Source organism: Protopterus annectens, chromosome 4.part0 (genome assembly GCF_019279795.1).
Source record: "Protopterus annectens isolate FY-2018-M chromosome 4.part0, PAN1.0, whole genome shotgun sequence".
Lineage (NCBI taxonomy): Eukaryota > Metazoa > Chordata > Ceratodontiformes > Protopteridae > Protopterus > Protopterus annectens.
The window spans coordinates 290,319,918-290,392,006 of record NC_056733.1 but is presented as its reverse complement, the minus strand read 5'-3'; positions in this window follow the sequence as shown (position 1 = coordinate 290,392,006).

The window sequence follows — 72,089 nt, the reverse complement described above, 5'->3', positions numbered from 1 at the left end:
TTCGGCAAGGCAGTCAGTTGTCTGTCTGTTAGGATTTCAAAGGATAAAGCAGGAGGCTGTTCAACAACTGTCTCACATAATCATTGCCATTTTCCTTGCTGTAGCCCAACAAGGAAAGTACAGGTGTGCTTTACCCAAATATTGCTTTGCAAAATTTGAACATTTCACTAGTATGATGGAAGACTATCACAAGATAAACCAGTCCTTGATTCTCGGTTATTAGATGTTACATACAAAGAAGACTTAGGGGCATACTGACTTTTGTTCAAATGGAAAAGCGGTGCATTATTCACTGCAACTAAGTTTTGTCTAAAGGATATATTTGTGCATCACAGTGGTAAAATTGCAAACATTAGATGCTGTCCTAGAGACAGAATATATTATAGTTCAAACAGTGTAGTATGTTTCTACTCAGACTTGTATTTTAATGTACATACACAGTTCAAGGACTCCTATGATCTGTATTATGTATTAGGAAATGCATATACATGTATTAAATAAAATCAAATGCATTATTTAATCCAATTCAGCCACACTAACCAGCTCAGCATGTTCGACAGAAGTGGAGCAGGAAGTAGCAGTAAGGGGCCAGCCAAAACCAAGAAAAAGAAGATAGCCTATGCAAGGCAGCAGAAAGGTGAAGAAAGTCAGATGCTCAAATAGCCACAAAAGGCTCTTTTTGTAACTAAAGATTTATCTCTGGGTGCAGACTAGTCTGGGAACAGTCAATAGCAGAGGATAAGTTATAGGATAAAAAAATACTTCCAAGTGCCTAAGACCAGCCATACTATAGTTAGGATAAGGTTGGGCTGCAGTCTTAAGCTACTGTGCAACTGAGAACAAAATCCATGAAGGTAGGCACAATTCTAAACAAAAGGGTGGAAAGGCAGCCTATACAGAGCTCCTTGTAGAGGAAAGCTTCCTGTTGGCATCCAGTCCTTTCTAGCTAATAAACAGCCCAGAAGCCAGTGTCTGCATTGCTGAGTTTTTTGTTTGTGTAATGTATGCATTTATCTAGTTTGTATTTATTTATTTATCTTTGTAGCACTAACAATCTCAATGTCTTTGCATGCATCACTACTACTTTTACATGATTTAGGTGATTGTGCACAGGTAACCTGTACTGAACTGAGAAATCAACTACAGGTAAGCAGAGAATTTGGGAGGAAGGAAAATTAAACTAAAACAAACGAACTAGAAATTTGTAAATATGCTCATTTAACTCATAATCCATTACTTAAGCATCAATTTTGTACCAGTGTCCAATACTAAAACTGCATTAATAGCATAAACTTTAAAAAATATTTTCTACTGCAAGTCAATGAGGAAAGGACAAGTGGATTAATTAATCACAGCCTAAAAAGACATAGACAGATGACTGTCTAGATACCAAAGATCTGCTCTCATCAGCACTTTCCCATTCCAATGAGGCAAATTACTAACAATGGATATGTGTATCAGAGTTTAAAGGAAAGGACAGTGGAATAGATGGGTAAGGGATTTCAGGTGTGGGCAAGTACTGTGGTTCAGGAACTGGTGGAGATGACCGAGTTGCGCAACATTTGGAAGGACTGGGAGATCAGAATGGGAAATGAAGGAATTCGGGAGTTTGGGGTATGAAACACAAATAGCGGTCGGGGCACCAAGGAACAAGGAAGCACAGCAGACACAAAGCCTGAGCAGAAGATGATTAAGACAAAGGTGGTTATGGTTGGAGATAAGACCTGTATGAGCCAGAAAAGTGAGTACAGGGGAGGGGTTGGATATAGGATGGAAGAAGAAAGAAGTAGGGACCTGAAGTGAGGAGCTAACAAGAGATGTAATGAGTTTTTGAGGGATCCCGTGGAAGGCAGGTTCAATATAAGAAGGATGGGTATGTGTGAATGAGGAAGATGATGATGTGAGGGTCAGAAGTAGGAAGAGGACATTAGTACAGTGATGATGGGAAGACTAATAGTAATAAGGTGCTGCCCAAGAAGCAGGCTGTGGCAGGAACATAGGAGAAGGTAGATGGGAAAGACAAAAAAGGAGAAAGTGAGGGTTAGGGAATGGAATGATAAACCAGGAAGAGAAGAAAAAGAACAAGCTGGACCAGAAGCTAGTTAAGAAGAGGAATTAAGGGATGTAGTAGGGCATGAGGCTAGGACAGCCAGCAATGACAGCAGGATTATAGCATTAATATTAGCATCAGATGTCCAGCCAAAATAATGATAATTCATGATTCTGTTATTAAGGAGATCAGAGCTTTGGGGGTGAGGAATATGTCAGGTCAGACCACAGTAAAGAAATGGCCAGAAATGACCATAGACAGGAGACAGGACAAAGTAAGGAGTAGGAAAATCGTGCAAATGAGTAGGAACAGGCTCCAAGTCATGATTCAGATAAAGGTTGATCTGATACCAGAGACAATGGAACAAGCATGCAACAGTTTCCAAGTCATGATTCAGATGAAGGTTAATGACTTAGCAGTAGAGACAGCGAAACAAGTATGCCAGAGGCCAAAGGGGTAACCCAAGAATGACAGCAGCTTGGCTGCATGGTGACTTTCTAGAAAAACAATTATTTGTATTTTCAATCTGTATACCACAAAAGATAACAATCAGGGTTTAGAATTCATGGCTACAGCAGTGGACAGGGGAGACTGGACATAGATATGTGGACAACTAGGTGGGGGAGACATGGGCTAGAAAGGCACTCTGCAATGAGGATAGGGTTCACTTCAGTGAAAGGGGGACGGATTCCTAAAAGAGATGTCCAGGAGGAATGTCAGTACTACTATGCTTTAAAGTGAGATACAGGTGGGAAGAAGGAACAAGGAAGCACATACAGGATGGCAAACAAAGGACAAGGGAGAAATAAAAGGAAAATGAAAACGGGAAGTCATACTGCATGACACCTGGAATGTAGAAAGAAGGAAGATGATAGGAAAGTAGCTAAAAAGGAAATGGAAAGTCATGCTGTACAATGCCAGGAGTATTTAGAAAAGATGGAGAAATTACATGGCATGAATTCTTAATGAATCCATTGGAAAGGAGGCTCAATTTGAAAAGGACAGGCAGGTGTGAATGAGGAAGAAGATGGTATAAGGGTGAGGAGGACATTAGTACAGTGGTGATGGGAAGACTAATGGTAATAAGGTACTGACCAAGAAGCAAGCTGTGGCAAAAACATATGAGCAGGAAGATTGGGAGGAAAAAAAGGAAGAAAGCGAGGGTTAGAGAATGGTAAGGGTAGGATAAGATGTGCACTGCTAGCATGACAATAAACTTGGACAACACAAAAGAAAAAATGAAATGGGGTACTTTTACCTTATTTACTTATTTTTAAGTTTATTGAACTGGGTTACATGTGCCCATTCACACAATGTAATTCAAACAGTACAATTCAACATCTAAAGTGCTAAACAGAAAACATAATTAGAAGAAGTTAGGATACAGAGCAATAATGGGTTTTTAAAACTTTTCCTTGACCTCTCTAAAGCCTTCAACATGGTTTCTCACCCCCAACTCCTCTACACACTGTCCATCTAGGCTTCTCCCAAAGTATAGTACAATGGTTCCAAAGTTGCCTCAAGGATCGGAAACAAGCTGTCAAATGATCCCATGAGCTGTCATCCTTTCTCAATAACCCTACAGGAGTCCCTCAAGGCTCCATCCTTGCCCCCCCACACACACTTTTCAATATATTCACAAATAACTTACACACTTCCTCAACCCCTGGAACCCTCATTCAATATGCCGACAATTCCACCATAATCTGTACCTCTTGCACACTATCTGAACTACTTTCCAACACTCAACTGTCCTTCACTGCCTTTGAATCCTGGCTAAAAATGCTCATCTCTTTCTTAATCCCAAGAAAATGAAACTAATACTCTTCTTCCCAAAAAATACATACCCTGTCACTGATCAATTTAAAATGTATGCATCTGATAACACTGTCATTGAAACAGTTCAGGAAACTAAACCACTGGGAGTAATCATTGACAATAAACTTTCCTTTGACCCCCACATCCAACAAAAGATAAAGAAAACTCATCAAAAACTGGGACTTTTATACAGCAGTAAACACTTCTTAAGCACTGCAACCAAAGTTACCCTGGCCAAAACTTTTCTGCTGCCCTCACTTCTTTATGGCGCCACTGTCCTAACCAATTTACAAATCTCTACCATAACCAAGACAGAACAATCCTATAACAAAGTTACAAAGTTCGCCACAAACTCTAAATATCACACACACCTATATAAACCACTACAAAAACTAAATTGGCTCGAACTCCCCAGCCAACTGGCTTTTATTCAACTATCTATCATGCACAACCTAATTTTCAAGCCCACTACCACTCCTGCCCCAACCTAGTCAAACCTTATACAGCAAATAGATCCCTATGATGAGAAGGAAAAAAATCTGCTAGCAATCTCTAAACCCTCAAAAATACCAGGTCAAAGTCTATACTCACATTCTGTATCCAAATTATGGAATTCTTTACCCCTAGCTACCAGGACAAGCCCAGGCTTAACTCCCTTCAAAGCCTCTTTAAAAGCTCATCTTAAAAATACATGGCTCTGCACCTATACAGCACCTGGTTAACTTCACCTCTTCCCCTTCTTCTAGACTACCCCCTCCCTCTTTTCCTTCTGTCTCATCAAACTCCTATTCAGTCTACAATGCCCTGTGTCTCCCTAAACTCCCACTATGTCTATACTGTCTCCTAAGGTCCTACTCAGTCTGCATCATCTTAAATCTCTATAAACCCCCACTTGGTTACATGTTTTTCCACTAACTGTGTACCAAATCACTAGACCCATGTCTTTTGTCAGACTGACTCTTACGACCTTACTAGATCTTTATAGTAATGACTTTTAATGCCATGGGTATGTTTCATATTACTACAATTGACTCTGTGTGTAGTATATTTCTATAATGTTTTGTATATTCTCTGACTCTTATGCCATGAATATATCTTACAACGTCTTAAATGTCATGATGTATGCTATATATTGTAAATGTTCTATATGTTATAATGTTTTTGTATACTTCTGTATGTGGAGCTTTTCTCCCTGAGTTTCCACTGAAAACAGGTTCTGCTGACCCAGTCAGACTATTACAGTAAACAAATATCAAATAAATAAATAAATGAATAAAAATTAAGAGTTGCCAGGAATATGACCACTTCTAGGGAAGAAGCAAGCTTGTAAATGCTTAAATAATTGCATTTTATGTAATATCTCCTAAGTACAAAATTTTGTAATTATAGGTTTTAAGGTAGTTATAGAAGAAAGACAATGTAATCATCTTAGTCCATTTATAAGAAGTTCAGACTCATTGCTGCTCTTAAACAGAAGGCATCAGCAGTGTGACATTATGAGTGATGTGGTATTACAAGGGAAAGAGCAATGGACATTGATAATCTCGGGTTTCACTGATAAAATATGACAACTATTATGCAATGTAATGCTCTGCAGTATTCAAGATGAATGTTTCTGATTGAAGGTGAGGATCATGCAAAGATAAATAATTCAAAACAAACAATCCATGTAGAAGCCAGAGCACCTTTATTCCTGGTACCTAGGCCTTTCGCCTTCAAGGGATAAATTGTGCAAAAACCAGCAGCCTTAAATACACTCCATTATTACACTTACCCATTAAACAATTAACTTTCAATTGAATTTAATTTTCAATTGAATACACTCCCTCTTAAAAAGTGCCCATCATGATTTACCTACCTAAAAGAAAACGCACACTAAATACTTTTAATACTTTTGCACAAAGAGCAAATACATTTTTAACACTTTTGCATTCTTTATATTTTATAATACTTAAACATTTAAAGAGAATTCTAAATTTAACCCTCCAGGATAAAGGGTTCCATAGTTTAAAATGTAGGTGGTTTCTAACTGATTTAATGATGAACGAAACTCCTCTCTATACCCGTTGGCCATGGTAAACGACTAAAAAATAAAGATGCACCATTGCCAGCATGTTTTCTCAAAAAGTGTTCTGCTATGGAACTTTTCCTCCTTTGGTTTCTAATGTCAGCTAAGTGTTCCAGCACCCTAATCTTCACCATTGTTTTAGTTTGCCCTGTATACCAACATACCTTTTCACATCCACATCCCGGAATATAAATCACTCCACACAATCTACAATTACATTTTTCATAAGAAATATATTTAACAACCATTAATAATAGAACCAGTGAGATTCTGTATTCTATTACATACACTACAGCCAGCACATCTAAAAGACACTTGATGGTTCATCTGTTGTACTGTTCGGACAGGTCTATTCAACAATTCCTTTAGATTACAATATTTATTAAAGGAAAAAGTAAATTTCTTAGGAAGAATAGTACTTAGAAAGGCATCAGAAATGACCATAGGCCATAGTTCCCTAACTATTCTCATTAAACAATCAGAGAAATGGCTATACTTAGTGACATAAAAAAGCCTTTCACTTTCTTCACTTACATCCATGTTGCTCCTGTCAGAAAAAAATGCCTTGAATGAACCTGCCTGATTGTTTTCCCTTTCTTCCACTTTTTTTTCTAGCTTTCCTCAAAACTTCCCTTGGGTATCCCCTATCCAGGAGTCTACTCTCCACTGCCGTCAGATATTGATCTCGTGACCCAATATTCAAGGTGTTCTGAAAAACACATTGAAACTCCCCAAAGGGTAAAGCATCCATGAGATGAGAGGGATGCATGCTAGATGCATGCAAAAAAATATTGACAGCTGTAGGCTTCCTGTAGGGTCTAAATTGCACCCTTTGAGTATCATCCACAAAAAAACACAGGTCCAAAAAATTAATGGTCTCAAGTTCAATTTGATAACTGAAATTTAAACCATAGGGATTTTTATTCAAATGCTCGAAGAATTCCATAAACTCATTTATGGTACCTCTTACAAATAAAAAAATAAGTAATCAATAAACCGCTTGTAGATAATCACCCTATTCTTGAAATATTCGGTCAAATAAATAAATTGTCTTTCAAATTCCCCCATAAATAGTATGGCATATGAAGGGGCATACACAGCACTCATTGCTGTACCCCACTTCTGCAAATAAATTTTGCCATCAAAGGAGAAAAAATTATGAGAAAGACAAAACTCCAATAACTCAAGAATATAAAATGTTTGCGGACCTTCTCCCAAAATCCTTCCAACATTCTCAAGACCCCCAACTAAACTGATGTTGGTATAAAGGGATGATACATCCATGGTGACCCAAAAATAGTCCCTTTGCCATTTTAACCCCTTAATACTTTGACAAAACTCCTGACCATTTTTAATACATGCTGGAACACTCTTAAGAAATTGTTTCAACACTGAATCCAAAAAAAACAACATTTTACATATAAGACCCAATGCAAGAAAAAATGGGTCTACCCGGAGGGTTCCTTCTATATTTGTAAATCTTTGGGATGGAAAAAACATTGATGTCCTAGGTCTTTCAATAAACAATTTCTTAATATCTAATGTCATGAAGAACCCTAGCCTTCCCCCTTTCTCTAATAGTTCTAACAATTCAGAATTAAATTGGGTAGTTGGATTATAAGACAAACATTTATAGTCTTCCAGTACAATTAGCAGATCCAAAACCATTTTCTATATTGTGCCTGACTCATTACTACCCAATTAACCCCTATATCAGCTTCTTTAAACACAAATGCATTTGCCTTTCCATGCAATGTCTTAAGTGCTATCCATTCTTCTTTGCATAAATTAAATGCAGTACATTTAAATTTCTTATAAATTTTTTCTACATTATAAAACAATATCTTTTCAAATAAACAAATTATTTGACATGTTTTTGGAGGAAAAATACATTTGAACTGCAAGGGAGTGAAGGAAGTTCAAAACGGCCATAGCCTGTTTTATATTTTCTAACATTAGAATCAATACCACAAGTTTCTTCATCATTAGAATTATTACAATAATCATAAATAGACATGTTCATCAATGAATCATCCAAATCCACCCCTAAATTACAAGACTCGCTATCCTTATTTGCAAAAAAAAATTTTAAATGCAATTTGCGACAAAATTTACTTGCTTCAATTAACAAACTTGCAAGTGTGGGAGTTCTAGTTGGCACAAACTTTGCTCCTTTTAGGAGAAAAAGAAGTTATGTACTTACCATAACGTTCCATGTTTGCAGTCCATCTCACCTATATTCTTGCTGGATGGGTTAGGAGCCGATATTTGGCTCCGACTTGGCCGATACTAAAGCTCAAAAGCTTTTACTGGCTCGAGGCTAGCCCCTATCACATGGTGCCTCACGGCAAATTCCCAGATCTAGTTTGCAAGAAAGCAATAAATACCTATCAGGTAAGAATAAGAAAGGAGCTGAATAAATACAGCAAAGGATTAGAAATATAATCCATTCCAGGTGGACAATAAAAAGAACAATGTCAGGCAGCACCAAAAAGGTCCACCAGATCCCCCAGAAAACAAGAAGGGGATTGGAGGGAGGGACGGAAGAATATAGGCGAGATGGACTCCAAACATGGAACGTTATGGTATGGTAAGTACATAACTTCTTTATGTTATGTAGTCCTATCTTGCTGTAATTCTTGCTGGATGGGACAGTGTCCCTAGCACCTTTATCCTGGGTTGCTCAAGCAAAGAGACTCTTCAGTGTGGTGGACCCAAAGGATGACCTGTCCCTGGAGGCCAAATCCAATTTGTAATGAGTGACAAATGTATGTCTTGCTCAAGTAGATGCACAGATGGTATCAATTGGGAGCCTAGATCTAAAGGCACATGAAGTAGCTATGGCCCTAGTATAGTGACCTTTAACTTTGACAGGTAGTTGTCTACCAGCTTGTTGATAAGTAAAGGATATGCAATCCGAAAGCCATTTCGAAAGAGTAATTTTAGAAACAGGCAAGCCTTTCCTTTTGTCAGAAAAGGAAATAAAAAGTTGATCAGATTTCCTGAATTATTTAGTCCTGTGTATATAAAACCTGAGTATTCTGTGGACATCTAGCTGGTGTAGTCTATACTCTGATTTATTAGAGTGGCTTGGAAAAAACACAGATAGCTCAACTGTGGTATTCAGATTGTGCTCTGAGCATACTTTAGGAAGAAAGGAAGGGTTTGTCCTGAGAGAGACTCTATCCTTGTGAAAGATAATGTAAGGAGATCGAATAGTTAGAGCTTGTAGTTCTGAAACTCTCCTAGCAGATGTTATAGCTACCAAGAATAAACTTTTCCATGATAACAATTTTAAGTCTGACAACGAGGATGGTTCAAAAGGTGCAGACATCAAAGATGAGAGGACTAAGTTTAAGTCCCAGGGTTCTAATGGTTGTTTTATTGGGGGCCTGAGAAGAATAACTCCTTTTAAGAAAGTTTTATACAAGGAGTGCTGCATGATTGGATTTCCCATGAAACCGAAATGAAAATTGGAAATGGTAGCTAACTGAACTCTAACTGCAGCGGCTGCCGCTCCTTCATGAAAAATTGTTATTAGGAAGGATAAAATGGATTCTAAAGGAGCCATATATGGATCTAAGCCCCAATTTGTAGCCCAAAGGGTGAAGCTTTTCCATTTGCTAGAATATAGTTTCTGAGTGGAAAGTTTATGGGATGAAATTAGGATGTGTTTGACCGCAGGGGAAAAGGGAATACACCTGGCTATTCATGGAACTGGAGCAGCCATGCTGTCAATTTGAGGGTGTGGATGGAGGGATGGAACTGTCCCAATTGATGAATCAGAAGATCTGGAAATGGGTCCAGAATCCATGGTTCCTCCAAGAGGTAGGACCACAGGAAGGGAAACAAAACTTGTCGAGGCCAGTAAGGAGTAACGAGGATCAAGGAACTCCTCAACTGTCTTGCTTTCTGTATTACTTTGGGGATGAGTGGAAAAGGAGGAAAGGCATAAAGAAATTCTGGGGGCCAACTGTGAACTAGAGCATCCCTGGGTGACATCCCCAGATGGGGAATGAGGGCAAAGTAGCTGCTGCATTTGGTGTTTAGGTGAGTGGCAAAAAGATAACTTTCACAACCACTGGATTCGGGGACCACTCGTGAGGTATCAGAATTGCTCAGCTGAGTTTCTCTGCAATTACATTGGATTTCCTCAGGATATGCATTGCTATCAGGAAGCGTTTAGTATCCATCACCCATTTCCAAACTCTTAAGGCCTCTCGGCAAAGTGGGTAAGACTGGATTCCCCCTTGCTTTTTTATGTACCACATAACAGACATGCTGTCTGACTGAATCGCAATCGTCCCGGTGGGAAGGGAGCTGTGAAGTGCTTGCAACACATACAGCACCACTCTCATCTCCAGAACATTGATGTGTAAGTGGTTCTCATGGTTCTGCCAAGTACCTTGAACTGTCATTCCCAGATAATGCCCACCCCCACCCTATCTGGGAAGCGTCCGTGGCCAACACTGCTTTCTCTTGGGGAGGAATAAGTGGACAACTTAGGACAAGTTGTTTTGTGTGTAACCACCATGTCAGATCCTTTTTGCATGCGTTTGTTATAAGTATCTGGTGAGACAATGGAAGGTCTTGCATCGACCATTGTGCAAATAGCAGCCAATGGAGAATCCTCATGTGTAGGCGAGCAAGAGGAACTAATAGGATGGAGGAAGCCATAGTCCCTAGGACTTGAAGGACTACTCTGGCCTAGACTCTTTGTTTGTTTAGTAAGAATCTGACCTGACTGCACAGAGATTCCACTCTTTCCTGTGTAAGCCTTACTGACATGGCGGTTGTGTCTATTTCTGAGCCTAAATATACAATGTGCTGCGAGGGAGATAAGACTGACTTTTGCAAGTTGACGGTGATGCCTAGTCTCGTCCCTGGTCCTTATTAGTTGATGCTTGGTGGTAGCAGTGAGGAGCCATTTGTCTAGGTACAGAAACACCTGGAATCCTTGACTTCTCAGATGAGCCGATACCAGTGCCATGCATTTGGTAAACACTCTGGGGGCTGTAGTGAGGCCAAAGGGCAATGTTCTGAACTGAAAATGACTGGCTCCCAGCCAGAACCGTAAATGTCTCCTGGAGCACCTGTCCATTTTGATGTGGTAGTATGCATCCTGGAGATCGATTGAGCATATCCAGTTGTCTTTCCCAATGAAGGGAAATATCAACTGCAGAGTGATCATTCAGAACTTTGATTTTCATACATGCATGTTGAGCCTGTTGAGATCTAGAATTGATCTCCAGTCCCCTGTCTTTTTTGGAACTAAAAAGAATCGAGAGTAAGTTCTGGATCCTACTTGCCCTGCAGGGACTTCCTGGATGATTCTTTTTTGCAGCAACGATATGACCTCTGATGTTGTACGGTCTAGTTGGATGGGTGGTACATTTGGTAGAGACCGGTTTGTTGGGGGTTCAGAAAATAAGGGAATCAAATAACCTCTGGATATTATTGTGTGTACCCAATGATCCTGAGTGATAGTTAGCCAGGCGCTTGGGTACAGCGATATACGACCCCCGACTGCTTCCAGAGATGGACAGTCGGGCAACCCTTCAGGGTCAATGGAAGGGACGATCAGCGAAAACTTCTCTGCCTCCCTGATGTTGTGGACCTCCACTGCCACAAGGGTGGCATCTTCCATTATATCCTCCCCCTCTGCCTCTGGGGGAGGTTTGACCTTGTGCTTGAGGGAAACCTTTTCAGGATTTGCAGAACCAAATCTTCCCTCCTGTATTACCCCTGGGATAGGGTCTGGATGGGAGAGAGAAACGGACTCCGATGGCAGAAAAGATTTTCCCTTCCTGCTCGCACCTAGTCAATGTCTCTTTCACTTGGGGTCCAAAAAGAGATGAACCATCAAAGGGAACACTAGTGAAGGAAGACATGAAGGATTCCGTAAAATTACAAAGAAGCATCCACGAATGTCTCCTGAGGGATATTCCTGCTGCAGCAGCCCTACTCACTCTATTTGCCACATATGAGATCAGCCTCATGGAGGAGTTAGCTATGGAAGTAAGGGTGGAGAGCTGCGTAGAAACCTTATCCATGTAACCTGGAGCTACTGAACCCTGGAGAGTGTCTCCTAACTCTTTCAGGAGATCCCTCTGAAGATGAGTTAAAATGAGTCAGGTAACTCAGCAATCTTAAAGTAAATGCCGCTGATGAAAAAGTACGCTTTCTGTACCTATCCATCATCCTGGACTCCTTGTTAGAAGAATGGATATTAGAAGATGTCTCAGATAATTCCTTCTTGGTGGCCGCTGCTACCACCATAGCATCAACTGGAACTCCCTTACTAAGGAAAGACTTGTCCTCGGGTGCTGTCATAAATTTGTTTGGCCTCCTCGGGACGGCTTCCACTGAATCTGGAGAGGTCCATGCTTTCCGCAATATGACCCCCAAAAGCTAGTCATAAGGTGGCGTCACCCAGGAAGTGAAAGGACAGGAGCCAAAAGCCTCAAGATACACTGATTCATCCTCAGTAGGGTTAGAAGTCTTCCAATCACCCTTCTGTCTAAGGATTTCTAGGATGTCAGAGAAATAGACATCCTCAGAGGGGGATCTAGGGGACCCTTCTGATTCCTCTAAATCAGTGTCTGACATGACAGACTCAGGTGAGTCAACATGCTTCCTCTTACACAGCCTCTTCTGAGGGAGCTCTCCAGCAGGATAATCTGGGGAGGTCTTGGAAGAGGGGGCATCTCCAATGGGAGCTACTTGGGCCTCTGGTTCCCTACGCTGTGGGGGTGGCAGGGGGGAAAAGGTTTCTGCCTGCTGCTGGTGGGACACATGTTCCAGAGGAATGGCTTTGGCAGAGGATAAAGCCTTCTCTACAGCTACAAAAGCATTCCCCCCCACTCCAAAGATGACCTCCACTTCGAGGGGGGCAGATGGTCGACTCCTAGCAAGAGGTAACGGCTCCAAAGCAGAAGTGGGAGCCGAGCTGAGTTGAGCCGAAGCTCCGAGAGGGAGAGTCGGTTCCGACGAGAACCCAGGGTGACTGTCCTCCTCGGAGTCGACACGACAGCGTCGGCTCCTAGGACCCTCGGCTCCAGAGTGAGCTATCAAGGATAGAGTAATTGGCTCTGAGGAAACAGGTAGAATCCCCAGAGCCAAAGGGTCGAAGAGAGAGGAACCTGATGTAATAGGCTCTGAGAGCAATGCAGTCAAAAGAGGAATAGTGGTCGGTAAGGGGGTCGGCTCCAAGACCTTTGGGTCTGGAGGGGCCAATTTTCTAGTCAGAGCTGGATCCGAAAGCAACCTCTTCACCACCCTCTTGATGCCCTCATCTAATAGGGTCCTGGAGGATCTGGAGGAGACAGAAGGAGACCTCCTTCTCTCCAAAATAGGAGATATCAATGTAAGAGATACAGTCTCGATGTCAGGCAAAATTTTCGGTACTGAAGATTGTCTTGGAACCGAGGAAATTGATGGCACCGAAGTAGATGAAGCTGAGTCAGAACCAGAACTTCTTGGTTCCGACGCCTTAGTCTTTTTTGTTGGCTCCGAAGCCGGGGCCAATGATTTTCTCTTTGGGGATTTTGGAGCTGCCTGACCAAGTCCCAGCTGTTCCTGGAAGGAACTGGTCATGAGACCCCTGTCAATGAGTTTTCTCTTTCTCTCATTCAAAACTCTTGTGCTGAAAGCGTGACAGAAGGTGCAGGCTTCCTGTAAACGGGCCTCACCAAGGCAATATACACAACTGGTGTGGCTGTCTGTAAGAGACATTTTCTGCGCACACCTATCACACTTTTTGAACCCCAAAGGGCAGTAATCCTTATGATCCTTATCTTTATCTTTTGACATTCTTATAAACGAAGACAACAACAGTAAAGTATTAACTACAAGAAAGGTGAGAAGAGAAGAAGATAACTTTTTTTTTTTTTAAAACAGTCTCACACACATACACACACACACACACACACACACACACACACACACACACACACACACACACACAGGGAGGAAAGGCCCTCTAACTTAAATGGACACTACGGCCCTCTAACCTAAACGGGCCGTACAGTCCTAAGGGGGGAATAAGGGGTTGAATAACTTTCAAAAACAGTCACACAAGAGGCAGAGACTATCTATATATAGCTGAAAGAAAAAGTAGGAAAAGACTAAATATAGTAAAGAATCGTTTTACTTAGCCAATGAGACAGTAAGACACAACCTCAAAGCTTTCACGACAAACGAGAGCTGGGGAATTGCCATGTGACACATGGAAGGAGTATCTGAGGAAGTCTTGTGGCTAAGATAAAAGCACTAATGATGGTTGCTCCTGTGATTTAATCGTATTAAAGTGGATTATTTGGTTTACGACTGTGGTAGCCGGACATTTAATTTTATTTTTGTTGAATTGCCGTGAGGCACCATGGGGCTAGCCTCGAGCCAGTAAAAGCTCTCGAGCTTTCATATCGGCCGAGTCAGAGCCGAATATCTGCTCCAAACTCATCCAGCAAGAATTATGGTGAGATAGGACCACAAAACATCATTCTTTTCAACAACACACAAATCAAATTCAGTCAGATTAATAATGTTCAAACTTTCATGCTCACATAAAAGTCCCAAACTGTCCAACGCTAACATTACTTGAACTGGAACAACAGCACTAAAAATATCTCCCCTTACACTTTCTTCTGTTACCATTTCCCCAACTACTTTGCTGCAATTGTTGCTGTCCTTCCGATTGGCTGTTGCATTCAGATGACCTAAACTCAGGGATGCTCTCAAAAGAAACAGTTTTCTTTGAACCAAAATCAACAGAAGAAACTGAAAAGTCTTGGTTGCTTTCTCTAGCACTCAATGGCCTATTTTTAGACTTCCCCAAATGAGGCTTGAGCTGCCACTGGTAGACAAGCCCAGTTTTGAAATCATTCATATCCCAGGCAAGTTTTTTCTTCTTTCTACCAATTATCTCACATTCCACTTTATCCAATCTCAATTTTATTTCAGTCATTTTAGTAGAAATAATTGAAGCTGTAAAATCCTTAACCAGAGCCTCTTCCATGGCTAAAATGACCTTTCGTACTTTATCCAGCAGTCTGCTGTTGCATTTCACCAGGATTTTCAGCAAGCCCAATTTACATTCAAGGGCTACCTGCTTCAGTTTATCACACGGGTCTTCCTCATCATCCACAACTTCACCTGCTGATAAGCGATCCACACAAAGACGTCTGGGCGTGATTTTCAATTCTAAATATCTCTCCAAATGTTTCACATCATAGAAAAGGCTCACCTAATTTGATAACAGTCTCTCTAATTGTTCAAAACCCCCCACAGAGCCATTCACAGTTTGCGAGCCCCACAGATCCGACTGTAAAAATTTGTCTTCTCTCTAACTCATCATACTTGTAAAGAAAGAACTGCTGCTGGCAGTATCCTTTTCACAAGTATATAGGCTTCAAAGACAGTACCATACAAACCAACAAAAAAGAAAGAAAAAATAATTAAAAACAAACACTCCACATAGAAGTCAGAGCACCTTTATTCCTGGTACCTCAGCCTTTCACCTTCAAGGGATAAATTGTGCAAAAACCAGCAGCTTTAAATACACTCCATTATTACACTTATCCATTAAGCAATTAACAATTATTCAATTGAATACATTCCCTCTTAAAAAGTGCCCATCATGATTCACCTACCTAAAAAACCCACACAGTAAATACTTTTAACACTTATGCACAAAAAAGCAAATGCATTTTTAACACTTTTGCATTCTTTATATTTTATAACTCTTAAAAATTTAAAGAGAATTCTAAATTTAACCTTCCAGGATAAAGGGTTCCACAGTTTAAAATGTAGGTGGTTTCTAATTGATTTAACGATGAACAAAACTTCCCCTATACCTGTTGGCCATGCTAAATCAGTAAAAAATAAAGATGCACTATTGCCAGCATGTTTTCTCAAAATGTGTTCTGCTATGGGACTTTCCTTCCTTTGGTTTCTAATGTCACCTAAGTGTTCCAGCACCCTAATCTTCACAATTCTTTTAGTTTGCCCTATATACCAACATACCTTTTCACATCCACATCCCAGAATGTAAATCACTCCACACAATCTACAATTAAATATTTTGTAAAAAAAATATTCTTACGACCATTAATATTAGAACCTGTGAGATTCTGTTCCAGTTTGCATACTCAAATAATAAATCTGCAGTAGTTGCAAGATGAAACATTTTCCAGTGGTATCTGCCAGGCTCAGAAATGTTCCATTTAACTTTGACCATACTAAGGAATTACTGTCTTCCAAAATTACAATTTTTTTCAAGATTAACTTTTAAGTCTACTACATGAAATATTTCTGTTACACTAACATTAAATGTATTCTTCATCACTTGAAATTAAGTTTCCAGAGGCCCAGATGATCATGCCACCTACATATTATTTTATGACCTCATTTATTATTTTTTCATATTTATCTAGATACATACATACACACATAGTTCAGGTGTATAACAATTTCCATTTTTAAACAATAAGTCATTGGGAAAAAATGACTGTTACACCATCATGTTTCTTCTACAGTCATCTCCACTATATCTGTAGACTTGCAAGGAACCACCACGAAGCACAATAAACAGTTGAGCAATTTATTGAGAGAGAGAACAAGCGCTTTCACGCACTAACCTAGTGCGCTTCCTACAGTCATCTCCACTGCAATGATTTTGGCTTTGACTCAGTTGCAATTCCTCTTTCAAAGGTAAATGCACTTGATTCACCTATTCAGATACTTACAGCATACACCATTTTACCAATAAGAAACATGTGATTTCAAAATACATATATGAATGAATGAATGTAAGTGTAATAATAAAAAAAGAGGGTTCCAAGATGGCCTTCAAGTAGAAGTGTCGATGAAGAGCTCTGCAAACAAATCATCATTTCTATAAGAAAGAAAGAAGGCAGTAAATTGAAAAAAAATTACTTTACATTTGAACAGTTTTCTGAACGAAATATCAAATAAACTACTGAAAGTGAAAATTTTCCTGTCAGATCATTTTTCTGAAATATTAACAGAACATAAGCAAACATGAGTGTTTTGAAACCTTTCAATGGAGCCTCCTCACCAAAAAAAGGCTTTATACAGGTATTATCTAAATTTCAGGAACTTAACATGAAAACAGATACTTTTTAAGTCAAATGGATATCCTAGAAGAAAATACAGAAAAACAAATTGAGCTGCCAAAAGCTATGATAGAGAGACAGACTTTCCAAATGAGGGATATAAAATGATCTTTCAGTCATGGGTGAAAGATAAAGGAAGAAAAAATCATTTAAGATTTCTAATAAAACAAAATTCATGGATGCTAAATAAAACATAATAAATTGAAAATAGGGAAAGAAGATCAAATGTAAGAATTATTTGAATACCAGAAAAAAAAGATGGCAGTAAAGGATTGGCATTTCTAAGAACATGGATACCAAAAATATTAAACAAGCAGGAGAGACTGTTATTTGAAACTGAGAAAGCTCACAGAGCAACAGGTAAGCCTATTCTAACTAACCCAACAGTTACACTCAGATCAACAGTAGTGAAATTTCTTTCCTTCCTGATTTAACAGTTAGTACTTAAAACTGTATGGACTAATGCTGCAATAAAAATGAGGCATAATATTATCAGATTTGATAATCTTTGTAACCAATACCCTTGAAAAAAGAAGAGAATTCTGGCCACCTAGTAAATTCCTAAAAATGAATAATAAATGAACAAATTTATTACATCCTGCAGACTAAAAATAGAACTTCCTACTTGAATAAGAATATTTAACAAATTGGAAGAAACCAGAAATTATATTAAAAATAATAACTTGGCATCTACATACAAAGAAATGGATTGCTCAATGACAACCATGCAGAGAACATCAAACAAAAATAACTTGAGTGAAGCAATTTCTAAAAAAAAAAAAAATAAGTGTAGTATTCACTTTATCAGACTCAGACTCCTCAACAAAGGGCAATAAAAAGACCTGACTTTATCCAATAAAAATTTGGTATCTTACTAACTTTTAGGAAAACCTATTATATTTAAGCAACAATAGAAGTTATTATCAAAAGAAAATCTGTAAAAATGGTAAAGAACGTTAATTTTATATTTAAGATGAGATACGCTTCAAGCACAATAATCTGGTTTGTATTCAGATTGTTCTTACCGAATTGCCAGTCATGTAATTTAAAGAATTAATGAAGTTTCCCACCTTGCAGATATAACTATCAGCGGAAATCAAATAAGCTAGGGAGCTCTGAAATGCTTGTCTATTAACAAATGGAAGGGGAACCTGTGTAGCATTTATATTATTTAATGCTTATGAAAAATGAAAAAAAGTGTTTAATAATGTGCGTTTAATGCCTCCATAAGACATCTGTTCAGTAACACTACTGAAACAAACTAAGAAACATATTTATTAGAACAAAATAATACAGCATAATGAAATAAGCAAAATTCATATAAAGTCTATCTTCAAAAAATAATTTAATTATAAGAACTGCAGGTATGTGATAGAAACAGATTTGGAAATCACAGCATAACAAAGGGTATAGCTTTAATACAGGAAACATGTATATGTGTATCAACAAGTAATAATACATGCTTTGAAAAAATAATATAACTGTATACCCACGTTTCAATTTTCTTAACTTCTTGTGCACATTGTAAATGATTCAGACTTTAAATATTGAATAAATTATTTTGAAAACATTAAAAAACTCCTTAGAGACACAAATATTTGATTTATTTAAAGAATTAATGAAGTTTCCCACCTTGCAGCTCAAGATAATAGCTGTATATTTGTAATATGTAAAGAAAAATGAAATTCCTCTCCCTGAAATGAAAAGGAAAAATCTGAAAAAGAGCAGGTTCTATGATGCTGGAAATGTATTAACAGATGTATGTTTCATATTAATGACATTAACTGTGATGTTGGAATAAATGCATCCATTGTTATTTTGAACTTGTAACTGCATTTATTATTCACAGGATAGCAAATATGATGCTTAATATAAATGTGTAGTATTACGTTATAGCCTGACTGAATCTTGAGCCTTTTCTCTGGCTACTTGTTTTATTACGTAGTGTTCAAATTTCAAACATAAAAAGAATATGAGCCTGTCCATTGTAATGCTTCAGTATTCTATCATCATAGCCGGTGTTACAGAAAACAGTGATCACTTCCCACTTTTAATGAGTGAACAGTATCAGTAAAAGCAAGTTGTTTATATCAGCAAAGACAAATCTGTTAACAATTACATTCTATAAGAGAATAATATTTTATTATATTCTATAAGCGAATTACACACTGTTAGTAAAGTGATTCAGAAGAAATTTAACAGTAACACCTAATAAATTCTTTGAAGGAGCCACAGTTAGGAGATATTTCAGACTATTATAAAAATACATATTAATACAGAGAGATGAACACCAAAGATACATGACTGGCAATTCGGTAAGAACACTCTGAATACAAACCAGATTATTGTGCTTGAAGCGTATCTCATCTTAAATATAAAATTAAGTATTTAACAATACTATCGTATTACAGGACTGTAATGTTTTTTTTATAGAGGCATTATGAGAGACTATAATATTGTGAGACAATAATAATTCATTAAAGACGATCTATGGTGACACAAACTAAATACTTCGTGTTACTCAATATAACTATCAGCGGAAATCAGATAAGCTAGGGAGCTCTGAAATGCTTGTCTATTAACAAATGGAAGGGGAACCTGTGTAGCATTTATATTATTTAATGCTTATGAACTGTTTAAAACAACATTAATGTCTACTACATTACTGGCACTACACAGTACTTGGATTAGATCATTTAACTTAAAACATTTTACATTGTGTTAAATGTGTACAACCCTGAAAACATACAATTTTCATTTGTACTGAGATTAATTATAATCTCTGACTGTTAAGATTGTTTTAGATAAGTGCTGTTCAAGTTTATATTCCTTTTTGCTGTTAAGACACTTACATCTTTGTTTTTGAGAAATTAGAAGTACCTTGATGGATACAGGGCATACTGAAATGAAATGCAGACTTCATTAATACTATGTAGGTATCACATACACTGAACAGAGTCACCTAGCAAAATGAAAGTATGTTTCTTGAACTTCAAGTAATTTGCTCTGTTACAACTAGATAGAAAATCTATTCATTTTGCCATGCCTGTATTCCAGTCTGAAAAGTAGCCATGAATGCTCGGAGCCTGCATTTTAAAGAATAGTTCTGCTATACGTAATGTGCGATATGTACAACATATAAAAAATGGGGTGATTATGAATACTAAGAACAAAAATGTCATATTTGTTATTGACAAAGTAATGATAATAAAAAAATGTGTTTTATTCACAGATATATAGAAACATTAACTGTTTTAATTCACTTAAAATTGAATTGTACTGAAACAGATAATAAAATGTCATATTAAAAAAACGAAAGAAAAGAGAAGAGAAGAGGGGAAGGAGAAGACTCACAATACTTCTCATGTCCTTCCCATATAACAACCATGATACATAATAAAAGAACACTCAAGCAAACACTACTAAAATTTAAAAATATCAGCTTGACAATTTGCAGTAGCTCTTGGACAATAATTTATGCAAGTATGTTCATATGTCAGACATGTCAGTCTGTGCCTTAGGGAATGTAGCTTGATTTCATACACCTAGTTAAACTACGAATTGCTAGACAGACTCCAGTGTAGATGTTTTGTTTTTATTTTTATTATTAATATGATATAGTATGTATTTACTTTTTTCTAAAAAGCATTTATGACTTCAAAAATCTCACCTGGGAAAACACGATACCTCAACCATAGAGTATGATATTAAACATGAGGCCAGATTCATAAAGGTTACCACAAAGTGTACACTATCTGAATTCAAGAACAACCCTAACACAATGCTTGTCCTGTCTATTCACTCAGAAAGGTTAAACTATGTGTACACAATCCAGCCTGTGATTTCTCTACTCTACCTAATTATTGTCACAACAGATACATATTACCATCTTAATGGAATTAAATTTGGTTTTACTAAATGTTTATTGTTCAAATACATAAGGGAGATCATTAACTATCTTAACACAAACAAGGCACTAGTTGCTTTCTTATAGGAAATTCATATAATTTAAACAGAAAAATATAAACAGAAATTCATTCAAAATAACACCCTGACTAAGTCAAACTATAAAAGTAAAAGAATAGGGAGTGATGATACTATGGAGAAAAAAAAACTCTGATTATGCTCAAGATTTCTATGTTTCTAAAATTATTACTGAAAATAATAAAAAATATGGACTTAGATTATTTTTTTATTGGATACCATGGATGTGAGTCAAATAAGCAAACAAAAAAAACTTGGATCTTATATTAAATGATATGAAAGATATCTTAATTATTGGTGGAACTTTAACTGTACACTTAACAAAACAAAACCAAGTGCTAAATATGGATTTATACAACAGCCAAAGCCTTGAAGAATTGATCAAATCAATGAAACCTGAAGGATGAACTTTACTTAAAATACAAAGTACAGTTGGGCAGAACCTATCTACCTGTAACTGTAAACCCACTTGCCAAACCCAGTGGGTTTCAACCTCTTTTGGCTGTTGGATTTGTTTTTTATTTGGTATTGTGATTGGCTACAAATTTATTCTTGCTAGGTGAGTCTGGCTTCATGTATTTTAATCTCCTTCTTTGTAGATGTGATAAAGCCTGAACACTCTGTCACACCCGAGGACCTTCCTTTCAGGATATGCTTAGCCAATCAATTTTGAAAGCTGGCCAGTAATGGGTTTTCTTGGCAGATAAGCCAAAATGCCATGGAGGTTGTGAGGAATTCAAACATCTACTGTTACAGGTAAGTAGGACTTGCATAACCGTACTATGTTCAGAAATTTTACTGCCTCAGTGGCATTTTGGGTAGATTTTCAAAACTTACCCTACCTGGGAAGTGGAAGAATAAGGATCCAGGCTCCCCTAGAAAATGGTCCTAGCAAAGCCTGATCTGGATGTTGAAAAGGAATACAGTTTGTAGTGCTTTGTGAAGATATGAACAAAGGACCAAGCTGCTGATTCTAGAATGGTTCTACAGTTCACCCCTTTCCAATATGCCATCAAAGAGGATAAGACCCTAGTCAAGTGAACGTTACCCTTGCCCAGAAGAGATTTATCATGATGGGAGTAACAGAAAACAATGTAGAGGACAACCATCTTGCAACAGTTTACTTGGAGACAAACTGAACTTTCTTAGTCCCCATATAGGAGACAAACAGCATTCAAAATTGCTAAATGACATTGTTCTGTCAAGGTAGGACCTGAGTTGCCTGTGTCCATTTAAGGTACATAGATATTTTTTCTCCTTTGTTTTTTGGATCAGGATAGAGCACTGGGAGATTGATAGCTTGATTCAAGAAAAACTCCAAAACAACTTTAGGCATGAATGATGGATTAGTGCATAACACAACCCTCTCCTTGTGAAAAATCAAAAAGGGTTGGCAATGCAAATGTCAGAGCAATGAGCAAAACAGTCCTTAAAGTAATGAACCCTAGATCAGCCTGAGAGGCAGGTTCAAAATGAGGTAAGGTCAATTTTTCAAGAACAAAGCTGAGATCCCATGGAGGAGGAATTTGCTTTTGTGGGGGTCTAACATGCAACACTCCTTTCATAAACTGTTTGACCACAAAAAGAGATGAAACAGGGGGTCCATGGGCAAACAAGCTGAGATGACTGCAAGATGCACTTTGATAGAAGCACATGTTGATAGAAGCACATGGCAAGCTATTTCTAAGTAGCTCACACAAACATTTGAAAACCAGAGGGGTCAAATCCCTTTCAGCACCTTTGTTAATGGCTAGATGACATCTAGAAAACCTCTTCCACTTGTAAACATAAGATTTTCTAGTTGCAAATTTTCGAGTTCCCTTAAATACCTGCTACACATTCTCATGGAACAAATACCTGAAAGGCATCAAAATAGAATCATCCAGGCTGTCAGTTGCAATTGCCCAAAACTGGGGTGTACTAAGCATCCTTGATGCTGTGTGAACAGATTCAGTCTGTGAGGAAGCTTGTGGCAACTGTCTTTGGCCAGTTCAATTAAAAGGGAGAAACAACTTTGCCTAGACCAAAAAGGGGTTATAATGATCTTTGGTAATTCTTTCTGAATTTTTAGAAGTATCTTTGGAATCATTGGCAAGGGTGAAAACATCTGTCTTCCAAGCATAACTACAAGGATATTTTGAACAGATTTTTTTTTCAGTCGTCTGTTTTGAATGGAGACAACAAATCTACTTAAGGTATTCCCTGCATCTTGAACAAGTCCTGTAAGACCTCTACATGGAGTTTCCATTCGTGAGGGTCTTTCCAGGATCTTCGTAGACTGTCTGTCACTGTGTTTTTAGTGGAATGCTAGAGACCTGACACATCATGTCATGCTGTAGAGCCAATTTCCAGGCCATGACTGCCAATAGCAAAGAAGGCATGACCTTGTACTCCCTTTTAGTTCAGCTACCACATCATTGTAATGTTGTCTGTGACCATTACAAAAGGACCCAGAGTCCATAAATGGTAAAGAACTTTTAAGGCATAAATCACTGCCAAAATCTCTTTTATGTTTATGTGCCTTGGCATGACCTGAGGACCCCACAAACATGGCTCTTGAATTCCCATGGACACTGCTCCCCACGCAAAATTTAAAGAGTCCATCTGCACAGATTAGACTTGGGTCTGAAGAGAGAAAGGGCTTCCTGGATTTAGAGACAGTTGGTCTCTCTTGGACTCTCTACTATTTCCATTCCTGTTTCACAAATCCCAGTACCAGTACCTGGAAATCCAAGAGATGAAGCTGCTGGGTCCAATAATTCTTCAAGTACCATTGAATTTTTCTTATGTGTAGTCTAGCTAGTGGTGTATCATGATGCCAGAAAGCCTAGAAGTTTGAAAAACTCACTTGCTGAGGCCACATCTAGAAGAAAGAAATCCAATAAAATGCCCTGTCACCTATCAGGAAGGCCATCCTTTTTACTATGTCTATTCTGCACCCTAGGAAAACAAGTCATTGAGAGGATGTGAGGAAATTTTGATTTAAAGCCCAGGTGGGAAAGGACAGATGCAATTTTCTCTAAAGACTCCAAGCATCTGGATACAGAATCTGCACAAATCAGCAAGTCATCTAAATAAAGAAACGTGGATGCCTAGGGTTCTGTAAACACTTGAGGTGCAGTAGATAGCCCAAACGATAATGCAGAAAACTGATAATATAAGACAGATAAGCCAAAACACAAATGCCCAGAGATTCCTTGATTTCGTCAATGCAAATGCCTTGGACCAGCTGGTTGACACCCCCACAAGAAGTGATAATATTGCGGTCTTATTATTAACCAACATGTGTAACCACTGCAGAATCCCTACAGTGTCATCCTCCCTGGTAAGATCCGTCCACAAAGCGGTCACTTTCGAAGTCCCCATCTCCCCTGACCCCTCCCCCCAGCTAGGGTCAAACAAAAAAAAATTCTCCAATGCTGATTACAACCTCCTGTGGGAAGGTATAAACAGCTTCACAGCCCCCCCCCCCCCTACATAGGAACTGACACATATGTCCAAACCTACACCAAAGTACTATATGAGCATTTATACAGTTGCATGGAATCAGAAATACCCGACAGGACAAAATCCTCCTCAAGGAAGAGTAAACCTGTCTGGTGGACATCTACAATAAATAAACTCTATAATAAAAGGAAAGAAATTGCTGTCCAGGACAAGACGGAGCAGATGCCTAACTGAAAGCAATCTCTCCTTGGCCTGAACAAGCAAATAAGAGCACTAGTGAAATCCTCCAAAGCAAACTGCAAGTCCAAACTGGCCACAACTACTAAAGACAATCATAAAGCCTTCTTCACATATGTCTGCAGTCTCAAAGGAAACACTCAGATCTGCTCAGAACAGGTGGTCAAGGACACCACATACACAAATGTCATACATATAGTCAACCTGCTGGCAGACAGGTTCAGTGAAAACTTCACCCCTCTGTGTCCCCATCAGTAAACTAGGACATCCTCAGCACCTGCCCCACTCTCCTTATCTCTAGGGTGCAAGTCATCACTGCCCTTTCAAAGGCAAAAAATACATCCTCCATGGGACCCAATAGCATCTCAGGGTGCATCCTACATGAATTCAGGCAGGAACTTGCAGCACCATTAGTCACCCTATTCAATCAAAGTATGAATACCGACTTCATCACAGCCGAATGGAGGACAGCCACTGTCATCCCTTTGCACAAAGGTGGAGCAATTACCAATCCAGAAAATTATAGATCCATCAACCAAATTAGCCTGATCTGCAAGGCCATGGAATGGATTATCATGGACCTTATTAACAAGGAAAATGGCAACCCCCAAACATTCGATCCCAAACAGTTTGGTTTTGTCAAGGGGAGGTCATGCCTGTTAAATTTTGTCGACTTCTTTGAGACCAGTCACCAAAGTCATGAACGAGGGAAAGACGATGCACACTGCCTATCTTGACCTGGCCAAATCCTTCAATACTATTTCTAACTTGGGTATAACAGATAAACTCTCTCAACTAGGCATCCCAAGATAGTGGGTTACGTACACATTGGTTTACAAAGTCCATTGAAGATGTGGGAGAAAAAGACAACTGTAGGTTTTATAAAACAGAATTGGAAACAGTTGCACACCTTGTTGCTGGTTGTGAGATACTAATGGCAGAAGGACTGTATACTGAAAGGTATAATAATGTGGCAAGATTTTTGCACTGGAGATTGTGCAAGCATTATTGTACTGAAGTGGCTGAAAAACACTGAAAACACGAGCCACAAAGAATCACAGAAACTGATGAAGTCTACATCACATGGGATCACCCAGTACCAACACTTCAAAAGACAGATGCTAGAAAACTGGATATAGTGGTCCGTGAAAAGAAGACAAAAGTAGCATTGATCAATGAAATTGCCATACCCAGTGACTACAGTGTCTGGAATACAGAGAGAGAGAGAGAGAGAGAGACACAAAGTCATAAAATATCAGGATTTGCCAGCAGAAACAAGAGCAATGTGGAAGAAAGATACACAGACAGTTCCTACAGTAGTAGGAGTAACAGGTCTACAATCATATTTAGATATGTTACCAGTACATGTAACCCTATACGAACTGCAGAAGAAGTCATTACTGGGAACACTGTGGGTCTGCGAAGAGTACTTCTGGCTGACATCAAAGACTGAAACAATACTAATTTCATGAACTTTAATTGTACTTTGACTTAGGAATGGGGTCTATTCCTGTCATGGTAGAAACCCAAAAGACTTGGAGAAATTAAAAAAAATAGACATCAATCAGTATCTTACCAGATGGGTAGCAAACTGGCTCACTGATAGAACCCACCTAGTCAAAATAGGGGAAGCCACCTCAAGCAGTAGACTCGTAACAACTGGTGTACTCCAGGGATCAATCTTGGGGCCTCTGTTGTTTGGGATATACTTTTCTGAGGTGCAGGCCAAACCAGTGGGCTATGGCTGACCAACTTTGCAGATGACTGCAAGCTGGGCACTGTCATCCATTCCCCTAGTGATGTGGACATCCTTCAGAGGGTGTCACCCAAACAAATGACTGGTGCCAGAAATAATGGCCTCAATCTGAATGCCAAAAAATGCATCATCATCCCCTTTGGGGAGAGTGATGTCCCCACAAATTATCACATTAATAACAAGGTCCTAAGCATGCAATCAGTCGTGAGGGACTTGGGCAACCAAACTTGATAGCAATCTGACTTTTGACCACCATACTGCCTCCATTGTGTGGAAAGTTTTCTACATGGTCCACCTCATTAGGGTATCTCATCCAGGGACAAGAAGGTCATAACATCCCTGTATTCTTCCCTTATAAGACCCATTACTGAGTACAATGCTCCTTTAAGCATGTACCTCACAAAGCACATGCAGCAGCTGGAGAGAACAGAGAGGTTCCTCACCAGGAGAATCCAGGCCCTCAAACATCTACCCTACACAGATAGGCTAAAAGCCCTGTCCCTCTACTCAGTCTCATACAGATTCCTCAGAGGTGACCTCTGCCTGGCATACAAAGCAATCTCAGACCCCGCCTTGATGGGACTGCTGCATATCCATAAATCAAGGTCCACTCGGGTAACCCACATGAGCAACCTCAACCTGGTCTGTGACATCAACAGGTTGGACAGATTTGTGTCCCAGAGACTCCCCCTTCTGTGGATTAGACTCCCTCTCCACATCAAGCAGAATATCTGATTAACCATTTTTAAGCGCAAACTGGATGGGGAACAGAAAATACACCCCTGGGATTCCACCTGTGTCCCTGCTGGACAGTGTAATTGGATGCTGACTTATTAGAACATGAGCTAAATTCTTGGCTAGGCTTGTAAGGGTTTCAGAGCCAATAGCCTAGTAACTTCCTATGACTCTATGATCTATGACCCAGACACAGCAAATCTCAAAAATTTCCTGAAATTGGGATCAAGAGGAATAGGGTGATAAGAGTTCCTAAGCTCTAGAGAGACCATGAAACAGTAGTCTGGAAGCAATTCCAGAACTGACTGTAAGGTGAGCATTTTGAATTTCGGAACTTTTACAAAGGTGTTTAAAAAGGGCAAATCTAGGATGGGTCACCAAGAGTGCTATTTTTTGGTACCAAAATTATTCTGGAGTAAAATCCTTTGCCTTTGTGTATCCCAGGCAGTGGCTCTACAACCCATAATTCTACCATGTAATGGAGTACTGGAGGAAACAGCTCTATCTGGTCTGGTGGGTGTGCAGGAAATCCCCTGAAAGGATGAGAATTTTCCATTTGCTAAGTTTATCCTTTCTGAATTATTCTCAGAACCTATTTGTCTAAGATTATCTGTGGCCAGGTTGCAGGGCTAAGGAAGAAGGAAGAGAAGGAAGGGTAGAAGAATGGGGTAGGGGTGCTCTGTGATTCAGCATAGTCATTCTTTTGAAAGGGGTTGATTTTTGGATAGGAATCCCTCTTGTTTAGTTTTGAAAAGTTATCCTCCTGCTGTTTCCTTCTGGATCCCTGACTTTTGTCTACCTGGGATTTTTGTTTGTTCTACCCTTTAGAGGAAGGCATCTTGTTTGGGAAGACGTTGAGTAAATGCAACATCGTACATACCTCATACATTAATTTGCCTCTATCTTCCCACTGTTTGAGAATCTGCATAGCAGACATCCCAAACATCAATTCAGAACTTAAAGGTGCATAAATAATTTTGGCTTTTAAATATCAGAGAAAAAAATATGTACTCACCATAATGTTCCTTCTGAGTTGTTCATTTTCATTCTTTCTCAACAGCTGGGTTCATATCCAATCCTTGGATCTGACTCAGCTGCTTGTTCCAGATCATATAATACTTGAACTCTCAAGCTCCTCCCTTTACCCATAATGCCTCACCAACCTAACATACCTTAGATCTAGTTTGCTGCCCATATGGTAAAAAGAGCAATGGAGAGTTAGAAAGGAATGGAAGCTGGAGCTCAACAAAGAATAACGGTTCCTACAAACCTCTTCAATCACTGCAGAAGTAGAAAAAGGAGGGGGTAGGTGGGTGAGGAGTTGATGAAGAATGAAAATGGACAACACAGATGGAAAGTTACGGTGAGTACATAACTTTTTTTTTTTTATCTGATGTTGCCATTTTCATTCATTCCTCAACAGTTGGGACAGAGTCCCATCTGCCTAAATCATGGGAGGACTCTAAGGAAGCATATTCCAGTGTACCACTGAGTCAAAGGCTGGTCTTCCCCTAGAGACCATATCCAGTTTGTAATGAGCAATAAAGGTATGAGGATTAGCCCAAGCTGCAGCTGCACAAATATCATCTAAGGAAGTTCTAAACAAAAACGCTGTCAAAGTTGCCATTGACCTCATAGAATGTGCCCTTGGAGGTTTTGGAAAAGGCAATCCCACTTTCCCATAAACAAAGATAATACACTCGTTTAACCATTTGGCCAAGATGACTTTAGATACCAATTTGCTTAGTTTTGAGTCAGAAAAGGAAACAAACAATTGCTCGAATTTTCTTAAACTTTTGGTTCTGCGAATGTAGAAATGTAACTGTCTGTAGACTTCCAAAAGACGTAAAATATATTCTTCTTTGTTTGAAAAGTGAGGAAAGAAGACAGGAAGACTGATTACCTGATTAATAGTAGATTCTGACACCACATTTGGCAAAAAGGAAGGACTGGCCCATAAAGAGACCCTATAGTTGTGAAAAATTAAATAAGAAGGTTTATAAGACAATGACCGAAGTTCAGACACTCTTCTGGCAGACGTGATAGCAACTAAGAAACCACTTTTCCAGGTCAAAAACTACAGATCGGACTTAGCTGAGGGTTCAAAGGGGGGGGGGGATTGAGTCAAGGCCTGAAGAACAATATTAAATCCCAAAGAAGAGAAGGATCTTTTAAAGGAGGTCTAAGCAAGTAGGTTTCTCTGTGAAAGGCTTTACAAAGCTTTGAGAAAGCTAAGGTAGAATTATTTACTCCAATATGAAAGTTGGAAATGGCTGCTAGTTGTACCCTGATAGCTAAAGAGCTAGCACCCTCATTGAAAACTTTGGCTAAAAAGCCAAGAACCTCTGAAATTGATGATGGAAAGGGATCTAAATACTCTGTTCCATTTACTTTTGTAAATTTTTCTAATGGAAGCTTTATGGGAAGAACAGGCTACCTGCCTTTGGAGGAGTGTTTTCTGCCCAGAAACTGTAGTTTTATTGGCCATTTTAGGCTAATTTCTATCTCTTTCATCTTTCTGATATAAAAAAATGCATCTGCACGGTTTTTGTGTTTGTATAAGCTCAACAGATCCTGACCAGGTGTCCTGCAGAGACCTATAATGCCAGAGAGACAAAAGGGGAGACTTTGGAGTGTTTAAGTACCATTTTTTTTTCATTTTTCTTGTTGCTTATTGCTATTTCCACCTAACGCTTGTTTTCTGGTGTTTATTGCTTCTCAGAACGCTCATTTTACACTGAAATTGCATTTATTTGTGCCTGCAATTTAAAATTCATTTTTTGTTGTAAATTGTGCTTCCCACTCAAGTGCGACAGTCATTACTGCACTATAAAAGTGTTTTTGCATTTGTTTCTACTGTTTTCTTGAAAAAAAAACCTTGCTATTTTCCCACCTTATTAAGCTAGAAAAGTCCAGTTTCAGATACCTGCTGATATCTGGACTGTGTTTAAGCTTCTGTTTTTGACCACACCTTACTTGGGCAAAAATGAAGTTTCTTTGTTCACCAGTGAGAGTGGGGAGTGCTGAACAGCCTAACTGCCCTTGGAGGAGTGTTTTCTGCCCAGAAACTGTAGTTTTATTGGCCATTTTGAGCTAATTTCTATCCCTATAATCTTTCTGATATAAAAAACGCATTTGCGCGGTTTTTGTGTTTGTATAAGGTCAGCAGATCCTGCCCAGGTGTCCTGCAGAGACCTACAATGCCAGAGAGACAAAAGGAAAGACATTGGAGTGTTTAAGTATCATTTCTTTGGTTTTTCTTGTTACTTATTGCTACTTCCGCCTAAACGCTTCTTTTCTGGCATTTATTGCTTCTCAGAATGCTCATTTTACACTGAAATTGCACTTATTTGTGCCGACACTTAAAAATTCATTTTTTGTTTTAAATTGTATTTTTAACTGTTACTGGCTTCCCACTCAAGTGTGACAGCCATTACTGCACTATAAAAGTGTTTTTGCATTTGTTTCTACTGTTTTTTCGAAAAGAACAAAACAAAAAAAAATCTTGCTATTTTCCCACCTTACTAAGCTAGAAAAGTCCAGTTTCAGATACCTGCTGATACCTGGATTGTGTTTAAGCTTCTGTGTTTGGCCCTACCTTACTTGGGGAAAAAGTAAGTTTCTTTGTTCACCAGTGAAAGTGAGAAGCTCTGAACAGGCTACCTGCCCTTGGAGGAGTGGTTTCTGCCCAGAAACTGTAGTTCTATTGGTCATTTTGGGCTAATTTCTATCTCTTTAATCTTTCTGATATAAAAACCGCACTTGCCCAGTTTTTGTGTTTGTAAAAGCTCAGAAGATCCTGACCAGGTATCCTGCTGAGACCTACAACACCAGAGAGACAAAAGCAGAGACTTTGGAGTGTTTAAGTACCATTTATTTTTATTTTCTTGTTGCTTATTGCAATTTACGCCTAAATGCTCATTTTCTGGCGTTTATTGCTTCTCAGAACACTCATTTTACACTGAAATTGCATTTATTTGTGCCTGCACTTTAAAATTCATTTTTTGCTGTAAATTGTATTTTTAATTGTTACTGGCTTCCCACTCAGCGGTGGTGCTGCGGTAGCATTGTCGCCTCACAGTAAGACGTTGTCCTGTTTGATTCTCAGCTAGAGCGTCTTCTGTGTGGAGGCATGCGTGAATGGGCGTACCTTCGTTGAAGGTTGTGCATCAGGGCTGGCAACTCCTCACATAAAAATCTACTGCCAATCATTAGCGGACCGGAGTTCCGCTGTGGCGACCCCTAACCGAGAAAAGCCGAAAGACACAAACAAACTGGCTTCCCACTCAAGTGCAATAGCCATTACTGCACTATAAAAGTGTTTTTGCATTTGTTTCTACAGTTTTTTTTGAAAAAAACAAAAAATCAAAAAAAAATTGCTATTTTCCAACCATACTAAGCTAGAAAAGTCCAGTTTCAGATACCTGCTGATACCTGGACTGTGTTTAAGCTTCTGTATTTGGCCATACTATACTTGAGCAAAAAGGAAGTTTCATTGTTCACCAGTGAGAGTGGGGAGCTCTGAATAGCCTACTTGCCCTTGGAGGAGTGGTTTCTGCCCAGAAACTGTAGTTTTATTGGCCATTTTGGGCTAATTTCTATCTCTTTAATCTGTCTGATATAAAAAACGCATTTGCGCGGTTTCTGTGTTAGTAAAAGCTTAGCAGATCCTGCCCAGGTGTCCTGCAGAGACCTACAATGCCAGAGAGACAAAAGTAGAGACTTTGGAGTATTTAAGTAACATTTTTTTTGTTGCTTATTGCTATTTCCACCTGAACGCTTGTTTTCTGGCGTTTATTGCTTCTCAGAATGCTTATTTTACACTGAAATTGCATTTATTTGTGCCTGCACTTTAAAATTGTTTTTTTGTTGCAAATTGTATTTTTAACTGTTACTGGCTTCCCTCTCAAGTGTGACAGCCATTACTGCACTATAAAAGTGTTTTTGCATTTGTTTCTACTGTTTTCTTGAAAAAAAAAAATCTTGCTATTTTCCTACCTTACTAAGCTAGAAACGTCCAGTTTCAGATACCTGGACTGTGTTTAAGCTTCTGTGTTTGGCCATATCTTACTTGGGCTGAAAGGAAGTTTCTTTGCTCACCAGTGAGAGTGGGGAGCACTGAACAGCCTACCTGACTTGGAGGAGTGGTTTCTGTCCAAAACTGTAGTTTTATTGACCATTTTGAGCTAATTTCTATCTCTTTAATCTTTCTGAAATAAAAACTGCATTTGTGCAGTTTTTGTGTTTGTATAAGCTCAGCAGATCCTGCCCAGGTGTCCTGCAGAGACCCACAACACCAGAGAGACAAAAGGAGAAACTTTGGAGTGTTTAAGTACCATTTTTTGGTTTTTCTTGTTGCTTGTTGCTATTTCCATCTAAACGCTCATTTTCTGGCGTTTATTGATTCTCAGAATGCTCATTTTACACTGAAATTGCGTTCATTTGTGCCTGGACTTTAAAATTCATTTTTTGTTGTAAATTGTACTTCTAACTATTACTGGCCTCCCATTCAAGTGTGACAGCCATTACTGCCCTACAAACGTGTTTTTGCTTTCTTTTCTACCGTTTTCTTGAAAAAATAAAAAATAAAAAAATCTTGCTATTTTCCCACACTACTAAGCTAGAAAAGTCCAGTTTCAGATACCTACTGATACCTGGTCTGTGTTTGGCAATACCTTACTTGAGCAAAAAGGAAGTTTCTTTGTTCATCAGTGAGAGTGGGGAGCTCTGAACAGCCTACCTGCCCTTGGATGAGTGGTTTCTGCCCAGAAACTGTAGTTTTATTGGCCATTTTGGGCAAATTTCTGCCTCTTTCATCTTTCTGCGATTAAATCCACATTTACGCAGTTTTTGTGTTTGCATAAGCGCAACAGATCCTGCCTATGTGTCCTGCAGAGACCTACAACCTACATCGCCAGAGAGACAAAAGGAGAGACTTTGGACTGCTTAAGTACCATTTCTTTGGTTTTTCTTGTTGCTTATTGCTATTTCCGCCTAAATGCTCATTTTCTGGCATTTATTGCTTCTCAGAACACTCATTTTACAATGAAATTGCATTTATTTGTGCCTGGACTTTAAAATTCATTTTTTGTTGTAAATTGTACTTCTAACTGTTACTGGCTTCCCTTTCAAGTGCAACAGCCATTACTGCACTACAAACGTGTTTTTGCTTTTGTTTCTACTGGTTTCTTGAAAAAAACAAAAAAAAATTGCTATTTTCCCACCTTAGTAAGCTAGAAAAGTCCAGTTTCGGGTACCTACGGATACCTGGACTGTGTTTAAGCTTCTGTGTTTGGCCATACCATACTTGGGCAAAAAGGAAGTTTCGTTCTTCACCAGGGAGAGTGGAGAGCTGTGAACAGCCTACCTGCTCTTTGAGGAGTGGTTTCTGTCCAGAAACTGTAGTTTTATTGGCCAGTTTGGGCAAATTTCTGCCTCTTTCATCTTTCTGCAATAAAAACCACATTTGCACAGTTTTGTGTTTGTATAAGCTCAGCAGATCCTGACCAGGTGTCCTGCAGAGACCTATAACGCCAGAGAGACAAAAGGAGAGACTTTGGAGTGTTTAAGTACCATTTGTTTCATTTTTCTTGTTGCTTATTGCTATTTCCACCTAACGCTTGTTTTCCTGGTGTTTATTGCTTCTCAGAACGCTCATTTTACACTGAAATTGCATTTATTTGTGCCTGCACTTTAAAATTAGTTTTTTGTTGTAAATTGTACTTTTAACTGTTACTGGCTTCCCACTCAAGTGCGACAGTCATTACTGCACTATAAAAGTGTTTTTGCATTTGTTTCTACTGTTTTCTTGAAAAAAAAAACTTGCTACTTTCCCACCTTACTAAGCTAGAAAAGTCCAGTTTCAGATACCTGCTGACACCTGGACTGTGTTTAAACTTCTGTTTTTGACCACATCTTACTTGGGCAAAAATTAAGTTTCTTTGTTCACCAGTGAGAGTGGGGAGCACTTAACAGCCTAACTGCCCTTGGAGGAGTGGTTTCTGCCCAGAAACTGCAGTTTTATTGGCCATTTTGAGCTAATTTCTATCTCTTTAATCTTTCTGATATAAAAAACGCATTTGCGTGGTTTTTGTGTTTGTATAAGGTCAGCAGATTCTGCCCAGGGGTCCTGCAGAGACCTACTATACCGGAGAGACAAAAGCAGAGACTTTGGAGTGTTTAAGTATCATTTCTTTGGTTTTTCTTGTTGCTTATTGCTACTTCCGCCTAAACGCTTCTTTTCTGGCCTTTATTGCTTCTCAGAATGCTCATTTTACACTGAAATTGCATTTATTTGTTCCTGCACTTTAAAATTTGTTTTTTGTTTTAAATTTTATTTTTAACTGTTACTGGATTCCCACTCAAGTGTGACAGTCATTACTGCACTATAAAAGTATTTTTGCATTTGTTTCTACTGTTTTTTCAAAAAGAACAAAACAAAAAAAATCTTGCTATTTTCCCACCTTACTAAGCTAGAAAAGTCCAGTTTCAGATACCTGCTGATACCTGGACTGTGTTTAAGCTTCTGTGTTTGGCCATACCTTACTTGGGCAAAAAGTAAGTTTCTTTGTTCACCAGTGAGAGTGGGGAGCTCTGAACAGCCTACCTGCCCTTGGAGGAGTGGTTTCTGCCCAGAAACTGTAGTTTTATTGACCATTTTGGGCTAATTTCTATATCTTTAATCTTTCTGATATAAAAAACACATTTGTGCATTTTTTGTGTTTGTATAACCTCAGCACATCCTGCCCAGGTGTCCTGCAGAGACCTACAATGCCAGATAGACAAAATGAGAGACTTTGGAGTGTTTAAGTACAATTTTACGTTTTTCTTGTTGCTTATTGCTATTTCCGCCTAAACACTCGTTTTCTGGTGTTTATTGCTTTTCAGAATGCTCATTTTAGACTGAAATTGCATTTATTTTGCCTGCACTTTAAAATTCATTTTTTGTTGTAAATTGTATTTTTAACTGTTACTGGCTTCCCACTCAAGTGTGACGGCCATTACTGCACTATAAAAGTGTTTTTGCATTTGTTTCTACTGTTTTCTTGAAAAAAACAAAAAAATCTTCCTATTTTCCCACCGTACTGAGCTAGAAAAGTCCAGTTTCAGATACCTGCTGATACCTGGACTGTGTTTAAGCTTCTGTGTTTGGCCATTCCTTACTTGGGCAAAAAGGAAGTTTTTTGTTCACCAGTGAGAGTGAGGAGCTCTGAACAGCCTACCTGCCCTTGGAGAAGTGGTTTCTGCCCAGAAACTGTAGTTTTTTTTCACCATATTGGGCTAATCTCTATCTCTTTAATCTTTCTGATATAAAAAACGCATAATCATTCTGATATAAAAAACTCATCTGCGCAGTTTTTGTGTTTGTATAAGCTCAGCAGATCCTACCCAGGTCTCCTGCAGAGACCTACAACATCAAAGAGACAAAAGGATCAACTATGGAGTGTTTAAGTACCATTTTTTTTTGTTTTTCTTGTTGCTTATTGCTATTTCCACCTAAACATTTGTTTTCTGGCGTTTATTGCTTTTCAGAATGCTCATTTTACACTGAAATTGCATTTATTTGTTCCTGCACTTTAAAATTCGTTTTTGGTTTTAAATTTTATTTTTAACTGTTACTGGATTCCCACTCAAGTGCGACAGTCATTACTGCACTATAAAAGTTTTTTTGCATTTGTTTCTACTGTTTTTTCAAAAAAAAACAACAACAAAAAAATCTTGCTATTTTCCCGCCTTACTAAGCTAGAAAAGTCCAGTTTCAGATACCTGCTGATACCTGGACTGTGTTTAAGCTTCTGTGTTTGGCCATACCTTACTTGGGGAAAAAGGAAGTTTCTTTGTTCACCAGTGAGAGTGGGGAGCTCTAAACAGCCTACCTGCCCTTGGAGGAGTGGTTTCTTCCCAGAAACTGTAGTTTTATTGGCCATTTTGGGCTAATTTCTAGATCTTTAATATTTCTCATATAAAAAACGCATTTGCATGTTTTTTAAGTTTGTATAAGCTCAGCAAATCCTGCCCAGGTGTCCTGCAGAGACCTACAATACCAGACAGATAAAAGGAGAGACTTTGGAGTGATTAAGTACCATTCCTTTGGTTTTTCTTGTTGTTTATTGCTATTTCTGCCTAAACTCTTCTTTTCTGGCATTTATTGCTTCTCAGAATGCTAATTTTACACTAAATGTATATATATTTGTGCTGCACTTTAAAATTTGTTTTTTGTTTTAAGTTGTATTTTTAACTGTTACTGGCTTCCCACTCAAGCGCGACACCCATTACTGCACTATAAAAGTTTTTTTGCATTTATTTCTACTGTTTTCTTGAAAAAAAAAAACAAAAAAACAAAAACAATCTTCCTATTTTCCACCTTACTTAGCTAGAAAAGTCCAGTTTCAGATACCTGCTGATACCTGGACTGTGTTTAAGCTTCTGTGTTTGGCCATAGCTTACTTGGGCAAAAAGGAAGTTTCTTTGTTCACCAGTGAGAGTGGGGAGCTCTAAAGAGACTACCTGCCCTTGGAGGAGTGGTCTCTGCCTAGAAACTGTTGTTTTATTGCCTATTTTGGGCTAATTTCTATCTATTTAATCTTTCTGATATAAAAAACACATTAGCGCAGATTCTGTGTTTGTATAACCTCAGCAGATCCTGCCCGGTGCCCTGCAGAGAACTACAATGCCAGATAGACAAAAAGAGAGACTTTGGAGTGTTTAAGTACGATTGTTTGGGTTTTTCTTGTTGCTTATTGCTATTTCTGCCTAAACACTAGTTTTCTGGCATTTATTGCTTCTCAGAACGCTCATTTTACACTGAAATTGCATTTATTTGTGCCTGCACTTTAAAATTAATTTTTTGTTGTAAATTGTATTTTTAACTGTTACTGGTTTCCCACTCAAGTGTGACAGTCATTACTGCACTATAAAAATGTTTTGGTATTTGTTTCTACTGTTTTCTTAAAAAGAACAAAAACATTTGCTATTTTCCTGCCTTACTAAGCTAGAAAAGTCCAGTTTCAGATACCTGCTGATACCTGGACTGTGTTTAAGCTTCTGTGTTTGGCCATACCTTACTTGGGAAAACGGAAGTTTCTTTGTTCACCAGTGTGAGAGTGGGGAGCTCTAAACAGCCTACTTGCCCTTATAGGAGTGGTTTCTGCCCAGAAACTGTTGTTTTATTGGCCTTTATGGGCTAATTTCTACCTCTTTAATCTTTCTGATATAAAAAAAGCATTTGCATGGGTTTTGTGTTTGTAAAAGCTCAGCAGACCCTGCTCAGGTGTCCTGCAGAGACCTACAAAGCCAGAGAGACAAAATGAGAGACTCTGGAGTGTTTAAGTACCGTTTATTTGGTTTTTCTTGTTGCTTATTGCTCTTTCTGCCTCAATGCTCATTTTCTGGTGTTTATTGCTTCTCAGAAAGCTCATTGTACACTGAAATTGTATTTATTTGTGCCTGCACTTTAAAATTAATTTTTTGTTGTAAATTGTTTTTTTAACTGTTACTGGCCTCCCACTCAAGTGTGACAGCCATTACTGCACTATAAAATAAGAAGTTATGTACCTACCATAACGTTCCATGTTAGTTGTCTTCTCTCGCCTTCTTTCTTGCTTGATGGGTTCGGAGCCGATCCCTCGGCTCCGACTCGGCACTTGCTAAGCTCGAGAGTTTCTTCTACCAGCTCGAGGCAGCCCCATATCCCATGATGCAAGGAGGTAAGTACCCAGATCTCGTTTGTTAACAAAGGGCAATAGCACCAAGCATACAATACTTCCCAAAGGAAGAAGAAACTTACAGATGTAAAAAGGAGCAGGTCTGAATGGTCTTTAGCATAATAGTTTCTTATACAAGGTCTGTCCAGGCCAGGGGAAGGAGGGTCGCAAGAAAGAAGGCGAGAAGACAACTAACATGGAACGCTATGGTAGGTACATAACTTCTTAATGTTAAGTTGTCAATCTCGCCTTCATTCTTGCTTGATGGGACCGCGCCCCTAGCACCTCTATCCTGGGTGGCTCAATGGAACAAACTCTTGAGGACTGTAGAGCCAAAACTGGCTCTGTCCCTGGAGGCCAAGTCCAATTTGTAATGGGAAACAAAAGTGTGAGGAGTGGCCCAAGTGGCCGCTGCACAAATAGTGTCCAAAGGCAGTCTAGCTTGAAAAGCTGTAGAAGTAGCTAAACTCCTAGTTGAATGTGCTTTAGGTTTTGAGCACAGCTGTTTTCCCCTGATCGTATAAATTTCAGTGATGACCGAAGAAAGCCATCTGGACAAAGTCACTTTAGAAACAGGAAGGCCTTTTTTATTATCCGCATAGGAAACAAAAAGTTGATCAGATTTTCAAAATTTTTTTGTTCTGTCCAAATAATATCTAAGCTGACGGTGGACGTCAAGATAATGTAGCTTTTGTTCAGCTCTATCTGAATAGTTAGGAAAAATACAGGAGATCAATGGATTGATTCAGATTGTTTTTGAAGCGACCTTAGGTAAAAGGATGGATTAGTTCTCAAAGATACTCTGTCTTTGTGAAAAATCAAATAGGGGTCGAACCGAAGAGCATGAAGTTCAGACACCCTCCTGGCAGATGTAATAGCCACTAGGAATAAAGTTTTCCAAGAAAGATATTTCAGGGAACAAGAAACAGCTGGCTCGAAGGGGAAGAATCAAGGATGTCAGCACTAAATTTAAATCCCACTGAGGAGGAGGATTCCTGATTGGAGGCTTTAGTAGGAAAATTCCTTTCAAGAAGGCCCTGCAGAGCCTATGGGACATAATATTATGATCTGCTATCCCGACATGAAAATTAGAAATAGCAGCCAACTGAACTCTGACTGTGGAAGAAGAGGAGCCTGCATGAAAAATCTCTGCTAAGAAGTCCAGAACTGCCTGAACAGGGGCAGTAAAAGGATCAATATTTTGGGCCTTAGCCCAATAAGAGAAACGTTCCATTTGCTTGTGTAAATCCTCCTGGTAGAGGATTTTAGTGAAGCTACTATAATGTCTCTAACTGGGTTAGAGATCAAAGGAAGCCTGGCTAAGGAAGGAAGTGGAGCAACCATGCTGTGAGGTTGAGAGAAGGGATTGACCGGTGCAGCTGACCGGATTGGTGAATCAGTAGATCTGGCACTGGGTCCAGATGCCACGGCTGCACCAAAAGGTGATGATGGAGGAACGGGAACCAAACTTGTCGAGGCCAGTAAGGGGCAATGAGAATCAATTTGGCTCTCAAAGCGGTAGCTTTCTGGATCACCTGAGGGATCAGAGGAAATGGAGGAAGGCATAAAGAAGTCCCTGGGGCCAATCCTGGGTCAGAGCGTCTCTGGGGATGGCCTGATAGAGGGAAGAGGCTGAAGAAGTCTGGACATTTGCTGTTTTGGGGAGTAGCAAAAAGATCGCAACATGGACGACCCCATTCCAGAAAAATCTCTTCCGCTATAGATTGCTTGAGAGACCACTCGTGAGGCATGAGAATAGCTCTGCTCAATCTGTCCGCTATAATGTTGGTTTTCCCAGGGATATGCGTTGCTACCAGAAACCGATGAGAGGAGATCGCCCATTGCCATAGTCTGAGCGCTTCGACACAAGGGGTAGGACTTGGTTCCGCCTGTTTGTTGATATACCAAACTACAGACATGTTGTCTGTGTGGACTGCAATTGTCCCTACGGGAAGAAAGTCGTTGAGGGCTTGCAACGTTAAAAGCACTGCTCTCATCTCCACGACATTTATGTGCAGATGGTACTCGAACGGTTGCCACGTCCCATGAACCATCCTGCCCTGATAATGACCCCCACCACCCAATCAGGGAGGCATCCGTGGTGACAGTGGCTATCGGGACGGAGGTACAAAGCACCTGCCTTGGTGAACCTGAGACGATGTGATCCACCAAGCAAGATGTTCTTTGCATGTTTGTGTCACCAGAATCTGGTGACGCATTGGGAGTTGCTGGTATGACCACTGTGTGAACAGCATCCACTGAAGGAGGCATGTAGAATCGAGCCAGGGAAGAAGAGTAATGGCCGCAGCCATGAGACCTAATACCTTTAGAACCATTCTGGCCTGTACTTTCTTGCTGGCCAGAATGATCCTGACATGAGTCTGAATGTCTGAAACTCTTTGTTCTGTAAGGGTAGCTGACATCCGAACAGTATTTAAGTTTAAGCCTATGAAGGTAATAGACTGGCAGGGCGATAAGGATGACTTTTCAAGTTGATTGAGATGCCTAAAAGAGAACAAAGGTCTATTGTGTAATCCCTGGCTTGTATAAGCTGATGCCTGGTGGTGGCTGACAGGAGCCAGTCGTCGAGATACGGAAACACCTGGAATCCTTGACGTCTCAGGTGAGCCGTGACCACTGCCATGCATTTGGTGAACACTCTGGGCGCTGTAGTGAGACCAAAGGGCAGGGCTCTGAACTGGAAGTGACTGGACCCCAGCCCAAAGCGGAGAAATCTCCTGGAGCGTCTGTGAATTTTGATGTGATAGTACTCATCCTGAAGATCTATTGAGCACATCCAGTTGTCCTTCTGTAAGAAGGGCAGAATTGACTGAAGAGTGACCATTCGGAATCTTGTCTTCCTGACAGACTTGTTGAGTCTGCTGAGATCCAATATTGGTCTCCAGTCTCCCGTCTTTTTGGGGACCAAAAAGAACCTTGAGTAGATTCCGGCTCTGAATGGTCTATTGTAACTGGCTGAATGGCTCTTTTTGCAGTAGTTTTGCGATTTCTAACTCTGCAATCTCCTTAGACCGGTGGTACATCTGGAAGGGAACTTGAGGGAAGGGACTTTCCTCGAAAGGAATTATGTAACCCTTGGATATGATCGACTGTACCCATCTGTCTTGAGTGAGGGAATGCCAGGCTTCTGGGTACAGTGATAATCTTCCCGACTGCCTCCAAGGAGGGACAGCCGGGCAACACCTCAGGGATGCTGAAAGGGCTTATCAGAGAGAGGCTCCCTGTTTCCCTGGTTCTTGGACCCCTCTGCCTCTAGAGCGGCGTCTGTTGTTGTTACCCCTCTGCCTCTAGGGGTAAACTGACCACGTGAATCCGGCGTGACTCCTTGGGATTTACGGAACCACATCTTCCCACCCTTCTGTCCTTTGGGATAAGGCCTAGAAGGGGTGGAAAAACGGACTCCAACAGCAGAAAGAGTCTTGCCGTCCTGCTCACACCTGGTCAAGGTTTCCTTCACCTGAGGGCCAAACAAAGCTGACCCATCAAAGGGAGAATTTGTGAAGGATGCCTTAAAGGGATCCGCAAAATCACATAGCCGCATCCAGGCTTGGCGTCTAAGAGCCGCACCTGTGCCTGCAGCTCTACTCGCTCCATCCGCAGCATAAGATATTAGCCGCATGGAGGAGTTAGCAATGGAATTGAGGGTTCCTAGCTGCGAAGCAATCTTTTCTTGAGCCCCTGCAGCTGTAGGATCCTGAACTACTTCTCCCAGCTCCTTCAGGATATCTCTTTGGAGTCTGGTGAAGTGACAAAGATAATTCAGCGAACGCATAGCAAAGGTCGCTGAGGAAAACATCCGCTTGCCGTACCTATCCATGGTCCTAGAGTCCTTATTAGGAGGATGGACGGGCACGGAAGGATCTGCAAGTTCCTGTTTGGTGGCCGCAGCCACCACCATGGCATCAGCGGGGACACCCTTGGTAAGGAATTGTTTGTCACTCGGGGCAGTGATAAATTTTGAAGGCCTCCTAGGGACTGGCTCTACAGAGTCAGGAGCTGCCCATGCCTTTCGTGCAATAACCTGCATAAGGGGTCGAAAGGCGGAGACACCCAGGAGGTGGAGGGCCGAGATCCAAACGCCTCTAGGTATACTGACTCATCCTCAGAGGGATTGTTGGTGGGCCAGTTTCCCCTCTGTTTCAGAAGTTCTAGGATGTCTGAGAAGGAGACATCCTCAGAGGGGATCTAGGGATCCCTCTGACTCATCAAAGTCAGTATCCGAGTGACAGACTCGGGGAGTCTACATGCTTCCTCTTACAAGTCCTCTTCCTAGGAGGATCTCCCGAAACATCAGGAGAATCCTCGGAAGAGGGGAAATTCCCAATGGGGAAACCTGAGGCGGAGGATCTCTGGGTCCTGTAGCAAGAGAAGTGGCAGAGATGTCAACAGGTACTATAGAGGGAGGAGCTACGGGAACAGACTGCTGACTGATACCAGTGGCCAGTACACTCTTCATTACCTCGAATGCTCCCCTCCCAGGCAGGTCCGAGAGAACCCGCTCCGAAGAGCTAGGAACTCCGACCACCGAAGGGAAGTCTCCGAGGCAGATGTCGGAGCCGAGCTCACCAAGGCCGAGGCTCCAAGGGGAAGAGTGGGCTCAGACAAGGGTCCGATGCCACTCACCCCCTCGGAGGAGACCATGAAAGCCCGACCACCGAATCCCTCTAAAGAAGAGGAGATAAGAGTAGAGGCTGAAGGAACAGAAGGGGGTATCCGTCCTCCAGCCGTAGCAGTAACCATGCCCGAAGACTCCAACTCCAAACTCTGGGGTAGAGTTGAAGGAGGAACTGTAACGGGGTGTGGACCAACAGTCGTCTGCTGAGACGGACTGTGTAACATTTGGGCCAGTACCTGTGACTTGAGTAATCTACTGACCACTCTCTCTAGGTCATGATCTGACAACCTGGATGACCTTGAAGATCGGCTCCGATGGCTCCGTTCCGATAGAAGAGGCGGCCGAGCGAAAGTATTGGCTCCAAGGAAGGAGACCCCGACCTCTTCCTGGAATGAGCCATCGGAGCCGATACTACAGATCCTGTCGGAGCCGACTTCTCGGAGCCGACAGAACGTCTCGATGTATCAGCTCCAGCCGAGCCGACACAGCCACCAAAGTAAGGGTGCCGGAGCCGAGGGGAGCCGACCCCGATGCCTGTGCCACATGAGTGTCGGAACCGATCGGCGCCGACATCGAAGTGGACAAAATAGGTTCGGCACCGATAGCCATCGGTGCGAAAGCTTTGTCAATCAGAATCGGCTCCAGCCGAGCGATCTCGACTCAGTACGAAGTCGGGCGAGGCCGCAGGCTTAGATACAGAAGCCTGGGCCTTGGCAGGTTTTATTGATTTTGGTGGAGCCGACTTAGCCGGAGAGCCCTCCGGCTTAAGAAGGCCCCTAAGAATCAACTTGTTACGTCTCCTGCAGGACTCTCTGGCTGAAGGAGTGACAAATAGCACAGGAGTCCTGCAGGTGAAGAGGGCCTAGACAATACAGGCAAGAAGTGTGACCGTCTGTCAGAGACATCTTCTGACAGCACGAGTCACACTTCTTAAAACCTGAAACCCTCTCCTTTGACATGGTGCCGAACACACAATACACACACACCAGTCAAATTAAATTAAATTAAACAAAATACCAAAGAGGTATTCTATAAAACACCAACACACACACCCTAACAGGGGGGGGATGGGATAGGGAATTGACTAACAAAAAATTAAAAGAGACAGGGAATTTCTGTCAGAAAGGGATAGAAATTAAATTTAAACTATCAAAAATTAGTTTTAGACTAAAAAGGGGCTTGAAAAATCACAAAAGTGAACAACTTACCAGGAGCTGGTAAAGAAGACCTCCTAAGCGGCAAAGCGAGATCTGGGTACTTACCACCTTGCATCATGGGATATGGGGCTGCCTCGAGCTGGTAGAAGAAACTCTCGAGCTTAGCAGTGAGTCGGAGCCGAGGGATCGGCTCCGAACCCATCAAGCAAGAATGAAGGCGAGATTGACAACTTAACATGTGTTCTTGCATTTGTTTCTACTGGTTTCTTGAAAAAAAAAACAAAAAACAAAAAATCTTGCTATTTTCCTGCCTTACTAAGCTAGAAAAGTCCAGTTTCAGATACCTGCTGATACCTGGACTGTGTTTAAGCTTCTGTGTTTGGCCATACCATACTTGGGCAAAAAAAGAAGTTTCTTTATTCACCAGTGAAAGTGGGGAGCTCTGAACAGCCTACCTGCCCTTGTTGGAGTGGTTTCTGCCCAGAAACTGTAGTTTTGATGGCCATTTTGGGCTAATTTCTATCTCTTTAATTTTTCTGATATAAAAACCAAATTTGCACATTTTTTGTGTTTGTTTAAGCTCAGCAGATCCTGCCCGGTGTCTTGCAGAGACCTACAATGCCAGAGAGACAAAAGGAGAGACTTTGGAGTGTTTAAGTACCATTATTTTGGTTTTTCATGTTGCTTATTACTCTTTCCACCTAAACGATCATTTTCTGGCATTTATTGCTTCTCAGAATGCTCATTTTACACTGAAATTTCATGTATTTGTGCCTGCACTTTAAAATTCGTTTTTTGTTGCAAATTGTATTTTTACTGTTACTGACTTCCCACTCAAGTGCGACAGCCATTACTGCACTATAAAAAGTGTTTTTGCATTTGTTTCTACTGTTTTCTTGAAAAAAAAACAAAAAAAAAAACAAAAAATCTTGCTATTTTCCCACCTTACTAAGCTAGAAAAGTCCATTTTCAGATACCTGCTGATACCTGGACTGTGTTTAAGCTTCTGAGTTTGGCCATACCTTACCTGGGCAAAAGAAATTTCTTTGTTCACCAGTGAGAGTGGGAAGCTCTGAACAGCCTACCTACACTTGGAGGAGTGGTTTCTGTCCAGAAACTGTAGTTTTATTAGCCATTTTAGGCTGATTTCTATCTCTTTAATTTTTCTGATATAAAAACCGCATTTGCGTGTTTTTTGTGTTTGTATAACCTCTATAGATCCTGCTTGATGTCCTGCAGAGACCTGCAATGCCACAGAGACAAAAGGAGAGACTTTGGAGTGTTTAAGTACCATTTTTTGTTTTTTCTTGTTGCTTATTGCTCTTTCTGCCTAAACTCTCGTTTTCTGCGTTTATTGCTTCTCAGAACGCTTATTTTACACTGAATTTGCACTTATTTGTGCCAGTACTTTAAAATAAATTTTTTGTTTACATTTTTTTAACTGATACTGGCTTCCCACTCAAGTGTGACAGCCATTACTGCACTATAAAAGTGTTCTTGCATTTGTTTCTACTGGTTTCTTGAAAAAAAAAACAAAAACAAAAAAATCTTGCTATTTTCCTGCCTTACTAAGCTAGAAAAGTCCAGTTTCAGATACCTGCTGATACCTGGACTGTGTTTAAGCTTCTGTGTTTGGCCATACCATACTTGGGCAAAATTAAGTTTCTTTATTCACCAGTGAATGTGGGGAGCTCTGAACAGCCTACCTGCCCTTGTTGGAGTGGTTTCTGCCCAGAAACTGTTGTTTTGATGGCCATTTTGGGCTAATTTCTATCTCTTTAATTTTTCTGATATAAAAACCAAATTTGCACGTTTTTTGTGTTTGTTTAAGCTCAGCAGATCCTGCCCGGTGTCCTGCAGAGACCTGCAATGCCAGAGAGACAAAAGGAGAGACTTTGGAGTGTTTAAGTACCATTTATTTATTTTTCTTGTTCCTTATGACAATTTCTGCCTAAACACTCATTTTCTGGCATTTATTGCTTATCAGAATGCTCATTTTATACTGAATTTGCACTTATTTGTGCCTGTACTTTAAAATTAATTTTTTGTTGTAAACTGTTTTTTTAACTGTTACTGGCTTCCCACTCAAGTGTGACAGCCATTACTGCATCATAAAAGTGTTTTTGCATTTGTTTCTACTGTTTTCTTGAAAAAAAAAATCTTGCTATTTTCCCACCTTACAAAGCTAGAAAAGTCCAGTGTCAGATACCTGCTGATACCTGGACTGTGTTTAAGCTTCTGAGTTTGGCCATACCTTACCTGTGCAAAAGGAATGTTTCTTTGTTCACCATTGAGAGTGGAAAGCTCTGAACAGCCTACCTACACTTGGAGGAGCGGTTTCTGCCCAGAAACTGTAGTTTTATTAGCCATTTTGGGCTGATTTCTATCTCTTTAATTTTTCTGATATAAAAACCGCATTTGCGTGTTTTTTTGTGTTTGTATAAGCTCAGCAGATCCTGCTCGATGTCCTGCAGAGACCTGCAATGCCACAGAGACAAAAGGAGAGACTTTGGAGTGTTTAAGTACCATTTTTTGTTTTTTCTTGTTGCTTACTGCTCTTTCTGCCTAAACTCTCATTTTCTGTGTTTATTGCTTATCAGAATGCTCATTTTACACTGAATTTGCACTTATTTGTGCCAGTACTTTAAAATTAATTTTTTGTTTAAATTTTTTTAACTGTTCTGACTTCCCACTCAAGTCCGACAGCCATCACTGCACTATAAACTAATTTTTGCATTTGTTTCTACTGTTTTCTTGAAGAAAACAAAGAAAACAAAAAATCTGGCTATTTGCGTGTTTTTTTGTGTTTGTATAAGCTCAGCAGATCCTGCTCGATGTCCTGCAGAGACCTGCAATGCCACAGAGACAAAAGGAGAGACTTTGGAGTGTTTAAGTAACATGTTTTGGTTCTTCTTGTTGCTTATTGCTCTTTCTGCCTAAACTCTCGTTTTCTGTGTTTATTGCTTCTCAGAACGCTCATTTTACACTGAATTTGCACTTATTTGTGCCAGTACTTTAAAATAAAAATTTTGTTTACATTTTTTTAACTGACACTGGCTTCCCACTCAAGTGCGACAGCCATTACTGCACTATAAAAGTGTTTTTGCATTTGTTTCTACTGGTTTCTTGAAAAAAACAAAAAAATTGCTTATCAGAATGCTCATTTTACACTGAAATTGCATTTGTTTGTGCCTGCACTTTAAAATTAGTTTTTTTGTTGCAAATTGTATTTTCAACTGTTACTGACTTCCCACTCAAGTGCGACAGCCATTACTGCACTATAAAAAGTGTTTTTGCATTTGTTTCTACTGTTTTCTTGAAAAAAACAAAAAAAACAAAAAAAATATTGCTATTTTCCTACCTTACTAAGCTAGAAAAGTCCAGTTTCAGATACCTGCTGATACCAGGACTGTATTTAAGCTTCTGAGTTTGGCCATACCTTACTTGAGCAAAAAGGAAGTTTCTTTGTTCACCAGTGAGAGTGGGAAGCTCTGAACAGCTTACCTACACTTGCAGGAGTGGTTTCTGCCCAGAAACTGTAGTTTTATTGGCCATTTTGGGCTGATTTCTATCTCTTTAATTTTTCTGATATAAAAACCGGTTCCACTTGAAATCATCGAATTACCATTTCATCAAATTGCAAATCATCGAGACCAAATCGTCGAAAACTCATTTCATCGAAAACTCATATCATCGAATCTCAAATCATCGAAAACTATAAAGCAACTACAAATAACATCCCAGACACTGTTTACTATGTTTATGAAGGGGACAAGCCCCCCTGCACCCCCCATGTGGGGGCTCCACCCCCCGTAATAAAATATATGAACTCCAAGGTCGCACTACAGTGGGGTTAGGAAATAACCTCTTTCCCCCACTGTAGTGCAACCTTGGAGTTGGTATATTTATTTATGGGGGGCAGTAAAAACTTTGTGGAATGTTATTTGCAGTTGCTTTATAGTTTTCGATGATTTGAGATTCGATGATATGAGTTTTTGCCGATCTGGTCTCGATGATTTGCAATTCGATGAAATGGTAATCCGATGATTTCAAGTGGAACCTAAAAACCACATTTGCGCATTTTTTATGTTTGTATAAGCTCATCAGATCCTGCCCAGTGTCCTGCAGAAACCTGCAATGCCACAGAGACAAAAGGAGAGACTTTGAAGTGTTTAAATACCATTTTTTGGTTTTTCTTGTTGCTTATTGCTCTTTCTGCCTAAACTCTCGTTTTCTGGCATTTATTGCTTCTCAGAATGCTCATTTTACACTGAATCTGCACTTATTTGTGCCAGTACTTTAAAATTAATTTTTTGTTGTAAATTTTTTTTAACTGTTACTGGCTTCCCACTCAAGTGCGATAGCCATTACTGCACCATAAAAGTGGTTTTGCATTTGTTTCTACTGTTTTCTTGAAAAAAAAAAAAAAAAATCTTGCTATTTTCCCACCTTACTAAGCTAGAAAAGTCCAGTTTCAGATACCTGCTGGTAGCTGGACTGTGTTTAAGCTTCTGTGTTTGGAAATACCGTACTTGGGCAAAAAGGAAGTTTCTTTGTTCACCAGTGAGAGTGGTGAGCCCTGAACAGCCTACCTACCCTTGGAGAAGAGGTTTCTGCCCAGAAACTGTAATTTTATTGGCCATTATGGGCTAATTTCTATCTCTTTAATCTTTCTGATATAAAAAACACAGTTGCATGGTTTTTGCGTTTGTATAGGCTCAGCAGATCCTGCAGAGACCTACAATGCCAGAGAGAAAAAAGGAGAGACTTTGCAGTGTTTAAGTACCATTTTGGGTTTTTTCTTGTTGTAAATTGTATTTTTAACTGTTACTGGCTTCCCACTCAAGTGTGACAGCCATTACTGCAATATAAAAGTGTTTTAGCATTTGTTTCTATTGGTTTCTTGAAAGAAAAACAAAAAATCTTGCTATTTTCCCACCTTACTAAGCTAGAAAAGTCTAGTTTCAGATAAATGCTGATACCCGGATTTTGTTTAAGCTTCTGTGTTTGGCCATACCTTACTTGGGTAAAAAGGAAGTTTCTTTATTCACCAGTGAGAGTGGGGAGCTCTGAACTGCCTACTTGCACTTGGAGGAGTGGTTTCTGCCCAGAAACTGTAGTTTTATTGGCCATTATGGGGTAATTTCTCTCTTTATTCTTTCTGATATAAAACCCCCATTTGCGAGTGTTTTGTATTTGTAAAAAGCTCAGCAGATCCTGCTCAGGTTTCCTGCAGAGATCTACAATGCCAGAGAGACAAAAGGAGAGACTTTTGAGTGTTTAAGTATCATTTTTTTGTTTTTTCTTGTTCCTTATTCCCATTTCTGTCTAAACGCTCATTTTCTGGTATTTATTGCTTATCAGAATGCTCATTTTACACTGAAATTGCATTTATTTGTGACTGCACTTTAAAATTCATTTTTCGTTGTAAATTGTATTTTTAACTGTTACTGGCTTCCCACTCAAATGTGACAGCCATTACTGCACTATAAAAGTGTTTTTGCATTTGTTTCTACTGTTTTCTTGAAAAAAACAAACAAACAATAAATGTTGATATTTTTCCCACCTTACTAAGCTAGAAAAGTCCAGTTTCAGATACCTGCTGATACCTGGAAAAGTGTTTTTGCATTTATTTCTACTGTTTTCTTGAAAAAAAAAAACAAAAAAACAATCTTCCTATTTTCCCCCTTACTTGGCTGGAAAAGTCCAGTTTCAGATACCTGCTGATACCTGGACTGTGTTTAAGCTTCTGTGTTTGGCCATACCTTACTTGGGCAAAAAGGAAGTTTCTTGGTTAACCAGTGAGAGTGGGGAGCTCTAAACAGGCTACCTGCCCTTGGCAGAGTGGTTTCTGTCCCAAAACTGTAGTTTTATTGGCTAATTTCTATCTCATAGGTTCATAGGTTCATACTAGGCTATCTGCCCTAGGGCATTTATAAGCCTAGCCAGAGTGTGTTTGGCTTTTGCCACCCATTTTAAATGAATTTTGCTATGCCCTTTTTCGAGGTTAGTATACTGTGCCTCTGTCTAACAGTGACACAGAAGTGATACCCGGGGTAAACCTACGATCTCCCATCCACTCATCAAGATTCCTCTTGAAGAGGATCAATGAGGGGCTCTGCCTAACCTGAACTGGGATTTTATTCCAGAGTGAAGTGAACCTCTGGGTTATGAATGTGTCCCTCCAGCATGTCCTATTTATTTCAGTGCTGAGTAATGGCTCTCTTTAATCTTTCTGATATAAAAAATACATTTGCGCATTTTTTGTGTTTGTATAACCTCAGCAGATGCTGTCCAGGTGTCCTGCAGAGACCTACAATGCCAAATAGACAAAACGAGTGACTTTGGAGGGTTTAAGTACCATTTTTTCGGTTTTTCTTGCTGCTGATTGCTATTTCTGCCTAAACTCTCATTTTCTGGCATTTATTGCTTCTCAGAATGCTCATTTTACACTAAAAGTGCATTTATTTGTGCCTGCACTTTAAAATCAGTTTTTGTTTTAAATTATACTTTTAACTGTTACTGGCTTCCCACTCAAGTGTGACAGCCATTACTGCACTATAAAAGTGTTTTTACATTTGTTTCTACTGGTTTCTTGAAAAAAAACAAAAAAAAAATACTATTTTTCCACCTTACTAAGCTAAAAAAGTCCAGTTTCAGATACCTGCTGGCACTTGGACTTTGTTTAAGCTTCTGTGTTTGGCCATACCTTACTTGGGCAAAAAGGAAGTTTCTTTGTTCATCAGTGAGAGTGTGGAGCTCTAAACAGGCTACCTGCCCTTGGAGTAGTTCTTTTAGCCCAGAAACTGTAGTTTTATTGTCTATTATGGGCTAATTTCTATCTCTTTAATCTTTCTGATATAAAAAACACATTTGCGAGGTTTTTGTCTTTATATAACCTCAGCAGATCCTGCCCAGGTGTCCTGCAGAGACCTACAATTCCAGATAGACAAAAGGAGTGACTTTGGAGGGTTTAAGTACCATTTTTCGGTTTTTCTTGCTGCTTATTGCTATTTCCGCCTAAACTCTCATTTTCTGGCATTTATTGCTTCTCAGAATGCTCATTTTACACTAAAAGTGCATTTATTTGTGCCTGCACTTTAAAATTAGTTTTTTGTTTTAAATTGTATTTTTAACTGTTACTGGCTTCCCACTCAAGTGCGACAGCCATTACTGCACTATAAAAGTGTTTTTACATTTCTTTCTACTGGTTTCTTGAAAAAGCAAAAACTCTTACTATTTTTCCACCTTACTAAGCTAGAAAAGTCCAGTTTCAGATACCTGCTGACACCTGGACTGTGTTTAAGCTTCTGTGTTTGGCCATACCTTACTTGGGCAAAAAGGAAGTTTCTTTGTTCACCAGTGAGAGTGGGGAACTCTAAACAGGCTACCTGCCCTTGGAATAGTGGTTTCTGCCCAGAAACTGTAGTTTTATTGGCTGTTATGGGCTAATTTCTATCTCTTTAATCTTTCTGATATAAAAAAACACATTTGCGCGGTTTTTGTCTTTGTATAACCTCAACAGATCCTGCCCATATGTCCTGCAGAGACCTACAATGCCAGATAGATAAAAGGAGAGACTTTGGAGTGTTTAAGTACCATTTTTGGGGGTTTTCTTGTTGCTTTTTGCTATTTCCGCCAAAACACTTTTTTGCTGGTGTTTATTGCTTCTCAGAATGCTCATTTTACACTGAAATTGCATTTATTTGTGCCTGCACTTTAAAATTCGTTTTTTTGTTGTAAATTGCATTTTTAACTATTACTGGCTTCCCACTCAAGTGAGACAGCCATTACTGCACTATAAAAGTGTTTTTGCATTTGTTTCTACTGGTTTCCTGAAAAAAACAAAAAAAATCTTGCAATATTCCTGCCGTACTAAGCTAGAAAAGTCCAGTTTCAAATACCTGCTGATACCTGGATTCTGTTTAAGCTTCTGTGTTTGGCCATACCATACTTGAGCAAAAAGGAAGTTTCTTTGTTTACCAGTGAGAGTGGGGAGCTCTGAACAGCCTACCTGCGCTTGGAGGAGTGGTCTCTGCCCAGAAACTGTAGTTTTATTGCCCATTTTTGGCTAGTTTCTACCTCTTTAATCTTTCTGATATAAAAAATGCATTTGTCTGTTTTTTGTGTTTGTAAAAGCTCAGCAGATCCTGCCCAGGTGTCCTCCAGAGACCTACAATGCCAGAGAGACAAAAGGAGAGACTTTGGAGTGTTTAAGTACCATTTTGGGATTTTTCTTGCTGCTTAATGCTATTTCCGCCTAAACTCTCTTTTTCTGGCATTTATTACTTCTCAGAACACTCATTTTTCACTAAAAGTGCATTTACTTGTGCCTGCACTTTAAAATTTGTTTTTTGTTTTAAATTGTATTTTTAACTGTTACTGGCTTCCCACTCAAGTGTGACAGATATTACTGCACTATAAAAGTGTTTTTGCATTTATTTCTACTGTTTTCTTGAAAAAATACAAAAAAAACCAAAAACAATCTTCCTATTTTCCCCCTTACTTAGCTAGAAAAGTCCTGTTTCAGATACCTGCTGATACCTGGACTGTGTTTAAGCTTCTCTGTTTGGCCATACCTTACTTGGGCAAAAAGGAAGTTTCTTTGCTCACCTGTGAGAGTGGGGAGTTCTGAACAGCCGATCTACCCTTGGAGGGGTGGTTTCTGCCCAGAAACTGTAGCTTTATTGGCTATTTTGGGCTCATTTATATCTCTTTAATTTTTCTGATATAAAAAACACAGTTGCATGGTTTTTGCATTTGTATAGGCTCAGCAGATCCTGCAGAGACCTACAATGCCAGAGAGAAAAAAGGAGAGACTTTGCAGTGTTTAAGTACCATTTTGGGGTTTTTCTTGTTGTAAATTGTATTTTTAACTGTTACTGGCTTCCCACTCAAGTGTGACAGCCATTATTGCACTACAAAAGTGTTTTTGCATTTGTTTCTACTGGTTTCTTGAAAACAAAACAAAAACTCTTGCTATTTTCCTACCTTACTAAGCTAAAAAGTCCAGTTTCAGATACCTACTGATACCTGAACTGTGTTTAAGCTTCTGTGTTTGACCATACTATACTTGGGCAAAAAGGAAGTTTCTTTGTTCACCAGTGAGAGTGGGGAGCTCTGAATAGCCTATCTGCACTTGGAGGAGTGGTTTCTGCCCAGAAACTGTAGTTTTATTGCACATTTTGAGCAAATTTCTATCTCTTTAATCTTTCTGATATAAAAAACGCATTTGTGCATTTTTTGTGTTTGTAAAAGCTCAGCAGATCCTGCTCAGGTGTCCTGCAGAGACCTACAATGCCAGAGAGACAAAAGGAGAGACTTTGGAGTGTTTAAGTACCATTTTGGGTTTTTTCTTGCTGCTTATTGCTATTTCCGCCTAACCTCTCATTTTCTGGCATTTATTGCTACTCAGAACACTCATTTTACACTAAAAGTGCATTTACTTGTGCCTGCATTTTAAAATTTGTTTTTTGTTTTAAATTGTATTCTTCACTGTTACTGGCTTCCCACTCAAGTGTGACAGCCATTACTGCACTATAAAAGTGTTTTAGCATTTGCTTCTACTGGTTTCTTGAAAAAAACAAAAAAAATCTTGCTATTTTCCCACCTTACTAAGCTAGAAAAGTCCAGTTTCAGATACCTGCTGATACCCGGACTGTGTTTAAGCTTCTGTGTTTAGCCGTAACTTACTTGGGCAAAAAAGAAGTTTCTTCATTCACCAGTGAGAGTGGGGAGCTCTGAACTGCCTACCTGCACTTGGAGGAGTGTTTTTTGCCCAGAAACTGTAGTTTTATTGGCCATTATGGGGTAATTTCTCTCTTTATTCTTTCTGATATAAAACCCTCATTTGCGAGTGTTTTGTGTTTGTAAAAGCTCAGCAGATCCTGCTCAGGTTTCCTGCAAAGATCTACAATGTCAAAGAGACAAAAGGAGATACTTTTGAGTGTTTAAGTACCATTTTTTGGTTTTTCTTGTTCCTTATTCCCATTTCTGTCTAAACGCTCATTTTCTGGTGTTTATTGCTTATCAGAATGCTCATTTTACACTGAAATTGCATTTATTTGTGACTGCACTTTAAAATTCATTTTTGTTGTAAATTGTATTTTTAACTGGTACTGGCTTCCCACTTAAATGTGACAGCCATTACTGCACTATAAAAGTGTTTTTGCATTTGTTTCTACTGTTGTTTTGAAAAAAAAACAAAAAACAATAAATCTTGCTATTTTCCCACCTTACTAAGCTAGAAAAGTCCAGTTTCAGATACCTGCTGATACCCGGACTGTGTTTAAGCTTCTGTGTTTGACCATACCTTACTTGGGCAAAAAGGAAGTTTCTTTGTTCACCAGTGAGAGTGGGGGGCTCTGACCAGCCTACCTGCACTTGCAGGAGTGGTTTCTGCCCAGAAACTGTAGTTTTATTGCCCATTTTGGGCTAATTTCTATCTCTTTAATCTTTCTGATATAAAAAACGCATTTGTGCATTTTTTGTGTTTATAAAAGCTCAGCAGATCCTGCCCAGGTGTCCTGCAGAGACCTACAATGCCAAAGAGACAAAAGGAGAGACTTTGGAGTGTTTAAGTGCCATTTTGGGGGTTTTCTTGCTACTTATTGTTATTTCCACCTAAACGCTCATTTTCTGGCATTTATTGCTTCTCAGAACACTCATTTTACACTAAAATGTATTTACTTATAAATGCACTTTAAAATTTGTTTTTTGTTTTAAATTGTATTTTTAACTGTTACTGGCGTCCCACTGAAGTGCGACAGCCATTACTGCACTATAAAAGTGTTTTTGCATTTATTTCTACTGTTTTCTTGAAAAAAAAAACAAAAAAACAAAAGTCAATGAGGGACTCTGCCTAACCTGGACTGGGATTTTATTCCAGAGTGAAGGGAGCCTCTGGGTTATGAATCTGTCCCTCCAGCATGTCCTATTTATTTCAGTGCTGAGTAATGGCTCTCTTTAATCTTTCTGATATAAAAAACACATTTGTGCGTTTTTTGTGTTTGTATAACCTCAGCAGATGCTGCCCAGGTGTCCTGCAGAGACCTACAATGCCAGATAGACAAAAGGAGTGACTTTGGAGGGTTTAAGTACCATTTTTTAGGGTTTTTCTTGAGGCTTATTGCTATTTCCGCCTAAACTCTCATTTTCTGGCATTTATTGCTTCTCAGAATGCTCATTTTACACTAAAAGTGCATTTATTTGTGCCTGCACTTTAAAATTAGTTTTTTGTTTTAAATTGTATTTTTAACTGTTACTGACTTCCCACTCAAGTGCGACAGCCATTACTGCACTATAAAAGTGTTTTTGCATTTGTTTCTACTGGTTTCTTGAAAAAAACAAATATTCTTACTATTTTCCACCTTACTAAGCTATAAAAGTCCAGTTTCAGATACCTGCTGACACCTGGACTGTGTTTAAGCTTCTGTATTTGGCCATACCTTACTTGGGCAAAAAGGAAGTTTCTTTGTTCACCAGTGAGAGTGGGGAGCTCTAAACAGGCTACCTGCCCTTGGAGTAGTGGTTTCTGCCCAGCAACTGTAGTTTTACTGGCTATTATGGGCTAATTTCTCTCTCTTTAATCTTTCTGATATAAAAAACACATTTGCGCGGTTTTTGTCTTTGTATAACATCAGCAGATCCTGGCCATGTGTCCTGCAGAGACCTACAATGCCAGATAGATAAAAGGAGAGACTTTAGAGTGTTTAAGTACCATTTTTGGGGGGGGTTTCTTGTTGCGTATTGCTATTTCCACCTAAACACTTGTTTTCTGGTGTTTATTGCTTCTCAGGATGCTCATTTTACACTGAAATTGCATTTATTTGTGCCTGCACTTTAAAATTCATTTTTTGTTTTGTAAATTGCATTTTTACCTGTTACTGGCTTCCCACTCAAGTGTGACAGCCATTACTGCACTATAAAAGTGTTTTTGCATTTGTTTCTACTGGTTTCTTGAAAAAAACAAAAAAATCTTGCAATATTCTCGCCGTACTAAGCTAGAAAAGTCCAGTTTCAGATACCTGCTGATACCTGGACTGTGTTTAAGCTTCTGTGTTTGGCCATACCATACTTGAGCAAAAAGGAAGTTTCTTTGTTTACCAGTGAGAGTGGGGAGCTCTGAACAGCCTACCTGCACTTGGAGGAGTGGTTTCTGCCCAGAAACTGTAATTTTATTGCCCATTTTGGGCTAGTTTCTATCTCTTTAATCTTTCTGATATAAAAAAATGCATTTGTGCATTTTTTGTGTTTGTAAAAGCTCAGCAGATCCTGCCCAGGTGTCCTACAGAGACCTACAATGGCAGAGAGACAAAAGGAGAGACTTTGGAGTGTTTAAGTACCATTTTGGGGTTTTCCCTTGCAGCTCATTATTGCTATTTCCGCCTAAACTCTCATTTTCTGGCATTTATTGCTTCTCAGAACACTCATTTTACACTCAAAGTGCATTTACTTGTGCCTGCACTTTAAAATGTGTTTTTTGTTTTAAATTGTATTTTTAACTGTTACTCGCTTCCCACTGAAGTGTGACAGCCATTACTGCAGTATAAAACTGTTTTTGTATTTATTTCTACTGTTTTCTTGAAAAAACTCAAAAAAACAAAAACAATCTTCTTATTTTCCCCCTTACTTAGCTAGAAAAGTCCAGTTTCAGATACCTGCTAATACCTGGGCTGTGTTTAAGCTTCTGTGTTTGGCCATATCATACTTGGACAAAAAGGAAGTTTCTTTGTTCACCAGTGAGAGTGGGGAGCTCAGAACAGCCTACCTGCCTTTGGAGGAGTGGTTTCTGCCCAGGACCTGTAGTTTTATTGGCCATTTTGGGCTAATTACTATCTCTTTAATTTTTCTGATATAAAAAACACATTTGCGCATTTTTTGTGTTTGTTTAAGCTCAGCAGATCCTGCCCAGTGTCCTGCAGAGACCTACAACACCAGAGAGACAAAAGGAGAGACTTTGGAGTGTTTAATTACCATTTTTTTTATTTTTCTTGTTCCTTATTGCCATTTCTGCCTAAATGCTCATATTCTGGTGTTTATTGCTTATCAGAATGCTCATTTTACACTGAAATTGCATTTGTTTGTGCCTGCACTTTAAAATTTGTTTTTTGTTGCAAATTGTATTTTTAACTGTTACTGGCTTCCCAATCAAGTGTGACAGCCATTACTGCACTATAAAAAGTGTTTTTGCATTTGTTTCTACTGTTTTCTTGAAAAAAAACAAAAAAAAAACAAAAAATCTTGCTATTTTCCCACCTTACTAAGCTAGAGAAGTCCAGTTTCAGATACCTGCTGATACCCGGACTGTATTTAAGCTTCTGAGTTTGGCCATACCTTACTTGGGCAAAAATGAAGTTTCTTTATTCACCAGTGGGAGTAGGAAGCTCTGAACAGCCTACCTACATTTGGAGGAGTGGTTTCTGCCCAGAAACTGTAGTTTTATTGGCCATTTTGGGCTGATTTCTATCTCTTTAATTTTTCTGATATAAAAACCACATTTGCGCATTTTGTATGTTTGTATAAGCTCAGCAGATCCTGCCCAGTGTCCTGCAGAAACCTGCAATGCCACAGAGACAAAAGGAGAGACTTTGAAGTGTTTAAGTACCATTTTTTGTTTTTTCTTGTTGCTTATTGCTCTTTCTGCCTAAACTCTCGTTTTCTGGCATTTATTGCTTCTCAGAATGCTCAGTTTACACTGAATCTGCACTTATTTGTGCCAGTACTTTAAAATAAATTTTTTGTTGTAAATTTATTTAACTGTTACTGGCTTCCCACTCAAGTGCGATAGCCATTACTGCACCATAAAAGTGGTTTTGCATTTGTTTCTACTGGTTTCTTGAAAAAAACAAAAAAATATCTTGCTATTTTCCCACCTTACTAAGCTAGAAAAGTCCAGTTTCAGATACCTGCTGATACCCGGACTGTGTTTAAGCTTCTGTGTTTAGCCATAACTTACTTGGGCAAAAAGGAAGTTTCTTCATTCACCAGTGAGAGTGGGGAGCTCTGAACTGCCTACCTGCACTTGGAGGAGTGGTTTTTGCCCAGAAACCGTAGTTTTATTGGCCATTACGGGGTAATTTCTCTCTTTATTCTTTCTGATATAAAACCCTCATTTGCGAGTGTTTTGTGTTTGTAAAAGCTCAGCAGATCCTGCTCAGGTTTCCTGCAAAGATCTACAATGTCAAAGAGACAAAAGGAGAGACTTTTGAGTGTTTAAGTACCATTTTTTTTTGTTTTTTATAGGTTCATAGGTTCATAGATTAGTACTAGGCTAACTGCCCTTGTGAGCCATTTTAAGCCTAGCCAATTATCCCGTGTGAGACTCAAACCCTGCACCTTGTGTTTGTAAGTCAAACACCTTAACCATTAGGCCACCCACCCAACCTTATTCCCATTTCTGTCTAAACGCTCATTTTCTGGTGTTTATTGCTTATCAGAATGCTCATTTACACTGAAATTGCATTTATTTGTGACAGCACTTTAAAATTAATTTTTTGTTGTAAATTGTATTTTTAACTGGTACTGGCTTCCCACTTAAATGTGACAGCCATTACTGCACTATAAAAGTGTTTTTGCATTTGTTTCTACTGTTGTTTTGAAAAAAAACAAAAAAACAATAAATCTTGCTATTTTCCCACCTTACTAAGCTAGAAAAGTCCAGTTTCAGATACCTGCTGATACCCGGACTGTGTTTAAGCTTCTGTGTTTGACCATACCTTACTTGGGCAAAAAGGAAGTTTCTTTGTTCACCAGTGAGAGTGGGGGGCTCTGACCAGCCTACCTGCACTTGCAGGAGTGGTTTCTGCCCAGAAACTGCCCATTTTGGGCTAATTTCTATCTCTTTAATCTTTCTGATATAAAAAACGCATTTGTGCATTTTTTGTGTTTATAAAAGCTCAGCAGATCCTGCCCAGGTGTCATGCAGAGACCTACAATGCCAAAGAGACAAAAGGAGAGATTGTGGAGTGCTTAAGTACCATTTTGGGGGTTTTCTTGCTACTTATTGTTATTTCCACCTAAACTCTCATTTTCTGGCATTTATTGCTTCTCAGAACACTCATTTTACACTAAAATGCATTTACTTATAAATGCACTTTAAAATTTGTTTTTTGTTTTAAATTGTATTTTTAACTGTTACTGGCGTCCCACTGAAGTGTGACAGCCATTACTGCACTATAAAAGTGTTTTTGCATTTATTTCTACTGTTTTCTTGAAAAGAAAAACAAAAAAACAAAAGTCAGTGAGGGACTCTGCCTAACCTGGACTGGGATTTTATTCCAGAGTGAAGGGAGCCTCTGGGTTATGAATCTGTCCCTCCAGCATGTCCTATTTATTTCAGTGCTGAGTAATGGCTCTCTTTAATCTTTCTGATATAAAAAACACATTTGTGCATTTTTTGTGTTTGTATAACCTCAGCAGATGCTGCCCAGGTGTCCTGCAGAGACCTACAATGCCAGATAGACAAAAGGAGTGACTTTGGAGAGTTTAAGTACCATTTTTTCGGTTTTTCTTGCTGCTTATTGCTATTTCCACCTAAACTCTCATTTTCTGGCATTTATTGCTTCTCAGAATGCTCATTTTACACTAAAAGTGCATTTATTTTTGCCTGCACTTCAAAATTAGTTTTTTGTTTTAACTTTTAGTTATGTACTCACCATAACTTTAGATGTTTGGGATCCATCTCGCCTACATTCTGTACTGATGGGGCTCGGAGCCGATCCCTCGGCTCCGACTCGGCACGCTATGCTATAGAGGGAAGCCTCTGGCTGAGCTATTCTCTATCCCAGGATGCACCACCACTAATCCCCCAGATCTTGTTTGTCCGCATTCATGCACACATACATAACTTGTTTATATAACATTGCCAGATGTTTCAAGATGAAACAACAGGATTCGGACTGTCCGATCTCTTCTGATCTCCAAGGAAGGGGGAAGGAGGGTGGGTTATTGGGAATGTAGGCGAGATGGATACCAAACATCTAAAGTTATGGTGAGTACATAACTAAAAGATGTTATGTGATCCTATCTCGCCTACATTCTGTACTGATGGGACAGCGTCCCTAGCACCTAAATCCTGGGTGGCTCACTGGAAAACACTCCTGAGCACTGTGGAACCAAATGAAGCTCGCCCCCGAGATGCCACATCCAATTTGTAGTGGGAAATGAAAGTGTGCGGGGAAGACCACGTAGCCGCAGCACAAATGTCACTAATGGCAAGCTTAGAATGGAATGCTATTGAAGTAGCCATAGCTCTTGTAGAGTGAGCTTTGACAGAGGTTGTAAGCTCTTTATTAGAAGAGGAATAAGCTTGACTAATACAGTCCCTGATCCATTTGGCAATAGTGACCTTTGTGACGGCTTTGCCCAATTTATTATCCAAAAAGGATACAAACAATTGATCTGTTTTCCTTGTTTGTTTGGTCCTATCTAAATAAAAACGCAATTGCCTGTGGACATCTAATGTGTGGAATATGTATTCCGCTTTGTTTGAGTACTTTGGAAAGAAAACTGGAAGTTCTAATGACTGTTGTAGACAAAAACTGGAACAAACCTTAGGGACAAAGGATGGATTTGGCCTGAGAGAAACTCTATCTTTGTGAAAAACCAGGTACGGAGGTTTTACAGACAAAGCTTGAAGCTCTGAAACCCTTCTGGCAGAAGTAATTGCGACCAGAAAGGCAGTTTTCCACGATAGAAATTTCAAATCACATGTTGCTGCCGGTTCGAAGGGGGAGGAAGTCAAGGCACGTAACACCACATCGAGATCCCATGGAGGAGCAGGATGAGAAATCGGAGGTCGTAAAAGCGCAGCACCTTTCATGAAGGTCTTACACAATCTATTGCTCATTAAAGGTGGGTTTATAGATTCGTGAAAATTTGAAATAGCTGCCAATTGAACCTTGATGGTAGAGACTGAAGAACCTTGATTAAATAGGGAAGTTAGAAATTTCAGGACTTCCGTGCAGGGAATAGTGATGGGATCCAGACCCCGGAGTTGAGCCCAAATAGCAAATCTCTTCCATTTGCTAGAATACAATTTCTTAGTGGCAGACTTGTGGGCCGAAGATAAGATGTGTATGACTTCCGGGTCTAAGGTATGATTCCTGACTATAGTCGGAAGAGGAGGAGCCAAGCTGTTAATTTCAAGGTGTGGAGGGACTGGTGGAGTAGTCCCGACTGATGAACTAATAGGTCTGGGATCTGATCCAGGAACCATGGACCGTCCAGTGCATATTTCGAAGATAGGGGAACCATACCTGACGAGGCCAGTAAGGAGCAACTAAGATCATTTTGCTCCCCAAGTGAGACGCCTTTTGGATCACTCTGGGAAGGAGGAACTGGGGAAAGGCGTATAGCAAGCCGGGTGGGCCAAGGATGGGCTAGTGCGTCCATAGGGCTCTCCCGGTCGGAGTGAGGGAGAAGAACTTTTGCACTTAGCATTCAGCGGGGTTGCGAAGAGGTCGCAACAAGGAATTCCCATTTGCTGAAAATCTGAGTTGCAACTTATTGTTCAGAGACCACTCGTGTGGAGAGGATAGTTCTGCTCAGTCTGTCGGCTATCACATTGGACTTGCCAGGGATATGAGTCGCCACTAGAAATCGTTTGGTCGACACTGCCCATTCCCAAACTCTCATGGCCTCTCTGCAAAGGGGATAGGATCTGGTCCCTCCCTGCTTGTTCAGGTACCAGACTACTGATATGTTGTCGGAGTGAACGGCAATTATGCCCTGAGGGAGGTAATCGTGAAGGGCTTGTAGGGACAGAAACACCGCCCTCATTTCTAAAATGTTGATGTGAAGGAGGCTCTCTTCCAAATGCCATTTGCCTTGGACTGACCTGCCCAGGGAATGCCCCCCCACCCCACCTGGGAGGCGTCCGTAGTCAAAGTGGCCACAGGAGGAGGTGGAACAAAGGGTCGTCCCTGATCCAGATTGGAGGGCACCAGCCACCAGCGAAGGTCCCGTTTGCAGGTTTCCATGATCCACATGAGGTGACTGAGAGGGAGATCTTGAAAGGACCACTGTGTTGAAAGAAGCCACTGGAGAATTCTCATGTGCAACCTTGCTAGGGGAACTAGAAGAACCATGGCGGACATAGATCCCAATAGCTGCAGGACCATTCTGGCTGGGGCTTTGGATCTGGGAAGTAAGGCTCGAACTTGAGCCTGTATGGTTTGTATCCTTTCTATAGGAAGATAGACCCGCATTCGGTTTGAGTCTATCTCTACTCCGATGAATCTTATGTGTTGAGATGGCAGCAACACAGACTTTGGCCAATTGAAGGTGATTCCAAGGGAAGTGCCCAGTGATATTGTGGCTTGCAGGCTCTGCAATAGTAGATGCTTGGAGGTGGCAGTTAGGAGCCAGTCGTCTAGATACGGAAACACCTGGAATCCTAGACTTCTCAGGTGAGCAGTCACGACCGCCAAACATTTGGTGAACACCCTGGGGGCTGTGGTGAGACCAAAGGGTAGCGCGCGGAACTGAAAATGACTGCCTCCTAGGCTGAAGCGCAGATGTCTCCTGGACGCTTGATGTACCATGATATGGTAATAAGCGTCCTTGAGATCTATGGAGCACATCCAAACACCTTTCTCCAGCAGTGGGAGAATGGATTGTAGGGTGACCATTCGGAACTTGGACTTTTTGACTGAACGATTTAGAATGCTGAGATCCAAAATGGGCCTCAAGTCCCCAGTCTTTTTTGGCACCAAAAAGAATCTTGTGTAAGTCCCTAATCCGATCTGGTCTGCGGGGACCGGTTGGATGACTCCTTTTTGAAGCAGCTTTGAGACTTCTAAGGCTGCAATTTCCCGTTGACTGGGTGGTGGGTCCGGGATTTTCTTGGACTGAGGTGGGGAGTAAGAAAAGGGAATGGCGTAACCTCCGGCGATAATTCAAAGCACCCATCGGTCCTGAGTGATACCATCCCAGGCTTTTAGGTGCCTCGAAAAATGACCCCCGACTGGCTCCGGAGCTGCACAGTGGGGCAATCCCTCAGGGACTGTGAAAGGCTGAAGAGCCACGAAAGGACTCGCGGTCTCCAGTGTTGCGGGGGCCTCTGCCGCCTCTGGGACGGCGTCTTCCAGAATAATTTCCTCCTCCTCTGCCTCTAGAAGGGGGATCATCCTGCTGTGAGGGATAAGACTTCTGAGATCTACGGAAGCACATTTTCCCTCCTCTTTTAGCCTTGGGGTAAGGCCGAAAGGGAGTGGAAAATCGTGCCCCTACGGCAGTCAAAGTCTTACCTTCTTGCTCACAGCAGGTCAATGTGTCCTTTACCTTGGGTCCAAACAAAGAGGACCCATCAAAGGGGGCGTCGGCAAAGGAAGACTTGAAGGCTTCCGCAAAATGACACAGGCGGAGCCAGGCTTGCCTCCGTAGAGCAATACCTGTACTGCCGCTCTACTTCGGCCGCATAAGAAATGAGCCTCATGGACGAGTTAGATATGGATGACAGCGTAGCCAACTGAGAGCCAACCGTCTGGGCCAGCTGCTCAGGTAGGTTACCCAAGAGGGTATCTGAAAGCTCCTTGATCAGATCCCTCTGAAACCTGGTGAAGTGTGTTAAATAGTTCAGGGATCTTAAATTAAAGGCCGCTGAACTTAGGGTGCGCTTACCGTACCGATCCATGCTCCTAGACTCCTTATTAGGAGGATGGACGGACGTCGAAGCCTCTGCTACATCTTGTTGGGTAGCAGATGCCACCACCAAGGCATCTACAGCCACACCTTTCATCAAAAACTCCTTTTCTGGGGGTGCTGACAGGAACTTATTTGGGCGAGCAGGCACCGGTTCCACAGAGTCTGGGTGTTCCTACGCCCTTCGACAGATCAAATCTAGGAGCTCGTCCAAGGGCGGAGACACCCAGGAGGCGGAGGGCTGAGCCCCGAAGGCCTTAAGGAACACCGACTCGTCAGCAGAAGGGGGTTTGGATTGCCAGCCGCCTCGTTGTTTGAGAGCTTCCAGGATGTCTGCAAAGGAGACATCATCTGAGGACGACTTAGGGGACCCCTCTGCATCATCAAGATCAGTGTCTGATGTGAGAGACTCATCGGGGGAGTCAACGTGCTTCCTCTTGCACGATCTCTTCCTTGGGGGTTCCTCTGAAGAAGCTTCAGAGGGACCTCCAGGAGGGGGGGAACCCCCAGTGGGGATGACCTCAGGCCCCGGGGCTCTGCTGTCTAAGGACAGGGGGACTGCCAAAGACCCAGTCTCCATATGCAGGGAAGGTGCTGGAGAGACCGTGGAGGTAGCCAAAGAAGATTTGGCTAACGCACTCCTCATGGCCCTGAAGGCCAGACCACCAGAATCCTGGGAAGGTCCCACCTCCGTGGCCACAACAGTACATGGTACCCCGCGGCCGGCCGAGAGGAAGGCTTGGGACCGAAAACATCAGTCCCAAGCATCCCCAGGGCCGACAGAGGAGGTCTGCGTGCGAACTCCGACTCGAGCCGGGGTTGGAGTAAGTCGGGCCGACCGAAAACCTCTATCGGCTCCACCAGCACCGGCTCCAAGCGGTGCGAGGCTGTTGGAGGAGGAACCATAACTACAGGGTGGACCATCGGCTCCGAAGCCAAATGGGCTGGAGCGAAACTAACTTTGGAACACAGGAGACTGGAAAAGTCTTAGGAGCACCCTGTCGATGTCCGAATCAGACATCTTGGAGGATCTAGATGACACCGATCGGGTTGAACTGACTTCTCCATCGGCTCCAAAGGACTGGGGGACCGGCTCCGAACGGACCCGACCAATATTGGCTCCGAGGGAGATCCCAAAACAATTTCCCTCGGTACCGAGGAGGGCTTCGGCGCCGAAGGGGAAGAGTCTGAGCCAGCAACCCTCATCGGCTCCAAAATCAGTGGAGCCGATGAAGGTGACCCGCCTCTCGACGCCCCAGTCCTCGGCTCCGAAACCAGAGGAGTCGAGACTGGAGGCATCGAGGCAGACCGTTCCGCCCTCGGCTCCGAAGTCCGTGGAGCCGATGGAGAAGCCTGCCTAGGTTTCTTAGCAGTCGGTCCCAACGGGCTGGTCGGAGCCGATGCTTTCTTCTTCTTGGTAGGAGAGGATGAAGAAGATAAGGCCTCCTCGAAGGAGGGTTTAATCAGCCCTTTCAGTATTAATTTATTCTTCCTCTCTTGTAGGACTCTAGATGAAAAGGCATGACACACGCTACAGGACTCCTGTAAGTGCTTGGCGCCTAAACAATATACGCACGAGGTGTGGTCATCGGTTATAGACATCTTATAACCGCACCTCGTGCACTTTTTGAACCCTGAGGGTCTATGTTCTTTTGACATAATAAAGCCTATCAAAAAACACTAAACCAGTGAAAAGAAGCACTATTTTGTCAGAATAAAGATTTACCACAATACAAAATATTTAACTTTAACTTAACTTTTTTTTTTTTTTTTTTTAAACGATACCAGACAAAGTCAGAAACCACTAACAAGGAGGGCCAAGACCCTCTAACTTAAACAGGTATTGACCTCCTTAAAGAAAAAAAATGAGAAACTAGCTGAAAAATAAGGGAAGGCCCCTCTAACTTAAACGGGAAACCTTTCCCCTAAACAAACACACAATTTACCACAGAAAAATGAACCAAAACACACTCGTACAACAATAGCTGTTAAAACAGCTTTTGGGTAAGAATAAGAAATTTCCTGACAGGAACTTTAGAAAAAAACAGTACTTAGCTCAGCCAAGTTTGAGACCACGTCCTAGCTTGTAAGCGGCAACCGAGATCTGGGGGATTAGCGGTGGTGCATCCTGGGATAGAGAATAGCTCAGCCAATAAGAGGCTTTGCTCTATAGCATAGCGTGCCGAGTCGGAGCCGAGGGATCGGCTCTGAGCCCCATCAGTACAGAATGTAGGCGAGATAGGATCACATAACATATTGTATTTTTAACTGTTACTGGCTTCCCACTCAAGTGCGACAGCCATTACTGCACTATAAAAGTGTTTTTACATTTGTTTCTACTGGTTTCTTGAAAAAAACAAAAAAACAAAAAAATCTTGCAATATTCCCGCCGTACTAAGCTAGAATTCCCGCCGTACTAAGCTAGAAAAGTCCAGTTTCAGATACCTGCTGATACCTGGACTGTGTTTAAGCTTCTGTGTTTGGCCATACCATACTTGAGCAAAAAGGAAGTTTCTTTATTCACCAGTGAGAGTGGGGAACTCTGAACAGCCTACCTGCACTTGGAGGAGTGGTTTCTGCCCAGAAACTGTAATTTTATTGCCCATTTTGGGCTAGTTTGTATCTCTTTAATCTTTCTGATATAAAAAAAATGCATTTGTGCATTTTTTGTGTTTGTAAAAGCTCAGCAGATCCTGCCCAGGTGTCCTGCATAGACCTACAATGCCAGAGAGACAAAAGGAGAGACTTTGGAGTGTTTAAGTACCATTTTGGGGTTTTCTCTTGCAGCTCATTATTGCTATCTCCGCCTAAACTCTCATTTTCTGGCATTTATTGCTTCTCAAAACACTCATTTTACACTCAAAGTGCATTTACTTGTGCCTGCACTTTAAAATGTGTTTTTTGTTTTAAATTGTATTTTTAGCTGTTACTCGCTTCCCACTGAAGTGTGACAGCCATTACTGCAGTATAAAACTGTTTTTGTATTTATTTCTACTGTTTTCTTGAAAAAACTCAAAAAAACAAAAACAATCTTATTTTCCCCCTTACTTAGCTAGAAAAGTCCAGTTTCAGATACCTGCTGATACCTGGACTGTATTTAAGCTTCTGTGTTTGGCCATATCATACTTGGACAAAAAGGAAGTTTCTTTGTTCACCAGTGAGAGTGGGGAGCTCAGAACAGCCTACCTGCCTTTGGAGGAGTGGTTTCTGCCCAGAACCTGTAGTTTTATTGGCCATTTTGGGCTAATTACTATCTCTTTAATTTTTCTGATATAAAAACCACATTTGCACATTTTTTGTGTTTGTTTAAGCTCAGCAGATCCTGCCCAGTGTCCTGCAGAGACCTACAACACCAGAGAGACAAAAGGAGAGACTTTGGAGTGTTTAATTACCATTTTTATTTTTCTTGTTCCTTATTGCCATTTCTGCCTAAATGCTCATATTCTGGTGTTTATTGCTTATCAGAATGCTCATTTTACACTGAAATTGCATTTGTCTGTGCCTGCACTTTAAAATTTGTTTTTTGTTGCAAATTGTATTTTTAACTGTTACTGGCTTCCCACTCAAGTGCGACAGCCATTACTGCACTATAAAAAGTGTTTTTGCATTTGTTTCTACTGTTTTCTTAAAAAAAAACAAAAAAATCTTGCTATTTTCCCACCTTACTAAGCTAGAGAAGTCCAGTTTCAGATACCTGCTGATACCCAGACTGTATTTAAGCTTCTGAGTTTGGCCATACCTTACTTGGGCAAAAATGAAGTTTCTTTATTCACCAGTGGGAGTAGGAAGCTCTGAACAGCCTACCTACACTTGGAGGAGTGGTTTCTGCCCAGAAACTGTAGTTTTATTGGCCATTTTGGGCTGATTTCTATCTCTTTAATATTTCTTATATAAAAACCACATTTGCGCATTTTTTATGTTTGTATAAGCTCAGCAGATCCTGCCCAGTGTCCTGCAGAAATCTGCAATGCCACAGAGACAAAAGGAGAGACTTTGGAGTGTTTAAGTACTATTTTTTGGTTTTTCTTGTTGCTTATTGCTCTTTCTGCCTAAACTCTCATTTTCTGGCATTTATTGCTTCTCAGAATGCTCATTTTACACTGAATCTGCACTTATTTGTGCCAGTACTTTAAAATTAATTTTTTGTTGTAAATTTTTTTTAACTGTTACTGGCTTCCCACTCAAGTGCGATAGCCATTACTGCACCATAAAAGTGGTTTTGCATTTGTTTCTACTGGTTTCTTGAAAAAAACAAAAAAATATCTTGCTATTTTCCCACCTTACTAAGCTAGAAAAGTCCAGTTTCAGATACCTGCTGATACCCGGACTGTGTTTAAGCTTCTGTGTTTAGCCATAACTTACTTGGGCAAAAAGGAAGTTTCTTTGTTCACCTGTGAGAGTGGGGAGCTCTGAACAGCCGACCTACCCTTGGAGGAGTGGTTTCTGCCCAGAAACTGTAGCTTTATTGGCTATTTTGGGCTAATTTCTATCTCTTTAATCTTTCTGATATAAAAAAAGCATCTGTGCGGGTTTTGTGTTTGTCAAAGCTCAGCAGATCCTGCCCAGGTGTCCTGCAGAGATCTACAATGCCAGAGAGACAAAAGGAGAGACTTTGGAGTATTTAAGTACCATTTTTTTGGTTTTGCTTATTGCTTATTGCTATTTCCACTGAAACGCTCATTTTCTGGATTTTATTGCTTTTCAGAATGCACATTTTACACTGAAATTGCATTTATTTGTGCCTGCACTTTAAAATTCATTTTTTGTTCTAAATTATATCTTTCACTGTTACTGGCTTCCCACTCAAGTGCAACAGCCATCACTGCACTATAAAAGTGTTTTTTGCATTTGTTTCTACTGGTTTCTTAAAAAAAAAAAAAATCTTGCTATTTTCCTGCCTTACTAAGCTAGAAAAATCCAGTTTCAGATACCTGCTGATACCTGGACTGTGTTTAAGCTTCTGTGTTTGGCCATACCTTACTTGGGCAAAAAGGTAGTTTCTTTGTTCACCTGTGAGAGTGGGGAGCTCTGAACAGCCGACCTACCCTTGGAGGAGTGGTTTCTGCCCAGAAACTGTAGCTTTATTGGCTATTTTGGGCTAATTTCCATCTCTTTAATTTTTCTGATATAAAAAACACAGTTGCGTGGTTTTTGCATTTGTATAGGCTCAGCAGATCCTGCAGAGACCTACAATGCCAGAGAGAAAAAAGGAGAGACTTTGCAGTGTTTAAGTACCTTTTTGGGTTTTTTTCTTGTTGTAAATTGTATTTTTAACTGTTACTGGCTTCCCACTCAAGTGTGACAGCCATTACTGCACTATAAAAGTGTTTTTGCATTTGTTTCTACTGGTTTCTTGAAAAAAACAAATAAACAAAAAATGTTGGTATTTTTCCCACCGTACTAAGCTAGAAAAGTCCATTTCAGATACCTGCTGATACCTGGACTGTGTTTTAGCTTCTTTGTTTGGCCATACCTTACTTGGGCAAAAAGGAAGTTTCTTTATTCACCAGTGAGAGTGGGGAGCTCTGAACAGCCGACCTACCCTTGGAGGAGTGGTTTCTGCCCAGAAACTGTAGCTTTATTGGCTATTTTGGGCTAATTTCTATCTCTTTAATTTTTCTGATATAAAAAACACAGTTGCGTGGTTTTTGCATTTGTATAGGCTCAGCAGATCCTGCAGAGACCTACAATGCCAGAGAGAAAAAAGGAGAGACTTTGCAGTGTTTAAGTGCCATTTTGGGGTTTTTCTTGTTGTAAATTGTATTTTTAACTGTTACTGGCTTCTCACTCAAGTGTGACAGTCATTACTGCACTATAAAAGTGTTTTTGCATTTGTTTCTACTGGTTTCTTGAAAAAAACAAATAAACAAAAAATGTTGGTATTTTTCCCACCGTACTAAGCTAGAAAAGTCCATTTCAGATACCTGCTGATACCCGGACTGTGTTTTAGCTTCTCTGTTTGACCATACCTTACTTGGGCAAAAAGGAAGTTTCTTTATTCACCAGTGAGAGTGGGGAGCTCTGAACTGCCTACCTGCACTTGGAGGAGTGGTTTCTGCCCAGAAACTGTAGTTTTATTGGCCATTATGGGGTAATTTCTTTCTTTATTCTTTCTGATATAAAACCCCTATTTGCGAGTGTTTTGTGTTTGTAAAAGTTCAGCAGATCCTGCTCAGGTTTCCTGCAGAGATCTACAATGCCAGAGAGACAAAAGGAGAGACTTTGAGTGTTTTAAGTACCATTTTTTTGGTTTTTCTTGTTCCTTATTCCCATTTCTGTCTAAACGCTCATTTTCTGGTGTTTATTGCTTATCAGAATGCTCATTTTACACTGAAATTGCATTTATTTGTGACTGCACTTTAAAATTCATTTTTCATTGTAAATTGTATTTTTAACTGTTACTGGCTTCCCACTCAAATGTGACAGCCATTACTGCACTATAAAAGTGTTTTTGCATTTGTTTCTACTGTTTTCTTAAAAAAAAAAACAAAAAAACAAAAAATATTGCTATTTTCCCACCTTGCTAAGCTAGAAAAGTCCAGTTTCAGAGACCTGCTGGTAGCTGGACTGTGTTTAAGCTTCTGTGTTTGGCCATACCTTACTTGGGCAAAAAGGAAGTTTCTTTGTTCACCTGTGAGAGTGGGGAGCTCTGAACAGCCGACCTACCCTTGGAGGAGTGGTTTCTGCCCAGAAACTGTAGCTTTATTGGCTATTTTGGGCTAATTTCTATCTCTTTAATCTTTCTGATATAAAAAAAGCATCTGTGCGGGTTTTGTGTTTGTCAAAGCTCAGCAGATCCTGCCCAGGTGTTCTGCAGAGATCTACAATGCCAGAGAGACAAAAGGAGAGACTTTGGAGTATTTAAGTACCATTTTTTTGGTTTTGCTTATTGCTTATTGCTATTTCCACTGAAACGCTCATTTTCTGGATTTTATTGCTTTTCAGAATGTACATTTTACACTGAAATTGCATTTATTTGTGCCTGCACTTTAAAATTCATTTTTTGTTCTAAATTATATCTTTCACTGTTACTGGCTTCCCACTCAAGTGCAACAGCCATCACTGCACTATAAAAGTGTTTTTTGCATTTGTTTCTACTGGTTTCTTAAAAAAAAAAAAAAATCTTGCTATTTTCCTGCCTTACTAAGCTAGAAAAATCCAGTTTCAGATACCTGCTGATACCTGGACTGTGTTTAAGCTTCTATGTTTGGCCATACCTTACTTGGGCAAAAAGGAAGTTTCTTTGTTCACCAGTGAGAATGAGGAGCTCTGAGCAGCCTACCTGCACTTGCAGGCTTGGTTTCTGCCCAGAAACTGTAGTTTTATTGCCCATTTTGGGCTAATTTCTATCTCTTTAATCTTTATGATATAAAAAAACGCATTTGTGCATTATTTGAGATTCAGCAGATCCTGCCCAGGTATCCTGCAGAGACCTACAATGCCAGAGAGACAAAAGGAGGGACGTTGGAGTGTTTAAGTACCCTTTTTGGGGTATTTCTTGCTGCTTATTGCTATTTCCACCTAAACTCTCATTTTCTGGCATTTATTGCTTCTCAGAACACTCATTTTACACTAAAATGCATTTACTTGTGCCTGCACTTTAAAATTAATTTTTTGTTGTAAATTGTATTTTTAACTGTTACTGGGTTCCCACTGAAGTGCGACAGCCAATACTGCACTATAAAAGTGTTTTTGCATTTTTTTCTACTGTTTTCTTGAAAAAAACAAATAATCTTGCTATTTTTCCCACCGTACTACGCTAGAAAAGACCAGTTTCAGATACCTTCTGATACCCGGACTATGTTTTACCTTCTGTGTTTGGCCATACCTTACTTGGGCAAAAAGGAAGTTTCTTTGTTCACCAGTGAGAGTGGGGAGCTCTGAACAGCCTACCTGCACTTGGCAGAGTGGTTTCTGCCCAGAAACTGTAGTTTTATTGGCCATTTTGGGCTAATTTATAGCTCTTTAATCTTTTTAATATAAAAATGCATTTGTGGGTTTTTGTGTTTGTAAAAGCTCAGCAGATCCTGCCCAGGTATCCAGCAGAGACCTACAATGCTAGAGAGACAAAATGAGAGACTATGGAGTGCTTAGGTACTATTCCTTTGTTTTCTCTTGTTGCTTATTCCTATTTCCACCTAAACACTTTTTTCTGGTGTTTATTGCTTCTCAGAATGCTCATTTTACACTGAAATTACATTTATTTGTGCCTGCACTTTAAAATTCGTTTTTTGCTTTAAATTGTATTTTTAACACTTACTGGCTTCTCACTCAGGTGTGACAGCCATTACTGCACTATAAAAGTATTTTTGCATTTGTTTCTGTTTTCTTGAAAAAAACAAAAATAAATCTTGCTATTTTCCCCCCTTACATAGCTAGAAAAGTCCAATTTCAGATACCTGCTGATACCTGGACTGTGTTGAAGTTTCTTTGTTTCACCATACCTTAATTGGGCAAAAAGGAAGTTCCTTTGTTCACCAGTGAGAGTGGGGAGCTCTAAACAGGCTACCTGCCCTTGGAGGAGTGGTTCCTGCCCAGAAACTGTAGTTTTATTGGCCATTTTGGGCTCATTTTTCTCTCTTTAATCTTTTGATATAAAATCCGCATTTGCACTGTTTTTCTGTTTGTATAAGCTCAGCAGATCCTGACCAGGTGCCCTGCAGAGACCTACAATGGCAGAGAGACAAAAGGAGAGACTTTGGAATGTTTAAGTAACATT